We start from the raw sequence: 69,176 nt of genomic DNA, 5'->3' as shown, positions 1-69,176 counted from the left end.
TTTAAATAAATAAAGTTTTCAAGTTCCTTTCATGCACAGCCTTAGCCGTCTTAGCAATTCGTTCACTTTACACATTTATTATATAGCTTTACAATAAACAACAATGATTGAGTGGGTTGAAAGTTAATAATCAGTACCTGATAGCAAGTTCCACAAGCAGTTCCATTATTCCAAAGGCTCGACACACCGGCCACGTTAGCATCATTTACAGTTTTTCCATATGTACCAAACCCGCAAGCACCAGCTGATGAATCATCGACATGAACATTAGTTAATCTAAAAGATAAACAAATACTAAAACAAAACTTCTCTAAAGCATAATGAAATGAACGATTCGTTCGCGTCAACTTGTGCACGAGTTTAATGCACATAGCTTTAAAAAGGTGAGATTTTTACATACATGGTGTCCCCAAGCCGTCAGGGCTACCATAGAATGAAGCTCTAGAACTTGTGAATGTGAACTGAGAGTAACAATATGCAGGCAAAAGCAGCACTACGGAAAGAAGGTAGTATTGAGATAACCCCATTTGCAAAATATCAAAATCTTTGCTAGCAGTACGAAGGAGGATGCTTATGAGATGGGTTGCTAACAAATGTTAATATCCATATTTATAGTAGAAGCCTTGAGGGCTGCTGCTAAGGGGAAATTGCCACCTCTTTTCTTCCTCTTGGGACTAGAGAGTTAGATTAGATTGATGATGCGTAAATGTAGACCCCATTATGGACCCCTCAAGACCCTTATTTGAAATGAATTGGACTCATTATCATAATTATTAGCAGAAAGTTATAGTTTCCATATAAAGGTTTTTCACTTTACGCCTAACACTTGTCTCTCTTTCATATTTTGGATACTTCCTTTGCCACCCAGAGACTTTTGAAGTAGTGCTACACGAGTCAGTGACGGTAGCTGAGAGTGAGTCCCAACCGTTGTAAAGCAACCAGTAAAATCATAAAATCACCTCCCATGCCATTATTATCAACCAAGTAATTGTTTTGTAATTGTTAATTACTGGTTTGGTTTTGCTTCGTTTAGACGTTCTAATAGCATAACTTATTTATCTTTTTTTTTTTATTTTAAAAATTGAATGGAGATGAAAAACTTAAACCACTAAACACCAATCATTATTCTTTATTACTATTCCAATTTGGGTGAAAATATCTACAACCAGCTGAATTATGCCAAAATATCTTATAGCACACCTTGTGACTTGCGTGCAAGGGAAAATTCAAGATTTCGCGATTAGAGATGACAAAATCTTACACGGGTTTGGGTTCTCTTGGGGTTTAAATAATTTTTAGAGAATAGAGTAGAGAATGAGAGAAAAATAATCCTCAAACTCTTAATGGGATGTGATTTGGTTTTTATTCTCCACCCCACCCCCACCTCACTCCCCGTTCTATATTAATATTTTTTAATTTTTATTTACGAATTTTTGTTTAATCAAATACAATGTTGGTTAACAAATTTTCTTTTTTATTTTTACCTAATATAAATAAATTATAACTAAAAGAAAATCCTACAATATAATTCTTATTCAATACTAAAATATTATTATTTTTTCTTTTCTTTATTAAGTGGCGCTCTCTTTAAATATTTTTCAGTTTTGATATCAGTTGAAGATATTGTTTCAAAATTTTAGAGATTTTTTAAAATAATTTAAATACTTTATAATATGATAATAATTTTATTTAAGTCTCTAATTTTTAGTAATCACATATTCATACCTATTATGAAATAAATAAATGGAGAAAATGTAAGAATGAGATAATTATTCTCTATATAGGGATTTTCCGTCCCTGTCCCTCTAAATGTGTTGAAGAACGAGATGAGAAATAGAGGCGAAATTTTTAATAAAATAAAGAATAAGGTAGGCCTCTCCACATCCACCCCATCCCATTGTCATCCCTATTCTCGATCATCATGCTAAGTAAAACCTATGGAAACTAGCTGGATATTACTTATTGAGTCAAGATCTGAAGGCTAATAGGGAGACCACACCAAGCAATTGGATTTAGTACGTGACGTACCGGTATCCAAAATGGCGTTTTTTTTAATTGCTCAAGCCAGGCAAACGTATTTAGCTATGCTCGAAAATTAGGGGCGGAAGCACTCATTAATCATAATTAAGTTAACAGTTGTTGCACTGTAAAATACAAAATCAATTTTAAACTTTGTCGTTTTTGACACGTTTGGTGCGATGTAAGATAAAAAAGAAAAAGAAAAAAAGAAAAACCAAGTGTACTTATTGCATGAGAGAGGAGGCATTAATAAAGAGTAGTGCTAAAGAACTAGAGAGTTTTCCATTAATAAATGGAAGATTACTATTTATTGGAAGATGGGGTGGGTGAGCTATGCTCCTCGTCATCCATCTGTCGGCCCTAGCCATACCCTTTTAACTAATTAGCCTGCATAATGTTGTATTCGTGCATGCAAACCAGTGATACAATGAAAAAGAGTAACGAATGGGACAGCACATACGGCTTTTTGACACTTCCCCAAGGAAGTCGAAACTAGCCATTTGTGGTGGAATAACTTATTAGAGAAGCTTTTCTTAAACACTTTTTGTGTTCAAATAAATATTCGAAACTGCATCATCGCAAAAATGAGTTCTTTTTATTGTAAGTATCAGTCGAAATGCGGAGAAGACCCCCCTTAGTTTTGAGGAATTCTGATCTCTACAACAAAAATTATACTGGCAGAACCCCAAAGGACACCTAGACTGAAAATGGTCGCTTGTCCAAGGCCACTCGTTAACAGAACAACATCAAGCGCAGGAAGAGTTCTGATTTCTACTTATTTGACAATGCTAATTATTGTAACAATTCATCAATATTTGTGTCGATCCTCGTGTTAGAATATGACAAATTTTGAAACATAAATGTAATACAGAGAAAACAAAAGCCACTGTTGGGCATTGCATATACTGGAATACTCTAATTTATTCAATGGTGTCGACACCACTGGTGTCTGATGTAAAAGAATCATTGATATTACATGCTTGGACACGCATGTAAATAACGTGCATGGATGAGATAAAAGTACATTCCATAGATCCACACACTTCGGTAGCAACATTTTATCTTACCAAAACCTATCTTCATTCTGACCCATATTGCTTCCCCTCCTCTTGCCGAATGCATTGAGATTGGCATCGCCATTACCTCATTCAAAACCACTACTTTTCAGCTTTGTTTGGACATTGTCAATTCAATCTACCTATACTTCCACTGAATAACAAAATATTGAAGCCAATGAAAAAATAATTTCAATGAACTGTTTCACAATGAAAGAATTTCAAGTCCCTAAATATGCATCAACTAATTGGAAGAGAAGGGATGGAGGGAGGGAGATCAAATAGAGATGGTGACTGTCCTTATAATGGACTCAAATAATGACATCACCCTCCTTAATGGGACATCCACCACTAGTGTACATAATGGAATAATACTGTGGAGACTTGGGCCCAAAGTATGTGTATGGTTGAATGTTGATGTCTCTAAACTACTTATCTTCTCGCAGCATCCCCTTCCTACACTTTGCAAAAAATTTGGATGATGCGAGGGGCAAGGTGATGCGGCTGGGGTTGAAACTAGAAATACCAAAAGCCACAAGGCATACCACCAACAAAAAATGTCTCTTCCACCACTTTCAATCTCAACTCCAACAATCTCAACATAAAAATCTAAATGCAAGCTGTAAAGCAATTGAACCACATAGTCAAACCATCAACTACAGTTATTGGAGAGTATAATTTTCCAGGTGTCCTATGCTAGATATTTTGTGCAGAAAGAAAGATCAATAATGTAGAGGTGGTGGTGTGACTGAAAAGAACAAGCAATTACTTTCAGTTCCACAGCACACTAATTGAGAATGGAGTTATTAGGACATGTCTAAAAGTGTTGGTTTCTCCTCCATGCTAATATCTAGATATCATTCACTTACTAGTTGCATCTATAAATCAGTTCAGGTTATGGGTTTAATCACTTTGTTAAGCGGAGGCAAGTTGGTTGATTCACTAATTAACTCTTCTAATTGAATTGAAGTAGCATCCTGCTGGTAAGGTTTATGGTGACAAATCTGAAAAACCAGATGGGCCTCTTTCACATGGGATGCTAACCTTGCCCAACTCTCAGTCTTTCCACAAGAATTAGTACTAAGGCAATTAAGAGATCTTGTAGCCTAGTAGACTAACAACTGACTACAGTAATTACAAGTGTTGTAAATAAGTTGAGAAACAAGACTTAGCTTCTTTTGAACGCATGCTGGTACAAAAGGGAACATCAAGAACTATAACAATATGTTTTATCATGTAAAAGAGAAACCTCATCATCACATGATTCATGGTCTGACAATGACTTTTACGCTTTACCTGAATACTCCAAGAAACCACCAGTCCGAGTTTTCCTACAGTTAAATCAGTTGTGCCTTCTTCAGGTCAGAAACAACTCCATGGTCTTCCGGGCTTTTTTCAGTATACAGTACCTGCAGAATGTTAAAGGCAAATATATTCAGTAATGCATGACAATGAGGTTCAATGAAAAATCTTTCTTGACTGTAGGAACCTTATCTATGATGCCGTATTCAACAGCCTCACTGGGACTAAAATATTTTGGACGCCTTATGTCAGCCTCAATCTGCTCAGGAGTTTTTCCAAAATGCTTTGCATAGAGTTTAACCTTTGAAAACAGATTGAAATACATATGTTAGACATTTAGCTGTCATATTTGCTAATGCACATCCAAATGCAAAGTTGCTAATGTGGTCAATTTTTCACCTAGGAAACAGAAGAAATAAATAAAGTCCGTCAATCAAGTTCAGATAACTCAAAGCATAATTTCAAACGTTAACTTGGCAAATAAGCAGAATCCTTCTTGTTTAATCTATTTTCCCCGTGAATAGAAAGAAAAGAAAATCATTCCTGTTTCTTTTTTTTTTTTCTTTTTCCTCCCTTAGAAGGGTAAAATCAACTGATTTTAGAAATTGACTTTTAACACTTCTTAAATGAGAACTTTGGCCACTCATGAAAATTTTGATATGCATGTCAACATAAATATGCAAGGTCATGATAGAACAATTTGAGATTTAGTTTCTTTTGAAGAATAATTATAAATTCATAAAAGTATATGTGAATTTATGGCCAGGTTCAAAAGATATAACTGAATTAAGCATCATATAAGCTTCTAGATTTTCAACTAATAGTGGCAGCCCTTTGTTCTTCAAGAATACATAGTTCAACACTGTTCCTGATTGATAAGCTATGGCATCAACCACCACAACTACTCATGCAAGTTTAATGAACTTTTTCAAATATCCAGTTTACAGATAAAGATAAATGCACAAAAAAAATTATGTCATAAGTCTACTTCTGGTCATCCTCAAATCCCCCCCCCCCCCCCCCAATCCTCAAACTGCTAAGAAAAAAAATCCTAACTAAGAAAGATTTATCTCAGAATCTTGATTAATGGGGAGGAAATGTGTAATCATTCAAGTATAATCATCAATATTACCAACTCTGCCTTCACATTCTTCATTTCTTTTCTGGCAATTTCGACATCTGTTGCTTGACCTTCAATCCTCCCAATTGGCTGCAGATAGGTAGAGAAAGAATAAGAACATTTAATTTAACAGAGTTCAACCATGTCAAGGAGCTCTTAAGCAAACAAATTCCAGTATCTCCAGCCTTGCAAGACACCCGAGCAATATTTCAGAAGATACTTAAACAACTAGGACATTGGAGATCACTGGTCAAGAAAGAACCTGCTTTATCATGATTGTTGACGATGGCAGAGCTGCACGATTTCCTTTGGCACCGGCACCCAAGAGAAGCGCTGCCTCACCCCAAGCATTGCCGACACAAAGAGTAAATATAGGCGGCTTGACATAACTGCATTGGAAGAAGATAATAATTAAATTAAACATCAGTTAAGAAATCACTGAATTAAGAGGGATACAGATGGTTAGAGTTGGTTATGAAATTTTATTTATTTGTTTTTTTTAATAGGAAACAACGAAACTAGTATTAATAAGAACAATAATCACAAAATGTGAACAATAAGTCCACAAAGAAAGAAACCCCCAAAAGATCACTAGAAGATCTATACAGTTAAGAGCTAATCCGATGAAAAGATAAGCAAGGGATCTAAAAGACTACGAAAGCTTTACAACAAAATCATAACAAAAAACACAGAATTAAGCCAACAACCATTCCCAGTTTAGATGAATGCAGAAGAAAGAAGAATCTTGAAATTCTTAGTAACTGTGGCCCAAAGAGAAACTAATAATCACGCTCTTTCCCACAAAAAGATGATATCTTCCTCTGAATCTTAAAAAATCCTTCTATTTCTTTAAGCCAAATCACCCAAAAAGTGGCCATAACCGAACACTTCCACAGCACTCTAGCTTTTTCACCTTTCCCAAAAGCATGAATAAACTCTGAAAGCATAGATATACTAGAAGCTGGCATCACCCAAGAGATTTGAGCTGCCTGAAACAATCTATGCCATAGCTGGACAGCAGTGTGACAATGCAAAGACAAATGATCCACACTTCCACCATTTATCTTGGACTTGATACACCAAGAAGGAGACAAAGAAACATTAGGATTCTGTCTTTGAATAACATCAAAGGTATTAAGTTTACCAAGAGCCAAGGACCAAGCAAAAATTTGAACTTTACTTGGGACTTTTAGCTTTCCAAATCATATGGGCAGGCTGAAAGTTCAAAGGAACTTGATCATCAATCAACTTATCCAAAAAGGATTTGCAAGAAAAGATCCTTGAAGGACTAAGCTTCCGAATTCTTTTATACTCTATCATAACATTAGCCGAAACATTCTCCAGTAAAGTCAAAAGAGCAGAAGCTTCTTGTGTTTCTCCCTCGTTCAAGTTCCTCAAAAAATTGAATTCCAATTCCAATCTAACAAGGAATAAGCAATCTTACCCTTGATAGAGACATTGGAATACAGATATTCATCACCATTACTACAATGGGATAATCTTAGGAGGGTTTTTATAAAAAAAAAAAAAGTTTTACTAGATTGAGATTAGACTCACCAAAAACTTAAAGCAATTTGGTCAGTGAGATAACAATATGTGGACATTAGCATGCATCAGGCTGACACTAGGCACCCTATTTCGTAAACTTGAAGATTATCATACAAAAGCATAAAATATGTGAAATTTAGGCCAAAATATTTTTCCCACAATCAGCACCAAAGGGCCTCTTTGGATAATGCACATAACTAAGAAATCACAAGAAAGTATAGAAAGCATTAGTTAAATTCGTGATTTTTTTTTTTTTCATTTGTGCTTATTGGAAGGCTTCATCCTGCATTTATGGGCAGGTATTTTTTTTATGGAAAACCAACATTGTACTGCCTGAAGACACCTGCAAGTTGCTAAAAGCCTTAGCATGGTTCTCAATCACAAGGCATAAACTATATAAAAGCAGTTAAGCTTGATGGTCAAACATGAAGCCAATCTGTTAATTTTGCCAACAAAACTAGAAAAAAGTGATCAAATCCATTTTTGCATTCACTCAGAGCAAACAACAAACTACTAAACACATTTCAATAGGAATAGATTGCTTAAGAAGAAAGGCATAAAGACTACTCACCCCATAACATCATATATCGCAAAAGCCTCAGTTTCATAACCCAACTTCTCGCCACCCTGACAAAATATAAAACTCTGTTATTAGCATGAACCAATAGATAAAAGCCAAGGCAACATGGTTTTAGCAACGTATTATTTACTTTTCTCGCTTAATAAAGAAAAAGAAGCAGAGAAGACAGCATATTTATAACTGCTAAACTTGGCTTTTGGAGAAGAGGAGAAGACAAAAAGTCTAGTTTAAGAATGAACATAAATACTGGCCAAGACTGCAACCATAATTGAGACCAAGAATGCATGATTGCTGATCCGGGCCCAACTATTCATAAACCAGTGTCCATGCAAGAGAACCAGGAGAAAAACAGAAAACCTAGTACATAAGATGCTCGAGATTCAAAATATGTATTCAGAAGCATTAATACATGAAATCTGAAAGAAAACTGGGGCATGACAGAGAAAGCTTCCAACCTTGGTTGTTCCCGTAGAGTTTATGTATAAGTAAATGGGCTTCTCAGCATCTTCATACTGCAGGTAAAGGAACTCAGCAAGAATCAGCTCTGTGACAGAAGGAACAAAAGACATGCCCAAGTAAACAATTCGATTCTTGTACAAATAAGATGCCAAGTCTGGTGGAGGTTGCTCCCATGCAGTTCCACTAGTAAAAGGAATGACCTGCTCAGAGGAGCATGGCAAGCTAAATGAATAAGTGGACTACTTGTTTGCATGAATAACGCAAAGAAAATTAATGCTCAAAAATCAATCAGATATAACCTGCTAAGAAACAGGATGAAGATAATCTATTACAAGACATGAAGTCTTAAACTTGCATACTCTTATTTCGCATAATAATCAAGTTCAAACAATCAACACAAGAAGTATCTCACCACTCAGTTTTTGTCCCCATCTTACAATCCTACTTGCTGTTGATGGTATGGTCAACTAGCTCAGAGTTACTTTCCTCTTTCTTTAATTCCCTTAAGGGGAAGAGGGAGGATGTGTATCATTTGGTGTAGTGGTCCACAGCCTATAGATTGTTTCTTTCAGAAAGAAGGCAACCTTGTTTTCGACAATGTAACCTCAAGGAACGACGCATTAAACTTGGGAAAAAAAAAAGAGTAAAAATTTCCATGAAAGGAAGGAATACAATTGACACAGTGAATCATTCAAAAAGGCACTTGTTCAGTCATTGCTTCTTGTTGGTTCGACAAAGCAGAGTCCATTTTGGAAGGCACATCACTCAAGGATATAGTTTGTGCACTGGAACAGCATTATGCACGAGTTATTATTAGTTCACATCAGTAATTAAGCTTTCTTAGTCTGTGCCACTGAATAGTGTGACTTGAAAATATTCTCAGTTCTTCCAAATTATGTAAGGTTGTGATTCATTTATTAATTTTTTTAAACTTCAGACAAACAAGCAAAAAGAAAGGATTAACGAAGCATTATTTCATCCTACTATATAACAGACTTTACATTAAGCATTTTGCTCATAACTCAAAAGTATTATTTAAGCACATTATCAATATAAAACATAACATGAATGTGAAACGGTAGAAAAAAAACGTTGGGCAAGTACCATGGTGATGACGGGGCTCCTAGGCTTGGACTTGCAGAATGAATCCGGATTGAGGCAATCGGGTCGGAGCCTGAGCCCGGAGAAGTCGGAGGAAACGCTGCCGTTTGCGAATGGAGAGATGAAGCTGGTGGATAGGTTTCGGTTACAATTTACGGTTCGTGGAGAGGTGCGTGGTGGTGTTGCTAACATGCGCGTGCGGAGCCCGAAGATCGGCGCTGATGCGGTGGCGACTTCCATTTGGTAGCGGAGTTGTTAGAGAGCAAGAGTGAAAAGGCTGACGATTAGCAATTAGCAAACTGTGAAACGATAAAAGGATTTGGATCCGACTTATAAGGCTTGGGCTGGGCATGGGCCTCACTCGATCCAAATTAATCGGCCTGGGTTTACGAAAACAAGACCTCTCGTATACATGGATGGCAAAAATCTCCATGGGTACGGAACCCTTGGGGATTTTCTCCATTTAGAAAAGGTATGAAGACGATTTTATACTTAATTTCTTATTCGGAGAAGGAACGGTGACAATTTTTTACTCAATTTCTTATTTGGGGAAGGGACGAGGATAAGGTGGAATCCCTATTCCCTACCCATTTCCCCATTTCCTTGTATTAATTTTTAATTTTTATTTTATTTTTTAGAATTATTAATAAATGAATAATGAAATTTAAATTATAAATATTAAATATTAGTATAAATAATAAATATCAAAATATTTATACAAATCTGTTATAAAAATTTTGAGCCTACTTAACAAGTTGTAGTCCTAAATTATTATTCGACCAAACCTTATTTTAGATAATGAGTCATATTGCTTATATTATTTTTATTGTTTTAAATTTGAAACCTGATGCTATCTTTCAATTTGTTACATCCCTTGAAGAAGAACAGAAGGAGCATGAGTAAATATTTTTATTAAAAATATTAATTTCAATATCTATACCTTTTTTATTTATTTCATTATTGATATAAAAGTAATTTCTTTTTATTATAGGATTATGAAGATTGAAGAACATAATTATTTTGATGATTTATACTTTGTAGTGTGATTTTGGTAATGAGATTAATGTTAGTGTAAGATATATTGTCAAACTTTACTTTTGCTTAAATTTTTATTTTAATATGATTAAATTAAGTTCAAAATTTAAAAACGTATTAGTTATTCGGAGATCGGGGACCTCTCGGGATCCCCTCTTATTATTCGGGGAAAGGACGAGGATCCCCTCAAGCAATTCTGATGGGGACGGGGAGGGGATGTGGATATATGGAGAATATCGGGGATGGGTATGGGGATGTTGATCCCCTCCCCTCCCCTCCCCTCTCCATTGCCATCCCTACTCGTATAGCAGGCAAATAAGCTGAGCCGGCTATTGTTTGTGGCTCTGTGGTTTTTTTTTAACCCCAAATATCTTTATGTGATATTATGATTTCTATTATGAAATGAATTTAGGGTGTTCTCGGTGTATACTTCTACATCATTTAGATTCTTATACTGCACATTAAATAGAGAGTATAAAAGGTTTCTTATTAAACTTTGTAAGTTCAAAATTAAAATATGATTAACATGGTTATAGTAGAAAATTTACAATAGGTGATCGGTTGCTCAATCATAATATTCACCCAACCTCCGTTTACAGGGAGTAGTACCAAACTATGAGATAAATCGAAACTATCGAAGTACCTAATGAGCACGTTTGGTGACAGGATAAAATTGGAGAATTAGACTATTTTTTATAAACATCTGACCAAATCGCGGATTGCTTTTTTTTTGGAAAAAAACCATTTAACTTTAGGGCTAAGGCATATGAATTTTCTTTTACATAAATGGTGTCTTTGGGATTGTTTTTAGATACTCAAAAGTGATTTTAAAACGTTAAAAATTAATTTTTGGTGTTTGACATTTTTTTAAAATAACTTTTGGTAAAATCATATCATCCTACAATAGTAAGGAATGAGTATGTTTTTAAAATTTAATTTTTATAATCAGTTTCATATTTAATGCAATTCTATATACATCCTAATCTATCATTAAAATCCAAAACTATCCTTATTAATTAGAAAATAAAATCATTAACTTTCAATAGACTATTATTATTACCAATTTTATTGAGATAACAAAATAAAAAAATAAAATTAATAGTACAAAATGTTTATTTTAGTTATCCATTATTTAATATATACACAACAAAAAAATATTTTATGTATAAGTTTACAAATGTGTAAATAAATTTTATTGAACATTATGTCCAATTTAATCATTTATATTTTTACAACAACTAAATAATAAGATTTGCAAAACATTTATGATTGTTTTTAAAATTCATAACACCTTTTTAAAATAAATTTTATCAAACGTTTAGTTGGTTCTCTTCATAATTGATTAGAATTACAAAACTAGCCTTAAGGGTCTTGTTTGAGATTGTTTTTTAGACGTTTAAAAATAATTACAAAAAGCTAAAAGTTAATTTTGATTTTTGGTAATTTTTTTTAAATCAACTTTTGGCAAATTACTCCATTCTATATTTTAAAATTTAGAGGAGAAATATTTTTTAAATTTTAATTTTTGGAATCAATTTTATACTTAGTACAATGCCATACATATTCTCACGAGTATTGTAAAAATCCAAAAGTATCCTTATTCAATTAGGAAAATAAAATCATTAAATTTAAAAAGATTATTATTATTACCTATTATATTGAATAGCAAATTAAAAGTATAAAATTAAATAAATTTTTTCTAGTTATCAATTATTGTAAATACAAAATATGAAATGTTATAAATAAATTTTATTCCATATTTTGTTGATTTCAGTCATTTGTATTTTTACAGCAATTTAACAATAAGATTTACTAAACATATATATTTATTTTTAAAACTTACTGAACTTTTAAAAATAAATTTTGTTGTGCATGTGATATTCTCCAAAAGAATGAAAAATAAGATAGCCAAGGTGGACTTGGATATTGAAATTGCCCATCCAAAATACAACTAAAATTTATAGATTTAGATTATTTAGATTACATTTGGCTTGTGGCTTTTACAACCATTATGTGATGGTTGATAAAAACAAAAATAATAAGTAGATATACATAAATAAAAGATTCTCAAGTACGGATTTTTAAACGATGTGACTGTTGTAAACTGTTTCACCATATTATAGAAATCATTTATACTAATAAGTAGAAGACATGATATATATAAATTATAAGATCTTAAAAATGCAAGCAAATGTTAAATGATCAGTAGAGGACCCGTCTCGAAATCTTCTATCTATTTTTATATTTTACTTTAGAAAATATGTGGATGATGTAATCGGGTTGATAAAAAAAATATATGAAAGAATGATTTCTAGTATTCTTTTTATTTAACACCATTGTCAAGTTACATGATGTCCTTTGTAGGCAGTATGATCTCACTAGGATCTGCATGATCAAAGCGTCATTTAATTTGGCTTAAAGCATTATCAAAATGTTATTGAGTCGCTTGGATTAGAATGAGACATAATCATATTTTGATTAGAATATATCTTAAATACGATGGCTTTGTCTGCTGCCAAAACAATATCTATTATATATACCCCCTATCAATCCGCTTCATTACCTTGCTTCCTCACTGTATTTGCTGGAATATTTACATCAAGCATCCATTTCCTATAAAAATAAATAAATAAATAATGATAAGATGTAGATGGCTAGTTAGGGTTGTACACCTACTTAATTTTCTACAGATTCAAAGATTTCATCAGTGACTGTGAGGGCCGACCAATCATCATTTGAGCAAAGACATATATACAATTATATACCAACCTTCTCATTAATCATTACAGTATGTAGTTAGCTTACAAAGCAAACTTGGAAATGGGAGATGCTGAGGCCTGAGGCACTGTATTCAATGTTTGTAGAGGATCCTCATGTTCTAGAGCGTATGGATGGGGTAGCATTTGCTGATACTCCTTTGCACGTAGCTGCAGGCTGCCGCTGCTGGGAACAACCATTTTGCGATGGAAATGGCAAGCTTAAAGCCTTGGCTGGCTCGGAAGCTAAATCATCTCTGGCTCAGCCCCCATGCACGTGGCTTTGTAGGGGGTATAGCAATTGACGGTGAGTTCATCCGAGTCAAAGCAATGGGGATGCATCACGGTTACTCTTTTACAATATATATTATGTAGTCCAAATAGACAATATTCATCTTTTGGCTGATTTTTTGTCTGTTGCCCATCCTTTGTTGACTTTGAAGACACGACGGTTAAATGTTAAAACGCTGTACACATTGCTGTAAGCTGAATGCTTTTAAAGTCTTGTTTGGATGGCTTAGACTATCCAACAAAGAACAGATCCTCAAATGGAAGGATGACGATGGAAACACTGCCTTGCATATGAGAATTTCTAGAGTGCATTGGAAGTATCATATCAATTAAGTAATAAGTAAATAATGTTACGAGATGCTTGCATGTATTTTAAAAAAACAATCATGCAATTAATTTGACAATTCAATTTAGCCACGTTTTCCTGTTTGATACCATGAAAAAAGGGCGAAAAAAAAGATAAAGAACTCATCATTAATAGAACTATTGAGCAAACCAAAGTTTATTGGTGCGAGTGGTTTGGTATTATCACTCCTTAAGAGAGGTCATGGATTTAAGTCTCGTTCTTGTATGTAGTCACCAGTTTGGCTAGCACTTTATCCCTTATGGGCCGACCCGGTGCGAGCAGAGATTAGTCTGAATTGTGGTACGGGTTTAAAGGTGTCTCCCACAGTTAGGGCCCACTCAAGATCACCTCGTGGTTCAGACCAAAAAAAAAAAAAAAATAGAACCATTGAGCATACAATTTTAAAATTATATCGATTGATCTTATATTGATATATACACAGTGGCTGTATCCATGTACAACTTTTTAAGACGTTTTTCAAAAATTAATTTGGAGATCACTGTTTCATACATAAAGCCACTTTATTAGCATGAACACCTTTTCTTTTCTGCTCTGCGCGTGGGGCTTCTCAGCTATTCAGCTTCTTAGTACATTTGAGAAGGGGGAGTGCTCATTTTGATCCCCTTAATTAATTGAATATATGCAACTATTTCTTTTTATTTTTAATAAAATAGTCTCTGAATTAAATGATCCAAGTTGGTAATTCCAAATGTCACTGTAAGTGCCAAGAGTGTCAGAGGCTATGAACATGTTAAATCTTCAACGTGGTACGCTGGAGAGAAAGGTTGGGAAAATTAACCCTACGCAGTGCAGGAGCAGAGCAAAGGCTTGTGAAACTCGGTGCTTGCACCACTAAACTTGCAGGGCCTGTAAGTCGGGACTTATCATTCATTGAAAGAAGTCACTAATTCTTGGGAACAACATAATATTTGGCAATAAATCCAAAGCCAGTACCAGCAGGCCGATAAATCTGGTAATGGTCTCCGGAATATCATACTTGCGGCCGCTGTACTGCTTGCCGCAGCTATATACCATGGTTATTGGCAAGAAGATAGTCCAGCCGCTGCCGCCGCCAACAATAATATTACGAATCTGGTATGTGACAACAACACGACCGGCACCAACAACACTACTAAAGGCCGTAGGCAACAGCCAATGTGCTATTCCTTTAATAAAAATTACCTCAAAAACATTGGCTGTAAAATAAGCTCTCTTGTTATAAACAAATATATTGTCAACGAAATTCATTGACATTGTCTGATTATTATTATTATTATTATTATTTTACATTGACAAATATCTTGTGTACAAAAAAATTAAATTTTAAATTATTTTATATTCTTTTAAAAATTGATTATGTCGAATGCATCAAAAGCATAAAAAAAAATGTTTAGCAAAGTGCAATGTCTGCATTTACGGTTTCAATATATGTTTGTTTAATCTTAGCATATTGGTCGATTAAATTAGACGCCCGGAGTAGATGAAAATATTAATTAATAAAATTTAAACCCTATATATATATATATATATATGTTACGGTTTCAGCTGGCCAAAATTATACTATTTAATTATTCAAAAAAGAAAAAACAAAAAACATATTATGTATGTTAATTAAATGAGTAATGATACAGCTACAAACTCTTGTACAAACTTATTTTGTACAAACTGATGTGGCATGAGAAGATTGGTTGAATTAAATATCACTTGGCCCACATGATTTGTTTTTATTCATTTATATTTTCATTCAACCAATGAATTAATGCCACGTCAGTTTGTACAAAATAAGTTTGTACAAGAGTTTGTGGCTGTATCATTACTCTAATTAAATTTGTTCTCTTGTATGTAAGCTGCTGTAATAATGAATCACAAATTGTTTGCTAGTACGTTATCTGGTTTGAATGTTTTTAATAAAAATACACTCTCTGTTAAATTAATTTAGTTTTTAAATTATAACAATATATGTTTATTAAATATTTAGTGTTGTATTTTAAAAATTACGGCAGTCTAAACATATTATCGAATATGTCCTAAAATATTTTGATAAACATTTATTGTTGTGATTTGGAAGTAAAGATAATGAATGATTTATAATATTTTTATTATATTTTTATCAAAATTATATTTAACACATACTATCATATTTTATTTTGTAGTTACAAATTTTTTTTTTTTTTTGGGCGGCACAACATGTCTATAAGAGATAGAGTCTTTGATAAATATAGTGTCTCAATACTTAGGTCGCATTGTTTAGTACGCGAATTTTAAAAATATGTTTAATAAATCTTTAAACTATAATACAAATTTATTTTGCAGCAGCTGCCTAAATTTTGACGGTAAATTCTAAATTACGAATTTTGGAGTAACAGATTGCTTCTGATTAGTAAAAAAAAAAAAAAAAAAAAAAAAGGAGTAGAAGATTGAAAAGGGCTTCGTTCAACTTCGCAGTAAGGAAATTATTGTATCATAAAGTAAATTTTTATTACGTTAATTACAATTTTCTATTTTCTGGGCCTAAAATATAATAAATACTTTCAGTCAAGTACAAAATCCTGAACACTTGTGGCTTGGTGACTTGTGATTGTGAGGTTGTAGATAGCTCAAAAGGACAAAGCACAGCAATGTTCTGAACTCTTTGAAACTCCCTCGGTCTCACCACTGAAACTGAACCATGTCTACATCCATAGATCTGCTCTCTTTCTCTCCTCCTCCATCATCTATGCTCTCAAGAACTCAATTTTCCTTTACCCACAAGCCCACTTTTTTACTTAGCTCTAAAAAAGAATCATTTTTCACTTTAAGAGCTTCTGCAGCTGATAATGGAGCTGGAGTTTCAGCCCCAGCTGTCACCGTTGAAGAACCAAAGGTTCGGGAGGCCTCGGAGGGTCCGACAGAGTCCAATGGGGCGGTCGAAGCACCAGAAGTGAAAGCTGTGAACAAATTCGAGGACCCCAAGTGGGTTAATGGAACTTGGGATTTAAAGCAGTTTCAGAAAAATGGGCAGACTGATTGGGATGCTGTTATTGATGCTGGTGAGGTTTCTGGCATTTTTTTTTTTTTTGGGTAGATGGTTTGTTTGTTTATGTGGTTAAGTCCATGATCACTTCTGAAGAAAGGGGTAGTTTTTGTTTTAATTTGTTTTATTTTTACTGTAGTTTGTTTGGTTGTTGAGGATATGTGGGAGAGTGTTTAGAAAACAAATTGACTGATATGAATCAGAACCAGTTGGCAATCTAAGATCGTATAATCTTGGTGAGTGAAATGGGTTTTTTTTTTTCTTTTGGACAGTGTGGCTAGTTTCTAAATTTATTTCGTCCAAAAAATCCTTCGAGATATTGTTCTGTTTGCTTGTGAATGTAACAAAGTAGGTACAGTATGGTATTTAGACACCAAACTGATAAAAAGAAATTGGTAAAATGTTCTGACTCTAAATAGTGGGTAGACTCATTGAGTGTTGTGAAAGAGCTAGCATGAGTACATGAAATTGAGAACACAAACATGTGAAGGGGAATATTGACTGTTAGTTTAGATGCAAAAGATTGAGCTTGTCCAAAATGATGTATGAGCAGGCCCTCTTGACTAAGGAGTTAACCCTAAAGGTTTAGTAATATCTGAATTTGGATAGATGGTTATTTATTTTGGCCACTCTTTTACATTGAACACTTGTAGTTATCACAGCTCATATGATGCTACAGAATTGAGTATGCCAGGCAAACCAACTTTTTTTCACTTGGATTGGCTTACTGATCTAGTAAGAAATAGGGACATGATTTTGCCACCTAAGATGATTTAATGTGATGAATTGCACCTTTTGTCCTTTATAATTTTGATAATATGCCCTCTTTTATCTTGACCTGGGAGGCCCTTTCAAATCAATCTTGTTTGGATATCTTGTAGTATATGTACATAGAGCTAACGAGATGTTTGATTAAAGTTCATGGCATGAAATTTATATGCTGTAAATAATTTGTCTTAATCAGTCTTAAATTAGAAAACTCTGTTGTCCTCCTGTAACTTTTTTAAGACAGCTTGTGACAAGTACCGTTGATGAGGTAGACTTATTTTGATTTTTGGTCTATTTTCTGTTCATTTATTTAATATTTTTTTGAAAGGGTCCATTTCTTTTCCTTTAGCTGGACTTTTACAGGCATAGTTATACAAATGATTGCTTTTTCTTTTGTGCAAAGTGAGGTTCATTTGGGCTTCGAGGCGCAGAAGAATTATTGTACTTAAATTCTAACAGTTCAAAGGTTGCTCTGTTTCTTATTGTCCTCCTTGGATAATGCATTTCAGAGGCTAGAAGAAGAAAATGGCTGGAGAATAACCCAGAATCATCCAGTAATGATGACCCTGTGATTTTTGACACTTCAATTGTACCTTGGTGGGCATGGATAAAGAGATTCCATCTACCTGAAGCTGAATTGCTTAATGGTGTGACAGATCCCTCTTTTTCATTTTCAGTGTATTTATATGATGCATCTCTGCTGTGATGCTAGTCCGACTGATGTTATTTTATGAACTTGTCACAGGCCGTGCTGCAATGATTGGATTCTTCATGGCTTATCTGGTTGATAGCTTGACTGGAGTAGGTCTGGTGGACCAAATGAGCAACTTCTTCTGCAAGACTCTATTATTTGTTGCAGTTGTTGGAGTACTTCTAATTAGAAAGAACGAGGATATTGAAACCCTGAAAAAGCTTCTGGAGGAGACAACATTTTACGACAAGCAATGGCAAGCAACCTGGCAGGACGAGACCACAAGTGGTACCAAAAAGGAGTAGTCTGATTGCAGTTTACAATGGTTTTTCATTTTTTGGTTTTTCATGATCAGCTGTCATTTATCTAAGGTAGCGGGGTTATTGATATGGATTTCTATTTCTTATGTTATTCGCGTTGTTAACCTGTATTGAATTGTGTGGACACATTTTCCTTTAGTGAATTAATATGCCCTGAGATGAAAGATATACTCCGCTATAGAAGAGATTCCTGATGAGATCTAGCATCAAATACTTTTAGAATTACAGATAGCCAACTGCAATTTGTTCCAGTGGGCACTTAAGTCCTCTATGTCTTCGTTTATACCATCCTGTTATTTTACCAGATATGATGGCTATCGACATCCGGCACCAACCAGGTCAGCACTAACCAAAAAAAAAAAAACTTCTGGAAGTGTTCAGGTGGTGCAATTTATACTATTGCACAGATGTAGCACTCAGTCAAGCATGGCTGCAAACAGCTCTAAGAAGAAAGGAAAGTTCTTTGTGAGTACAAGCATTGTCATCAAGGATACATAAAAACCCCTAAACTATTGAAGAAGACAAAGAAAGGGAATAAAATAGGAAAGTTAGAGGTTTCAATGTCATGCTTGACCATCAGCATCCCTAATCCCACAGGAGGGCTTAAAACAGCCTGGAAGTTCTCAATTTCCATAAATACAGCCGTTAATCTCAGGTCATTCCTCGCTTTCTTTGGATCATTTTCATTGAAATATAATTTGAAGTAGTCAATCCAGTCTGCCGTTTCTTCTGGGGACAAATTTCCGGGTCCAACAGAGCTTGATATGGCTACTGTTTCTTGCCCAGATTGTGTGAGAAATTGATTTTCAGCTTCTTGTGAAAGTGATAGTAACGCCATTTGCGAAGTATCTGCCCCAGTATTCTTAAGGAGCCTTTCAATATTGTCGTAGCTTGAGTAACAAGGAACAAGAACATAAAGATCCGACGCAGTTAGGCTACACTTGTTCACAGCATTAACTTGCAAGGCAACGGCATTTGGAGTGTTGTAATTTAGCAGTAAGCCTGTCCGCACATCATGAAACCAATGTTAATCATAGAAACAAATATGAAGTCTCTTCTTCTTGTGGCTGACAAAAATCTTATCCGAGGATTTCTTCGAGCAGCAGCTTGGTGGAGGATGGTTTTTCCTTCATCTTCAGCAATTCTGGCAATTGCACATGCATGGCATTATATATGGAAAGCAAATTGGAAAAAAAAAAAGGAAATGGCCATATTAAATTAAGCATGCGCTTGAATTGTTTAAGCAATTGGTGGACAATGCATTAGGGGATAAAGAATTGAAATTGGCATGTGCAGGCAATTAAAGGAAACAAATTAATTGCTTTAAATTGTAAAGAGAATCCAAATTTGATTCGCCCAACCTTGGGTATTATAAAAGCCAACCTTTGGCTTCTGAAGATAGGGACAACCGGTAGAGATGGCAAAACCCCGGGCCGGGTCCGGGTATTGCCATGACCGGACCCTGTCCGGATGCAACCGGTCCGGGTCCGGGTCCGGGCCGGGTTTTAATCCGGGTACCCGGATTTTATATTTTTTAATATTTTATGTGTATATATTTTTTATTTTTTGATAATTTTATAAGTTTTAAATTTATTTCAATAAAATTTGACATGAAAATATAAACTTTAAGTGTTTAAAACTTTATATATGTATAATAAATAAGTCAAATAAATATAAAATATTTAAAATAATATATATTTTATAATTTTTTTTAATAAAATCCGGGTTCCGGGTTTATCAAGTGATGCCCAAGATCGACCCGGCTTCATACCCGGGCCGGGTATTACCCGGCCCGCAACACCCGGGTACAGTCCGGGTCCGGACCGGGCGGGTATTTTTGCCACCTCTAACAACCGGCAGTCAAGAGGGATTCAAGAGAGAAAGTCAGCCCTTTGAGTTAATCTCTATAACTGGTTTTATTAACTCGACTGATTTTATTAACTCTCTTATTCTCAGTTCAATTATATTAAGTTAACTCTCTTATTCTCAGTTCAATTATATTAAGTTAAATTTTTTATTTGGTTGAGGATAAATTCAGAATCCCAAACATATCATATAATTAATGTTCAATTTCTATCATTCAATTTATTTAATTGAGATTGTTTATGTTCTTTTATAATTAATATCTATGATTTTATTCTTATTGTATTTGAATGACCAATTAGATAGGACTTGAATAAATTCTATTGCTAGGTTAAAATTCTTAATACGTAATTATCTTAAAATTTTATTTATTAGTAACAGGTTGCAATCAGTGATTTCAAATGGAGAACATAACTTAGGTTAAATAATTCGAGCTTGGATATTTATTGCCTAGATCAACCTAATATCTTTCTCTACTTAATACTTTTATTATCTTAAAATTAAAGAGGTTGTTTTAAATTATTTAATGGTTAGAGATTATGTGAAAAACTTATTTTATCAATCGAAACACTAAGGAAAGTTTGAAACTAACAAAACTTATTGTTGTCTATGGTTGATAGTTTCAATAGAAATTAATAATATAATTGATATATTACGTCCATGTTTGGTGGTGGTGAATGATCGTTTAACCAAAATTTTCATCATTATTATTTCTTTCTCTTTTAAATAAATTTTTTATTAAATTATTGTTTTCGTAATTTTAATTTATTTATTTTTTACTATTTAATTAAAAATTCATAAAATTCCCTTTTTATTTATAGTTATTATTATTATTATTATTATTATTATTATTATTATTAAAGTCCTACTTTAGAGTTGATAATAAATGTAAATAGAATAGTTTATATGAGATTGATCCTTACTCGCTCTGTACTAATTTATATTATTAATAAGGTTTTAAATTTAGTATACCCAATCCACACTACCATAGAACCTTCATGTATGCAAAAATAAATGCTTAATCAAATCTAACAATAAAACCTGCAAATGAGCCCTGTTGGTTTATCCATTGACAGAACCCCACTCAGCAGGCGAAACTTTTCCGCAACCACGCAAATTATATACGATAATGCAAATCTTATATTTATGTAGTCAAATGGAAGGTGCAAAACAGGCATGTACAATATTTTGCAGAACATTACACACAGAAATATAAATAAAATACAATTATTAGTTTTTTCTACAGGATTTAGATTAGCCATCTCTGTTTCGATTCTTTAAAATGCTTCTTTGAGCTTCAAACAGTTGTATTATAAGCCTCACTTTACCGAAGAAATTGAAGGGTAATACTAAAACTAGTCACAATCAAGTTCCTTATTCTGCTCCAGCAATTTCCCGGCAACCACAAAATGCATTTGAACGGTGGAAATGAAAAAGTTGCCTCTTTATTCCCAACCTCTCAACAGAGTAGCTTGTGCAACCCGGTTCACCCCAAGAGTGAAGGCACCCATGCGCAAGTTGCAGTTGTGAGTTTGGCACATTGCCTTAATGTCCTTGAAAGCACTCATCATGTACCTCTTAAGCTCATGATTAACCTTCTCTTCTTCCCACATGAATCCTTGAATGTTCTGTGGCACATGCATTAACGCATAGAGTGATATGTTATTGTACACATTGGACTAGAACATAAAATTATGTAAAATGGTAGAACACTAAAAGGATTTGTACAATCCAGTGTTGAAAATGATACAAGCACACTATTTAGCTGATAGATGGAAGGAAGTTGGAGGGTCATATATATTGATGGTTTAGTACCTGAACCCATTCAAAATAACTCACTGTCACACCACCTGAATTTGCATATATGTCAGGGAGTATAACAACCCCCTTCTTGGACAAAATCTGCACAAAAGAAAGATTTCATTGTCTAGGATTTTGAATTCGGAAAAAGTACATAAACTAGAAAAAGCTTTTCTACTACAATATTACCTCGTCTGCTTCAGGGTCAGTTGGGTGATTGGCTGCTTCAATTATGAACTTTGCCTTCACATCTGCAGCATTTTCCCTTTCAAGAACCAAAATATTAAGACAATATATGAATATATCAGTTGTAGTCATATCTGAGGTCAGAATATTTTTACACAATACAGAGGATTAACATAAAACCCAGCTGAAAAAAGAATTAGCCATGAGGTAAGAAGTTATGAAGGTTTTGGCTTTAATAGCCAAACAAGACTACGTACTTGTTGAGGACTCCACCTAATGCACATGGCACAAGAACATCGCATTCATGGACAAGTAAGTCATTTAAATCCATTGCATTTCCACCTTGAAAATCATTCAGGCTTTTATTGCTCTTCTTGTATTTTAGCAGAGCTGGAATATCAATACCATTAGGATTCTTAATTGCACCTGTGATGTCACTGACTGCAACAACCTTTCCCCCATGCTCATGGAAAAATTTTGCTGCCCAGGAGCCCACATTTCCAAAACCCTAAGCGACGGCAGTTTGTATCATTGAAAATACAACGTCATGTATGCAAACAGCTGAAATTGATTTTCTTTTATAGAAATGGAAAGGTTCAAATAAAATTGGTTTGTTCAAATAAAATTGGTTTACCTGGATAGCAAATTTCATATTGGAAATTGATTTTCCATGTTCAGCCAGTAAAGCCTCGGTTGCAAAGAACACTCCAAGTCCAGTAGCAGCTTCCCTTCCGAGTGATCCCCCGAGATCCTAAAATTCCATATCAATGTAGGAAATATAGAGTTCATTAAATTTCTTCTACTTACCATACATCGATCACTCACATTTTTGTTTCTCTGTTTCTCTCTTGATACTTACAATTGGCTTTCCGGTAACAACTGCTGGTGAGTACCCATGGAATTTTGAGTATTCATCCAGGATCCATGCCATTGTCTGTCCAGTTAAAGATCAATTAAATGTATCAAACTTTAACGGGACGTAATCAGAGGTCAGCCTAAATGGCTTAAGCAAATTCAATTAAGAATAACTGGATACCTGTGAATTAGTTCCCATGTCAGGGGCAGGAACATCCCTGTGAATACCAATAAGATCATGGATCTTTTGAGTGAAAACGCGAGTTAGACGTTCTAACTCGCTCATACTCAACTCCCTCGGATTGCAGCCAATCCCTCCCTTTGCTCCTCCATATGGAATAGCAGCTACAGCTGTTTTCCATGTCATCAGTTGAGCCAAAGCATTCACCTCATCCGGGTCAACCTTGAACAAGATAAACTATAACAGTTAATGATTGATACTGAAAAAATATATACGAGCAAGGAATTTATTTCATGACAATCTGTTACATAAGTCACAGGTTAATTAACAGTTTCATCTGATACTATCTGAAAGAGTTATACCACAATTAATCTGATTTTAAGCAGATAAGCACTAGTATCATACATTAAATGAGATTCTTAAAGCATGCAGAACAAAATATGGGAACTAGGATTTGATACTGGATAAATTTTAATTTAGTTCAGCTTGTTGTGTGGAAGATATATATATATATATGCTGTCGACATTTATCTACAAAAAAGTCGAACAAATTCTCAGGCTTGTGGACTACTTGAAGAGGACTTACAAAAGGAAAAATGCAATACTTCTCCACAATAATACATGGTACAATTTTCATCATTAATTTCACAACAAATACGATGCTGGCTTTACTATATGGGCAAGTGATTGCAACAGTAAAGTTAATGTAAGGAAAGGACCACCAGCAAAATCGAAACAGAAGAAGACAAATTTTGATCACTAAACCCATAGCACCGCAAGATGACAAAATGTGGCAAAATCTCAAGCATGCACAAACTATTCCAAAGGAGCAGCGTGTTATAACAACCGTCCACACATTAATGCCTTCAACAAGTAAAACAGTTCTCTTCTTTGTACTGAAATTGTTAGCAGATCAAACAAATATAGTTTAATCTCAAGAACAAGCATTTAATGGAAGTCAAAGTGGGCAATCCTAAACTAGGATACTGTTTCAATAGGACAAACCAGTATTTTTCACAAAGAAATCAACAAGGTCAATAATGAGAACTCCGCAGAAAAGATTTTTAGTAAAATGACCAGAAGGCTGACAAAATAGCCCCCTTTCTTGATTCATTCGTCATTACTTGTCCAATCACTGATAACTGAAAACATATATGGGTAAAATTTAGGAAATTCTCTTCATTCTATTGATGGAATTAAGCTTCATTTCGGCATACCTTTAGAAAAGCACATCCTTTTAATGTCATCAATTGGCACTTTTCTTACTAACGCACAAGCTCAAATATAAAGAGCCCCATTTCGAAATTAAGATGCAAAAACATTATACAAACAATAGAAGCAAGAAAGAACTAATGCTGAGAAACCCAAATCAATCTGGCTAGCTCCAGCATGCAAGGAATCACCTTGATTGCATTAATCAACTTCAACATGCAAAGCGAGAAATAAAAGTAAAAACATGAATAAATAAAATCAAGAGTTAACATATGATCACCTCCGGGTGGTAGCGGATTCCACCTTTCATAGGGCCACGGGCGTTGTCATGCTGGATTCTAAATCCAACAAAGGTTGCAAGCGACCCATCATCTTTCGGAATTGAGCATTCAACCTGCATATGCAGCAGCAAGATCATCAAATAACCCCTAATGAATCATAGAAATAAATGGTGATATTATTATATATTATCAATTACTTTAATTTCTCTGAAGGGTATTAAAAGGCTTCTCTCAAGCTTAGAATCCAACCCAAGAATTCGAGCTGCATAGCGAAAATTGCGGTTGGTGGCTGCAAGAGCATTCATGGCTGCCTACCGAAACACTGAAAAGTGAAAACAAGAAACTGAATTCTCAAAAGGAAAGTGAAATTAAAACTCGTCAGCTACAAATAATAAAGCAAAAAGTTGTATAAACAAATGGGGTGTAGGCATATGGAAGGCTCAATGTATGCAGCAGTGACACCACTGGGTTGTGTTAATGAATCCTGACTAAGAAAAATAGGAGTGTTTTTATTTTGAACACTAATTTATTTATTGTTTTTCGAAGCCGCTATATATAGAGGGAAAGTTGACAAGTGGATTTGAATATCTAATAGTGTTCGTACACCTTTCACTTAGCAACTCTCATGCAATAATTTTTTTTTTAAGGGAGATTGTTATCTTACATTATCATATAAGATACATGATTCTTTCACAGTCGTTTGATGAAAAATCTAACGATTATCAAAATATAAAATTATATATCATCTTATTTCTATAACCGTTAGATTTTTATTCAACGGTTATAAAAGAATTAGTTATGTTACATGATCATGTAACATAACTAAATTTTTTTTTAAGTTCTCTAAATATTCTACTCTTAAAATTGTGGTTTTATTGTTATGACGCAATATATATATATATATATATATATATATAGTAAAACACATATGATGCACATCAAAGTCAAGCATTTGGGTGAAAAATAAAATCTAGACTTTTAACTAAAATCCAAATTAAAGAGATGGTAAAGTCTTAGACGGTGTCGACACTGTAAATTAAATAATAATTTGATAACGTGATCGTATTAACAACGACAACTAATATGTCTTATAAGACTTTTCTTAAAAGAAAAATGTCATTTAAGATCTAATTATGTGATCAATGTATTTTATTGGTTTGTTAAAATGATGTGCCAATGAAGTTCACATTTTCAAACGAAAGAAAATTGTTTGTTGATTCATGAAAAGTGAAAGATACTGAATTCTATATTGTTAATGGTCATAAAATTTAAATTTTAATATAACTTAAGTTCGGCTTCTTATACTAAGTAGTTGTATGCCGGCATAAAATTACAAAAGAAACCCATCCGTTTCTTTGATTGCTCAATGTATTTTACTGATCTCGTTACAGCTATCATTATGATTATTATTAGTTGAGCGTTTAATTCTGATTTATTGACTTTAAAATGCAGCCACAAAATTTATGCTGTATTAGCAAAAGACCTCAAATTACTTGTGTATTAATCAGAAGTTTTAGATTGGAGGATTAGGTACAAATCTCTACAGGGAGGCTATAATACGCTGCCACGTGGAAGGAAAAGACCCATGATCTGTACTGATTTTGAAAGAAACTTGTTCGCCACACTCACTATACATTGTTGTTCGATTATTATAAATATTATACATAATATACGGCATGCAAATATGCATTTTTTTTTTTTTATTTCTACCTTTGTTGGACTTTAAGATTTAGTAATGTATTCGGTTTATTGATTGTTCAAACCAAAGGCTTCTTCTAGCCTCTTCTCTGTGGCCTGGCATCTCCGTATTATACATATATATGCTTCAATTAATTCCTGGGCATGCAAATATATGAACACATAAATTTATAGCAGAATAGCATATGAACCCCTGTATTTTTACATTTTATCTAACAAGGACATAGTTCTTAATTTGTATCAATTAGGTCTCTAAGCAAAGCATTTATGATTTAACTTAAGCAAGCCCGTATGAAATATTTGGAAAAAAAAAAGAGGATACCCACCTGGAGACTTATTTGATACAAGTAGTCAGACTATGTCAGGATTTGATAAAACTTAAAATTTCAGGGATCCACTTGTTATTCCCTTATAAATATATGCAAAATCCGAACTTGTACATCAAATATGTAATATATTATAGCAATGCTGATATACACAAGACAAGCAGAAGAGGGTAATAATATCATCTTCATCTCTAGGTAGCTCAAGATTCAACATGCCAACCAAAATGGTAAATAAGCTCTCTACGTTCTCTCATCACTTCATGTGTTTTATTTTGTATATTTTACCAGCTATGTGGATAAAGCGAGAGACTGGAATTGATCAACTACTGTGATATATACGTGTATGCATACATATGGATGGTGATGTGAATTTTCAGGCAAAGTTTTGCAGAGAAAAGGGAGTATTGATCAGCGTGTATGAAGAGAAGCCGAGGAGGAGAAGGATTGCAGCAAGTCGTCAACAACAACATCATCATCATCATCATCACCACCATCATCGTCATCAGCACCGTTATCATTGTCTTTATAATGATCTTGATTCTGCAGGATCAGGAAAAGGGTATAATAGGAGAGCTGAGCTTCTTCAGTACTCTCGAACTCTAAGGGAATCTCCTCAACCATCACCAGCTGCATCCACTCCCTTGTTGCTAAAGCCAAAGCCAACACCAACATCTTCAAAGTTTCAGCCGCCCTCACCCAAGGTATGTCACTAATCTTTTCTTGCATACACAGTTAGGCCATAAAATTAAATTGTATAAAGAAGAGTCAGGGCTAGAGATTTTTTACGACTCCTTCAGTATACATGCATTCTTATCTAATTTCGGGGCGGCCATCTAGTCGGTTTAACTAATAAAATCTTTTGTGCCGGTATATGAAAGAGATCTGTGATTTGAACCATGCGCTCTCACATGGATGAATTAGATGGGATTAGTTTCCGTTGATGCAATGTATGTTTAGAAAAACAGAGAACCGGGTCCAGCTTGCAAGAAGATATAAAATTTAATCCCAAGCAGCAGCAGCTCTCTGAAATGCCTTTTGTCCTCTTGGGAAAACTTTGGTGTCACAATTGAATTAATCACATACCTTAGTAATGATCTTCTTGTTACTATACTTTATACACAAGAAAACATTTCTTAAACTGTTGCCTTAATCTAATTTTAGAAACTTTCATTATTGTTTCAAGGGGATGATTGGTATCATAGTAGTAAGATTCTGATTGTTGGGAACTTAAAGTATTGTTTTTGTAATTGAGAGAGTGGTTTTTGGAATCTTTCGTGTTGACAGACTGTTGCTGTCCAAAGAAAGCCAAGTTCTGCAAAGACTCCTACTTGTCTTGGCGATTGGAAAATATTGATTCCAAGTTTCATCAGATCTTTGATAAGCCTCAAGGGGAAGAAAGACGGGAAGAAAAAGAAGCCAAGTGGTTCTGGAACCAATAAAATGAAAGCTCTTATGAAAAGCATAAAGGTGAGAGAAGCAAGCTTAGCGCCAATGCAAAATTATACACCATTTCGTTCCTGACTGTGAGCTACTTATGTGTTTTAACAAAATATTCTTCTTCATCAGGTACCAAAAAAGAGGGGATTTATTCCAAAACTGTGCTCAACATTACATAAGCATAGGTAAATTAAGCTTCAACCAAGTTGTCGTGCCGGCTTATGTACCTTCAGAAAATTTGATATATAGAAGAAAAACCCATTTGAGACCACTTATACGATTAGAGAGACCTTCGGAAATTGATTAAATGATTCCTACACACTTTTTTTTTTTTTTTGGTTTCACGTTGTTTATCTTTCAATTTCAATTGGATCAGATAAGCTTAATAGTTAATGGGATGTTATTTCTCTCTTTGCTAAGCTTTTTGGCAGTATTAATAACGTTCTGCGAGCAATGAAAAAACAAATTATCTTCAAAAAGCTTATGTCTCACTAAAGGTATGTAATTCAAATGCACCTCCATTCCGTATGTATAATCTACTGAAGGGGACACCTCACAGTTTTAAGTTTCAAATCCAAACTCCGAAAAAATTCTTACAGCGAGGTGCTCACATAGACAGCTATAGGAATTCTGATAATATGGTTATTATTCCCCTGCAACACCATTGCCCCAAAAGAGTAAGCTCTTGTTGAGTTGGTGGCTTTTAGTACAATCTTTAGCTCCCTTGAAGCCAGTCCCCTTATCTTAAATACTTGCGGGGAAACAGATACTTTCACACCCGATGGTTCCTTCACGGTCACCGTGTAAGTTTCATTAGCACTGCTGACATTTCTCACTCTTCGAATCACCTTCCTTGACCCAACAAGATTTGAAACGGTAATACTTGGTGTGTTTAAATCCGAGCACCATCCCTGGTTTTCAGTTGGGCATCCATATCCTGTTACTCGTCTTACATAGTCATCATCAACACCTGGAACAGCACAAAGAAATTGTACATACTCCTGAAAATGGGCATTAAATATGAGTCCTGGGTCAATGGCTCGAGCTGGGTTAATGAATCCAGCACCAAAATCAAATGGGGTAGCATGGACTAGAACGTGTTCTAAAATGGGAGAGTCGGAATAATCTTGTGCTAAAATGGGAGAACCAGAATGATCAGTTACTTCGGCGCTTGTCATCATTGCCGATGTGATAGCAGCAGGACTCCACTTGGGGTGTCTCTGCTTGATTAAAGCTGCAACACCAGCTATATGAGGTGTAGCCATGCTAGTACCAGATAACAGTGCAAAGTTCCGCCCTGGACAGAATAACAAATATGCAAAAATTCAGCCTCCTTGACAGAAGTTTGAAAAATTGTATATTTGTTACCAATATTTCTCATCTAACTCTCTTATGTTACCAGACAACATAAAAATTGTTTTTTTAGTACCTTTCAAATTTGGATCTCCTTCGCTACTGGGGCTCCACGCAGCCCAAATTGAGGACCCTGGAGCCATGATGTTTGGTTTAAGGACATCAGCAGTTTGCAAAAGTGCATTGTTCACATCAGGACCCCTAGAAGAGTAGGATGCCACAACTGGTGCTTGACCATGATAAATTGCCCGCCTTCCATCTAATATTCTTGCTCTTGCACGAAAAACCACTGCCTGTCCAGCCCTGCTCTTTATAGTGTGGGAGTTGTAATATTCCAATAAATCCTGCATAGTTGGACAATGACAATTCATATATCAATAATTTTAGGTAGTTGGGGGTATTAGTTCACTGGCTTTGGAATGTAAACAATTTCAATCTATACCATGGAAGATTGCATGTTGTTGAGGATAATTCCCGGGACATCTAGGGCCATATCTTTAAACTTGTTAGGCGAAAAATCTTGATCAGGGTCCATCCTGAGTATAAATCCTGCAGCCCCTATCTTCTTAATGTTGTCTGCAACAGTTGCAATGGTTGCATCGTCGTTCTCAAAGTCAAAAGAATATGTGCAGATAATTAGCTTTCCTCGAACTAGAGCTGGGATGAAGAGCTCTGGATATTGACAGCTCTCAAGTGAGAAGATACCAGTTGAAACATTCCTATGGCAGACATCAGCAGCTGCCGCTAACGGATAATACACTCTTCCTAATGTTGGAGCTACATAATGATGGTAATTAAGCATAAATATCCAACTTCACTAGAAGTTAATCAGAAAAGCAATATTTTTTTCAGGATGGAAGAAAATGTGATCTTGTTTACGAATTAGAACATTTAGGAACTGAAATTTACGTGCAAGCCCTATGCCAGAGAAGCTATGTCCATTGGCTAACTTGATTGTATTGTTGTACTTGCGGTCCGTGATAGAAGCAGCAATGCTCGTGATCCAAGGGCTAAAAGAAAGGATTGAACTGGAAGAAGGGCCACTATTGCCAGCAGCTTGAACGACAAGAACTCCAGCTTTTGTAGCAAACAAGAGCTCCATTTCTAGAGCATTGAGGAAAGCAGCAGGACCAGAAGGGACTGCTGAAGGCCCTACTGAGAGGCTTATAATATCAACTCCATCTTCCACTGCCTGGAGCAAGCAAAATTATAGAATAAATTCATAGTCACTTAAATAAAGAAACTTATGAAGACTATATAACTTTTTCTGCCTTTTTTCACCTTTCTGTAACAAAGGTTAGATTATCTGGATATTTCATCTAATTGATTTGAATATGTAAAGATTTTTCATTGGCTACCATACTCACAGACCTGATCAACAGCAGCCACAACATCTGCCATATAACCTCCAAAAGTATAAAGAGCTTTGTACACAGCAATCCTGTTGAAATAACCCGATCCTAATTTGACTCATAATTGAAAAAATAAACATATACTATGCCTCAAAAAGGAGCAAATATTTAGTTCTAGCTGTAAAAAGGATATAATTGCCGTTGCATCTTCCTCCTCATTTATTCTCGACTATTATTATTATTATTAAATACCTTGCTCCTGGAGCCATACCACTGGCATATCCATAATTGAAACCACTGACAATTACTGGTACTCGGTGGTTTCCTGCAGCTGTTGATGCTGTGTGGCTGAAATGAGCATAGATGCAAGCAATGCAAATAAATTAGAAGTTCATGCATGATATTATTATTTGCCATACTAGCATTAATTACAATCTGTTGCAACAATAATAATAGAAAATGGAAATTTGTTAGTGTGACATAACTTGCCTTCCATGGCCATCGGCATCAAAGGGAGATGCATAGTCACGAGTAGAGTTGAAATCACCATAAGCAATTGCTGCGCGTGCAAAATATTGCGCTCCTACTATCTTGCTATTGCATGCTGTTGATGGGAACCTATTCCCTGTGGTACATTTCCCTTTAAATTTACTAATGCTTTGATTCCCTCTGAAGGAATGGCTGGCAAAACTGGGATGTTCAGGATTGATGCCAGTATCAATAAAACCGATGACCACCCCTTCACCAGAAAATTCTGCTCCCCCCAGAGTTGGCCAAACGCCTGCAGGAATTCCAAGGAATTCTGGTGTATGCATTGTGAGCTTCTCCATTTTGATATCTTCATGTATGATTCTAACTCCCTTTGCATTTTGGAGAGTGCTGACTGCCTGAAGAAAAGTTTCTGTCATTCTTAAAATATGTATTTGAATTATTTTTTTTTCACTTTTTAATCCACCACTTATTCAGGTATTAGAAGTTCAGTCATAAATCTGTCATTTAAGGTTGTCCGATTAAATTTATTAGCTTGATAGTGACTGAGTTTTTGATCCTGCAAAGCTGAATTTGCAATGAATTAGTGTACCTCTTCAGACTCGATGTGGATTGCAAACCCGCTGAGTAAATGAGTGTAGCTGTAGAGTTTGGTGTAGGAATGTCCATGGAGGAGAGACTCTAAGAATCTGTCATGCCCGCCGCTGATCCTCTCTTTGTACACTATAGCATCTGTCTCATTCCTACGGTAGTATTGAAATAGTTATTGACCAAAGCCAAAAAAGATATCACATCAGATTTTACAAAAGAAAGGTCATCACAGAAAAGGGAAAAAGCAAAAAAGAAAAAACTAGCATAATTTGGGCCATTTCAACAAACCTGTCATAGGATCTTTCAAGTTTCCGAGAAGTAACGGGTTCTTCGTCCATTAAAACTATGAAAACCTTGGCATTTAAAGGTAGAAAATCCCAGATTGTGATGAAAGAAAAGAGCAGAATAAAGGTGCAGAAAGCCATTGCTAAGAGTCAGATTATAGGTGTCTTATTCAAGCAGCTTTTTCTAAAATTTCCTGCAGGAAAATTAATTGGTTCAGTAGTGATCTCTCCATTGGAAAGAACTCATTTTCGCCCTATTAATATCCCTGGGCGCTGAAATGGAAAGATGCAGCTAAGTCATGCACTGGTGCATCCATGTCTTTCACATTTTCAAACCGCTCTGGTAAATGTAGGTGAACTGTGAACACCTTTTTCTCTCTCCTCTCTACAAGAAGAATCCTATTTAAACCCTAGTTAAATTTCACCAGCAATATACCAAAACCAACCTTAAATAATTTCTCCTAAAGTCCCATGCAATACTGCTGGTTTTTTTAACGGCAAACACAGTCTTTTCATTTGTTTGACCGAGGTGTAAAATATTGAACCGGTAATTTTGATGAAAGAAATAAATAAAATGTCATAATAAATAAAATTTCAAGCATTCATCCAACAACTCTGTGATGTCTACATAATGAGAAGGGAACCTAGTTTCTGCAGATCCCCAATTAAACATACACTCATAAATGAATAACGACAATATAATGGGTAAAACTTGGCCTGTGATTCCTTAACACTGATGTAAGGGGTAACGTCTGTACCCCATGTGTACATATGGAAGAATTTCCATCAAGAATTAAAGAAACTACTAAAATCTCTGCTGTCGGGTATATTCCCAGAGGGCAATGGCACCACTGACATGAACATTCAGCGACCTAACAACTCCCAATTGTGGAATCTCAATGCAAGCATCCAACATGTGGATTATGTCCACAGGTATACCCTCTTTTTCACGCCCAAGGACCAAGACCTGCCAAAGAAGATGACATAAGTTTACTTCTGATGATTTATGTCCACAAGTATGGATTGTTTAATTATTTAGTTACTTAATTTATTCAAGAGAAGGCTTTCAATAACGATTATTGGAACTAAAAAATGCAAAGAGGCCCTCGAAATGGGAAGAGGCAAGAGATTTAGATGATGTACCGTCATTTTGGGAAACATATACTGATCAAGAGGTATACTATTTGCAGTCTGCTCTAACCCCAAGACAGAGAAGCCTTCATGTTTCTTTCTCTCTAAGAAATGCTTAATGCTATTAACAGGAACTTCAACAATAGGAACCCACTTCTCCGCTGTCACACTGGAAAATGAAATGCTTGTAAATGGTTTGATCAGGAAACACAGTTCAAAACCTGAAAAATGAATTTACTTTACATATGCTAATTACATAACAAGTATAGAAGCATTTATGAAAAACCACTTGAATAAATCTTTTAAAGAGTAGATGCTCTCATAACAACTGAGTCTAGATCCCATGTGCTTTTTATTTATAAACTCTTTCATTGCGACTCACATAGGCAAGAAAAAAGCTATCACCTTAGATACTGAAAAGATGCACAAAAATGAATCTGCTCACAAAATAGCAGCAAATTAAATCGAGGAACAGCAGCAAATAAGATTCAGCCGATAGAACAAGCAGAGTTACAGAACAAAGTGTACCGACTTTAAAATCAATACCTGATGAGTTGGAACTGTTTGTCATGTAATATGTTTGCATCTGCAATGGCTAATCCAGAAGCCTTAAATACCTGCGACGAACAATAATGGGCATGAATTAAACATAAGATAAATAAAAATAACAAAAAACTTTAACACAGAGAGCACCACCCATGGCAGATGGACAGGAGGATATGGAAATATTAGAAAATCTCCTCTAACAAATATGTTATTTTAGTCTGTAGAGGCCCACAACTAGATACAAGAATATTCCACTTTTATATCCTCTAAAATGATAAGATATTTGATTTCTTGAGTTTGCACGGCAATCCCATATCATGTTTAGTCTATTTTTCTAGAAATAATAGAAATTGAAATACTGTGGCAAAAATTTATGAATAATTTCTATTTTTTTTTTCTCGGTATCATTGCATTGCTAAATCTCCTCAGGTTAACGTCTGACACTGCCCTACTACCGCCTTATTCAGCAAATCAATTAAAATTACGATAAGCATCCAACATCATACCTCACATGTCCGTGCCAATCCAGCAAGGTTAGGAATGCGATCAATTAATGATGCAACAAGGACAAACTGTTGTCTACTAGCCCTTATTGTTTCCATAGCCAGACTCCTAGCCTGCAATACCTGATCGAAAAGTTCATCTTCCTTTTCTATTTCTGATTTCCACATAGCAGCCAAATTAGATCCATTAAGATCATGTAGGAAATATGAAAAATGCTGAATTAATACAGCATCAAAGTTTATACATACCTAGAAGCTGTTTGTAGGCTTCTCTATTTCCGAAGAAAGAACTGGAACTGTTATCTTGATTCTCATGTTTGGGGAGGGTAATTTTTTTCTGAAAATCTAACAATGAATCTTTAGGCAGCTGGGAAAATGATTCGTCTTTGTCAAGATCAGAAAGTGTTTCTGCACAGTCAGGATCTTCACCAATTTTTAAGCTCTCATTCTTGATGGTCACAACATCTTTTGCCATTGAATATCTCAGGTCTTCCCTGACATCCTGAAAATCTGAAAAAATGAGATTCCAATCCCAGAATAAAGAGAAGAGAAATAAAGCAGTGGGAAAAATCATGCTCACATTTAGAAAGTTGAGTACTTGCTCCATGAGGGATGTTGGAACACATTCAAACTCGAGTTCCTTCATTCAAGCCAAAAAGAGAACAAGAAAATTCAGGAAACCAAAACATCATTTAAGTTAAATGAAGGGAAAAATGCTAACTCATCTGCAGTGAAAATCATATGGCTTATTTATTGACATGTCTCCGTTGGCTTTGGCTGACATTCTCCCAAAACTAGAAAATTTCATATTAAAGACTTCATAACACAAGCATGACACTGTAATATAAGTAGAGAAGTACTTGCTCAAACATCACCTGCTTTAGGTCAGTTTTCGGAAGCTGAGCTTTACTATTGTGATCAGCCACAACTATTCACACAGTCCCAGCAATTATGCTTCTCTTGTAATATTTTTGGAAATTTTACAGTAGTAATGCATGAAAATATGTATTCGTGTATATATTTGTGTATATAACATTCTCTGCCTAATTCACTCTATTTGGTAGAATAATCTAGAGGCTTAGCTATTGATTTTTTTTTTTTTTTCCACACTTCAAATCATCATTGACCTATGCTTTTGTTTCTTAAAAGATGAAATCGAGATTCTAAGCAACTTCAATCAACAAGACTCTAACCTTATCACGATTGACAAAAATTACAGCTGGAGTAATGGACAGATTGGGATCATAGGCATCAAGATATCCTGACATTGATGCTCGCAAGCTGAAACAAGAAATAATATATTATGGTATTACAAACGGTAAATATAGATACAACTAAAACCATGAATGACAAGGTTGGGGTGAGAAAAAAAAAACATGAACAGAAGGTTTTCTAAATTAGTCACATCCACAAACCGTATACATACATCTTGACTCAGGCAAATACAGAAGCTATATTACAAACAAGAATTTAATAGATGATAGTTTTGAACAGTTTCTTATTAATTAAACGTGACAATATTGTAGAGGTATTCATACCGTGTACAATCAGAGTTCTTTGCCAGGTAGGATTTCAAATCCTCAAAGCAACTTTTCTCTAAAGGCATTTTCTGAGAGGTACCAAAGTCCAGAGTAGGAAACAATTTGCAAAGAACTTGGTATACCAACAACTGCACAATAATATTGGAAGTATACCATATGACTACATAATCTGAGAACCAAAATCAGTAAAACGAGAAAGAAAGAGGGGATAAAAAAAAAGAGTTTCACTCATCAGCTTTACAATAAACTGACCTGGGTAAAACCGCGTAAGCTATGGTGGTGTGAGGTCAATAATGGAACTATAGGAGGAAGTAAGTCTTCCAAATGCCTAAATTGAACCGCTTTGGAGGCATGGAGGATTACATTAGCAGCTATAAACACATAGGAAGAAAGTGCCTGCGTTTATTGCCCGAAGTTCAATCAGATCTTGAAATAAATTTTTAAAGTTTGTCATCCTTCCTTACAGACCAAGGAAATGCAAGTCTACGATATTAGATTTACATACAATTGAAATAGAGATCTAGTACAGTGGAATACCAACAGAATGTATTTAAAAAGAAAATAGAAACACAGAAAATGTTAATTATAAGCCTCGATTAGGATCAAACATTAGATCAAGATAATTAAGCCATGAGACAGTCAGATACTTAGATCAACAATCCAAACCACAAATCAAAGCTTATTTGGCAATTACAATATGCTCATATGAGGATTTTGACACAAAAAGTTCTTAAGTAATAACATTACACTATTAGTCAATCCATGCATCCACTTTGCAGTATCTTTCCCAATTCACGATAATTGCATAAACATATAAATCACAATTTACAATTTTGCATCATGTCTAGCATCTATCCGACTGCAGGAATCAGAATGTCAGCAGAAAATGGGTGCACTAACACCAAGAGAAGATTTACCTGTGGCCTCATGTCATAATCACGTAAAATAGGAACTAATTGCTCCGCAACCTGTGATATGAGGAAGTAATACAGGAGTTAACAAAATCATCCATTCAGCCCTCTTGAAACCAATTAAATATTGATACCTAGAAGGTACAACATAACTAGTCCATAATTGGATAACAGGACAAATATTATGTAGTACAGCAAGCATGAAGTATCCAAACCTCAGAAAAGAAGTTTAAGTTCTACAAAAGTATTTGACACCTAACAGAAAAAACATGAGGAAAAGGAGGGGAAAAAAACTTCCTGAACCTACTACGGAAGAACATGCCTTTCAGAATTAAAAAATAATTGTGAGTGAAAAGACAATAAATTTTCCTGAGTTGCATCTGAGCTCCAGGTTTAAAATAAATACTTCTGTAATTCTTTAATAGAAAATTGATGTTACTAATATGTCCATATCCAATGTATAAATAACTAGTATTATTTAAATCATTAGATTGCCCATTTTCTGCATATCCTGTGTACGAGGTCTGTACCCCTTCATTGTACTTTTTGTTAATAGGGAACTTAAAGCTGCATTCATAATGACAGAAAAAGGTACAAGGTGGAATATAATAATACTGAAGGTATCCCTTATTTGTATCTCGCTTAAGAATGGGAAAATTTAGCTGGATCTGCCAGAAAATTTATAAAAATTTCTTACCAGTGATGGAAACTTCAAGTAAATAGTAATTGCAAATGTTTCTAAGTATTGACGAACAGAGGGTAAGTTGTTTCTCTGCAAAAAGGCAAAAAAAATATTTATTATTATTATTATTTTCAATGTTAAAATGAGAAAATGATGTTACATGGGAATGTAGAATGTAAAACAATAAATTTAGCTCCACACTTTCTGAAACAACACCACATCAATGCACAATGAACTCATAGATATTACTTGGTCCATGTAGGAAGCTATACATCAAATGCTATTTATTGGTCAAAATAGATATAATGTGAAAATATGTTGCAGGAGAAATGTCAGATGTCATAAAGTAACATTTACTTACATAGAGAGATATATGCAAAAAATGTGTCACTTGCCCAACAATATCGTTATCAACAAAACGTGACAAAATACATATCATTTGCCAAGCACGAACTTTTCGCCTATGGATCTGTTGAAAATACAAGTAGATATAAACATAGTATCAACTACAAGAATAATGCCAAATAATCACCATCAATGTTAGAACAAAAATACTGACCTTTTAGAGCATCTGATCAAGTATAACTTTAACTATTATTTAAATTTAACCAACTTTCAATAGGATCATTTAACACACTGATGCATTTCCATAAACACAATCCAAAAATTTTACAACATTAAAAATGCGCTTGCTTTGTCATATTCTCAAAATGATCTTATACCTTTTGAACTCCAACTCCCAACTTTTCACAATTTATTTATTTACTTTTACTTTTACATTTTTCTTTCCCTATTTGAAAATAGTATACATTTTTTAGTTATTAAAAATTGGGTACAAAACAGTATGATAAACCACTGTCATGGTCCACTAGAGTTCTAATATTTTAGTAAAGTACACCAATACATAACTCTTGTCCAACAAGAAACCTATCTACTCTTCTGAAGTATTCCTTACTGCACTATAACTTTTATAGGGAATTCAAACTGAATAAACATACATCCCTTACCGCACTATACTTTTTATATAATTCTCTTGCGAGATCCTTGTCATTTACCTGTATTAACAAAATCAATATGGTGAGTGATCAAGTAAACAGAATCAATATGCAGTTATCTGTTAAAAAACATACATATCCCATCTACAACATTTGCAGAGGAGCTATGTGGGATTTCTTTTTCTAATTTATATAAATAGCAGAATACTGTTGGCACATGTCATGCATGGAATTTGTAAATGCTCAACCCTCTTTAACATCAATTTCTTCATTCTGGTCCCACAATCCTATTGATGCAGAATCATTGGTGAATTAATAAATATCAGTAACATATTCCCTATGTTACGGTGTTTCGCACTACGTCTTGGCTTAACATTAAATATAGTGCCTAACAATCATATCAATACAATATACAGAATATTTGTATTGACGAGGGTACTTCTAGGTCAGCAGTAGAGTCTAGGTAATAGATCTTATTTCATTAACTAAAAGTAACAAAAGAAGGGTTAAGACTCCTGAGAAGCCACCTTACCTTCACAAGTATTCTGGTGGGAAAGAACTCCATCAAAATAATGGTATTAGTCTTTTGTGATGGGGTTTTACCAGCCTGACTATTCAACATTTTCCTAAAAGGTGAAACTTTACTAAATAGAAGAAATAAATAGGTGTAAATTCAACGGCTGTACTATCCTTTTTCATTCCATCTTACCATGTTCCCCATGTGGAAAAAGTGATATTTTCTCCATCTAGAAACTTGAATCCTTAAATTTTCTCCTAGCAGCAAATCTTTACTTTTCTCTATGTTGGCTAATTATATATTTCCTATTTTTTTGGAAGCTAGTTAAAAGTCTGAGTATCAATCTAATGCACAACACCAAAACTAGTGAAAATACCACAAAATCAAGAAGCCCCAGCAGAAACAATTTGCCAGAGTCGAGAGCATCTTGACACTCTTTTGCTGATCCCACAATCTCGGTCTGGTCAGCAAGCTTGCTAAAAAGGACAGCAACAGATACGCGTGCATACAACTCTGTATTGATAAATGCCTGAAAAGAAAAACCGCCAATTAAGCCTTAATCTGAAAATTTCAGAAAATAGGGATCCCGACATTTTGATCCCAATTTGTATACCAACTACATGTGTTACTCATCTATTGGATGGTGAATTTCATAACTAGTAAAATTACTATTATACCATCCAATAAATGAATGCCGTGTCAGTTGGTATACAAATTGGAATCCAAAGCATTATTCACTCAATCACTTTGCATTTTCCACACAATAGAATGACCATGAGCATATTGTTACTAACTGACTATTATTTTATCAAGCAATCTGCAGTCACCCAATTGACCAAGGTAATTTTGATTAATAGGAAAAATTGTGGAATATTTTGACAATAACTAACTGTTACAAGCCAAATAATCAAGAGAATCTCTGAATGATTGGCATCCATAAACATGCTGTGGAACAAGAAGCACTATAACATTCTACATTCAGACTCCATCGTCTTTTCGCGTGTTTTGAGTTTACGAGGATTGTGCTAGTGTTCCTCCTTTACTACAAAAGACATCAACAGATATCTCTAAAATTTAAGGTACGGCATTCAAGTGATCCATAAGCATGTGATTGATTGAAATTACATTTTTCAACTCTATGCCCTTTAATTTGATATAAGAGAAGAAATTCCTACTACGTGAAACCCCAATTTCCCAGACCCCAGCAGAGCAACAAAGTCATATCAGCTAACTGTATAGTCAATTGCAAAGAATTAACTCAAAGTAATGTTAAAAACTGGAATGTATTAAATTAAATCTGCATAAACATAAGTTAATAAGTTTGACAGCTTACTTCAGTCAGCTCAGGAACTGGGCTTTTGGCCAACAAGGATACTTCAGTCTTTGCATCATAATTTTCTGCTAATTCAGCTTCAAAATCCTCATCAAATGCAACTAGAGGGAAAATTTCAAGTAAAGAGTGATTTGACAGTATAAAAAACAAAAAGTTAACTAACTTTTAGATACAAAACAATACAAATATAAGCCTGTGACGCACCAGAACCATACAGTGTTAGCAACTTGAGTTCTTTAATGTAGTACTTTATGATCCAGGGATTGGTGAGCCAGAGCCCAGTTAAATGTAATGCTGCAAGACGAATTGTACGGGGACTTTTGGTGCCTTCCTCAAGAACTTTTTCAACAAACTACAAGAATGATGTGCAGAGGTACCAATCACTTTTGAGTATGTTTTTGTCATAACAAATTTTGTAAGTCGTCAACAAAAAATATAGACACACAGAGGAATTACGCACCCACTTCAGAGGCCCAGGTGTATTCTCCATCATATGCATTTCCTCTTCGCTAAACACGGAATAATGCAAGACAGAAGATAAAAGAGCAGCAATAGGTGCAACTCTTCGCTTGTTGCAGCTGATATGTAATATCCAAGAGGAACGAACCAAATGCCACATCATCTACAGTAAGAGAACTGAGTGTCGTTAGATCGTCTCTTTCATTTGAAAAAATCATAGTCAAAGAACAAAAAGAAAAGGCTCTTGAAAGACTCTGTAGAAAAACTGGTAAGGGAAAAATATAAATAACACTTATGACTAAATATTGGGTCAATGAAAAAAAAATGCCATCTTTTGTTTCTGTCAAAGTAGATCAAGAAGTATATATTCAGGAAGTCTAACAAAAGAAGTTCAAAAATCCACTAACGCTGGAATGAAATATGAGCATCGCTTTCTCATCAAAGAAACAAAAAATGTTGAAAAATGACTATGAAGAAAAGAAAAATAGATTTCACAATTGCCAAAATCCACCAATAAAAGTTTTCATCAGCACCCCAAGAAAATCATGGAATTCCTCACAGTATATATGATTTAGGTTCTTTGCTTCAACAGGGGAAAAATATAACCAACCAATGTTCATAAATGTTAAGAAATAAAATAAGCTTTTCAAGAGAGTAGAAAAAAAGGAGAAAAACTGGGACATGGGAATGCTCTCTACAAATAAATTTCACTACCGCAAACAATACCCTTACGTTTCTCAACAAGCTAAACCCTATCCATAAGAGGGGAGAGAGAGAGAGAGAGAGACGAGAAAAATTCTAAACTGGTGCAACCAGAAAGTCAAGATGTCTGTGAAAACCTCCTTGCCACCCAAACCGACAACCCCGCTCCCCTTTTTTTAATAGGAAAATTGCATTAAGAAAAACAAAATGCACTAAAAGTGAACAATGAGACCACAAAGAAAGAACCTGCTAAAGATCACAAAAAGACATATACAGTTGAATGCTGATCAGATAACCAAATAAGTCTAGTATCTATATGACTATATGATCTCAGAACAAAAGACAAACCTAAAAACGCAGAATTAAGCCAACACCGCTTCACAATTTAGATGAATGAAGATTCAAATTCCTTAAGTAACTGGGCCCAAAGAGAAGGTATTAATCACACACTTTCCCACAAAAACATTATGTGTTTCTCAGAATCTTCAATAATCCTACTATTTGTTTCAAGCCAAATTAAACAAAAACTGGCCAGAACTGAACATCTCCAAAACTCTCTACCTTTTGAAGTGAACCCACCCAAAACCCATTAAATAGTCACATGCCAAGAATAAAAGATAAGCACATGCTCCATGCGGGAATGATGTAGCGAACCTGGGTATCCACACCTCTGCACGAGGAAACAAGTGAACCCGATGAACCAGAAGCAAAAAGGTCCAAGGTCAACCTAACTGATCTCAGCATGGGCAAAAGGGAACCTTCCCCTGCATTCTCAAGGCTGCAAATATAATTAAAAAAAAAATTGAGAAAAAGCCAACTTTGGACTTTAGAAGAGAGGAAGGTCAGTGAATTTCCCACTACTTTCTACAAACTTTTCAAATAATCCCAGCCACATTTCATTTTAGAGTAAAATAATATACTGCCAATGACATTGCCTCAAAATTCGGAAGGGAATGCAAATTCCAATTGTATTAAGGTGTACCATCTAAAAATTAAGGTATACCATAATGTGTTTACATGTAATTGCAGTCATCCAAATGAAAATTTCTGATACTAGGTTTAGAAAACAAAAGTGTAAACTACTGCAAAAGGTCTTAAAAAACTATCCATCAACCTCAAAACATGATGTTAAATCAACAATATAAGTACATGCTTCTTACCTTTCCACAAGATCATTAAATATGTATCTGACAACATCATCTGAGAAGAAATAGCTACAATTCGCTCCATTCTCAAGACCACAATAAGGAAGTGACAACAGAGATTCTAGACAAAGCCACTGAATCACGCAAAAGTAACGGTTACGATCTTTTACTTAATTACTTGATCATTAATATCTCAAAAATGGAAGACAATGAAAATAAATGAAGATTACAAGTAGAATTGTGGATGTATAATAGTATAAATGATAAAAGTGACATTAAGAAGGAAGTAAGCCATACTCACAACAACTAACACAAACAATTGATATAATTGATGCCAATTTGCAGATGCAATAATGAACAGCAAGGTTCAAACAGAAAAGAAATTAAAAACAAACAATTAAAACAGGAGCTTCTTAACCTTCCAGTTCAGCAAAATAGCTCGTCGAGCACGTGCTAAAACACCAGCTGCAAGAAGAGCATTAATGTTCTGAAGAAAAGCTTGAACCCATGAATCCAACAAAGGTTTGCCTTCCACTGCTGATAGCATTAACTTATCATTTTTCTTGAAGAAACACAAAGCCTGAGGACCGACTAGTGCTTTCAGAGCCGAAGCTAATGCTTCATATGCTGCAAGACAAACTTCCGCTCCAGTCTGAATTCAGAGAATTCACATTATTAATAGATTAACTTAAAAAAAATATTACAACTTTTAAGAGTAAGAAGACCCCTCCTGCGACTTTGGACAAAAATTATACAAAATAAAGTCCATTCAAATCGAAACATACCTCAGAATCAGAAGTTGGAGATTGAATAGTCTTCCAGAATAAGTTCCACATGAAGTCATAAGCAAATTCTATTGAAGCATTTCTTTTCAACCTTGCACACCACGATGAGATTGATGCAACAGCTTTCACAGACATTATCTTCTCAGGCATGAAAAAATATTTAGCTTTAGAAAAGTATCCAACAGTTGCACTTCAATTGAAGCATCATGTATTGAAAAAAGACTGTCTCGGTGGTTCTTTTGTTTTTCTTTTGGTCCGAACCCGACTTCCAGTTTTAAGCCAAGAATAACGATATATATAAAAATAAATAATAATAATAATAATAATAATAATAATAATAATAATAAAAATAAACAAATACATAAATAAATAAAAATTATAGTGAACAAGCTTAACTCAGTACAAGCACTTTCAAAATCTTTTAAGGTCAATAAAGTCAGATTTCCATGAAAGATAATTGATTCAAACAACAGAGGAGAAAAAAAGATATTTATCATAATATACGATATCTGGCAGCCACCCACATATAATAAGCAAGAACACATGAAATAGAGAACTGGCATACATGAGAATACGAAATTCTTTGAGAATAGTATGAGAAGACCTGTGGGATAACAGTTTCGAATTAAAATATGAAAAATGAAAATAGACCATGCTTAAGCTTCACCTAAAATAAATCATACAGCAACAGCATAGATGCACTCAACTCCAAGAGAATTACTGAGAAGAAGACTAAAAGCATGGCACGAAAAGCCAAAACCACTCAAATTAGGCGAGAAACTTCTTAAACTGAAGATATCTGAAGATTACGTAATCTTACAGCTTGCAAGACAACAGTGGTAGTGGAAAATGACAACCTTCTTTGACTAGGACCTCCGAGTTTTCCTATCACAGAACTGGGCAGATTCGTTTCCTCCATTGCAATATTGGACCAAAATATTGAACAAGACAAGTTGGAAAAACAAACCAGCTCCTCCTGCATGCCAAAATAAAACTTTGTATACGAATACCACTAATAAGAAGTCCTATGTAAACCACATTATTTAGAAAATAAATTTTAAAATGGTTAATTCTCTTAATACCAAAACATTAGGGAAAAGGTTCGCTAACTTCTCATGAAATATGGAAGCTTCTGCATAAGAAAATTGATCCACTGTCTTAAGCGAGTCAATTTCTGATTTAGTTCTGATTCTTATTCCACATTCAGAATATCTCTCCTGCATTATCTGGATCTCCTGAAGGAAGTTCAGGGTAAGGATGAGAAACTTCATGGAGATACAACGTACATGATTGCTCTGTTTGCAGATATTGATACCACCATTTTGAATAAACTGTAAAAGCCAGCATTAAACAAGTGTCAGAGTGTACTAAAAGCATATTAAAATGCAGCAGAAATATAAATGCATTATACATTACTCATCAATTGAACATTTAACAACATTCCTACGCATACATGTCAAGAAATAAGAAAGAAAGAAGTAAGAGAATTAGTAGAGCCGCTAAAAGTGAGGGAACCTTTAGTACAGAGGCTAAATCCTGTTCATCCTTGATTACAAGAAAAAACACTCTTGCCCATCTCTTTGCCTTTGATTCCCAAGAATCTAAGTCTTCATCATCACAAGTAACAAAAGCATTGCTCAAACTTGGATGACTTGTAAAACTAATTGGGAAGTCATTAAGACTCTTTAAAACCAGCATCCGGCTTTTGCAGTTATTGGCAGACTGCTGCTTACTACACCCTGAAAGCCATTCTCGTACTCTTGCTCTTAAGGAACCTGGAAGTAGCAGAGAGAGAAAGATCATAGATGTGACATCCTTATTAAAGAATGTGTATTAAAAGTTTAAAACCCATAAAACAGAAGTAATTCAATTTAAACCGAAGTCTATGGTGAAAGAAACAAATAAATAGAAAAAGACAACTTAAGCTACTCATTTCAAGAAAATGGTAAAACAATACTTCGAACTAACATTTCAATTTGAAACTAAATAGAGGAGGAATGAAATAACACAAGAGCGATAAGTTAGCATATGAAACAGATTTTCACAGAAGCAAGCTGGAAACAAATGGTAAATAGGTTGCATAAGCGCTTACATACCACCATAATCAGTAAATTCTCGAGGCAGTGCTGAAATGAAGTGCAAGAGTATCTCTAGGGGCACCTCAAATGTACACATCAAAGACGCAGCTGCCTCCAGGACTTTCTCACAAACTGGAAACCACAACTATAGGTATCACAAAAGGCATGCTCCAAACTGTAATCAACAGTGGTCTAAACTTTAAACTGCCAAAAAGAATATCCTAATCTAACCAGATTACAAAATTAGAGACCTCGAAGACGATAATTAGGATTAAAATGTTGTTTGCTGCTTTCAATAACAAATCTCAGAATATCCAACAAGTCTGATTTATCATTGCAAGGGAAATTTTCCGGAGAACATTCCTCGGGGACCTTTTCAGGAAACGCATCTCCACAACATTCTGCTTTATTTTCAATATGTGCAGCAACTCCACAAGCAGCGGAAGCAATGCATTCTGCAAGGGCCATCAACCCAACTCTACCAAACGATTGCTGTTTAGCAACAGATGCTAAATTGCTCAAAAATGCAATCTGCTTCCTGTAATGACAAGATACATGCACATACATCAACCACTTCCTCAACCTAAACAATCAGAGAAAATCGCATACAAGTTACTTCAAAGTTGAGGAAGTAACAACCAATTAATGCACTCTTTTAAACAAAAACTCATTAACATGCCAGGCATAATCCCAAACAAATGCTTTAAAATGAACACATTGTTTCAATATCATTTAGAGAAAGATATCAATCTGATAACAAGACAACTACCTTAGTTCTTCAACTTGTAAGCTACAAAATGAAAATTCATCGACGACATGCTAGCTTACCTTGTATCTAGGAAACTTGCGTATTGATGTAAAAAACTGGCTGCACGTTCAATGGTCCTTGAAGAGTAAACTCCTTTTGTGCCTGATTAAAAATATACATAAATATTACAAAGGAAATTTGCTGAAACATGATCTTTTTAAATTATTCTTCGGCTAGTCAAGGTGGACAGTGAAAACGAGAGATTAAATTATTTTATCTGAAAGGAATATTCAACAGCTTCACATTAGAAACCAAAAGAAATACCAACAGCTCTTCCAATAACCATAGTATTGAGCCATTGGTTAACCCACAAAGGAAGTTTTAACTTTTTTCTCGCTACTTTAGTGATGGTGGAAAATCAAAGGGAACAAAAACCTCAGCAGATGTGAAGCTAAGCACTCTTCAAGCAAGAGAAATATCCACTCACCCTGCCTCTCATCATCCCAAATACCCCACAACCCAACACCACCAAGAAAGAATAACAAATAAAAATATAAGTAAATGTGCTGGAGACTCTAGAAATTTATAAGAACAAGTTTTAATAGTGCCCAAGAGATAAGACCAGACATAATATGCCAAAGGAGTATACCGTAGTATTCGTTCAAGAAAATGACTTTTCAGTAATGTGTCATAAATACTTGAGCATAGCCACTGTGTTGCACATGGCAGATACATGTCATGCTTCTAGAAGTATGTCAGCTAGAATACATAAAAAGAATAATGAAACAACTACTTTCAATCTTCTCTATTCTAATATTCCTATCAAGTTATCTCCTCTGACATAGTAAAATAAGATAATATATGCTTGATGAGTAACTTCTATATCCAGGACCAGTCAAATTAAGAACAAACCAAAATCTTTGTGGTGGACAGGGTCATTCAATCCTTCCATGAATGGACCGAGAACAAAACTTTCAGGTACTGATTTTGCACAGTTCTCATAACTCTTCCACTCAATGCCCAAAAATGACTGCATGATCATATATCTAACTGCACAAATCAAAGGGGACAGAAAGAAGCAATTATAAGGGAACCTGAGATGAATTATATTAAAATTAATAAAATATGGTTTACGGTAAAGTGACTCCTCAGATGAACAAACCCGATAAGTCTAATTAAATGACTGAGCTAATAAGTCTTTGATACCTTGAGGATTCCCATGACAAAAACCCCGTTCCCACAAAACTGATAACCAATCAAAGATTTCGCCTGAAGGTTTGATCCAATTTTGATGTGCTCTGCCAGTAGAGCCTGGAAGGTTCCCATGTGGAAGAGAAAACTGAAGTAACAAGGTTATCTGTGACAGACAATAAATAATTAGTAGACACATTGTGTAGAATTGAGATTCGGACTTCCATAGGAATGATTCCCCATAAGCCATAATGCTGATTTACCTTATACATCAAGTCTTATGTCATATGACTGCATTCTATATAGATCATCAAAATTATATTTTTATCTTAATAAAAAGTTCTTGAGAAATCAAATGACTAAATGAGAAATGAAGAAAATAGGTGTCATCACCTGGTGATTCCAAGCAGCTTCCACGAGGTGAGTACTATACTCTTCAAGCATTTCATACAGCAGTATGAATGCCTCCCACTGCTGCTGACCCTGTTTCAAGGCCAAATCAGTTGAATAGCAGAGTTTCCCTACCCCCAGTGACTTGGCTTCCTTGACAGCCCAAAGGTCCCTCTTTGTCATACCTCGAGCAGTTGAATTCTTTCCTTGTGATCTCATATCTGAAACACCAGAGTGGCCTTGGTTTTCTCCACGTATCTGCAGGACAGCCTTCAATATATGTAACGATTGCTTCCTCACTAAGCCTTCCTCATCAACCTAACAAGAATAGAAGAATTTTTTTTTAAATAATCTTCGCAAAATAAATCAAAACAAAGGCGAAGCAAAGAATCTGAAGTGCCATGGTTATCACCAACTCAGGGTGGATAACAAAAAGTGGCAAGGAGATTGGGGGCACGTACCAAACCTCTTTTTATTTCTTCCCAAAACTCTCTCACAGCTCTTATGTCAAATTCTTCACCTCTATCACTCCTATCAGAATTTTCAGATCCCTCTGTATAAGAAGAATAAGACAGGTATAGAGAGAGCACTGTAAAGGCATCTCTCCTCTCCAAAGTTCCAAGAGAAAATAGGGTTCTGCAGCACTTCCAAATTTTCTTAAAGAAGCACTTCCTGGAAGCAAACAAGATATTATAATAATAGAAAAGTTACAAACAAAGAAAAATGCATATTCCTTGGAAAAATAGAAGGTAACTCATGCAAATCAGAGCATTATATGCATGCTGTATGTCTCTAACTAGAAAGTATATATATATATATTCCCCTACCTAGAAAGTGTATATATATGCCCATGGAATGAGATTTCCGAAGAGTGGAGAGAAACAAATGCTTTGAGAATTATGGGAAGGAGAAAGGCAATTGCACAAGACCGGTGTTCCACACTTTGCAGAAGTAATCGCTCTGTCGTGTTACATAAATACCAAAGCAAATTAGCAGCAAACTTTTCTGCATAACAACCATTTTCCAACAGTGAATCTGTGCTTGGAGCAGCTTGAAGATTTCTTAGAGCAGAATCCATTACTAAGGTTAAAATATGGCATGATGTTGGCAATGTAATTGACCTAGATAGAGAGAGCATGCACTCTTTATCCATATCTGAAGCATTTGTCTCGCCTTTTGAACCTTGGAAAGGTGAGCAACAACCCCATTCAATGGCATCTGATTCTTCATTTTGAAGCACACCCAAGGAAAAACCAACTGAACTAAAACTACAAGGCACCAAGGTTTTCTCCAAATTTATCCAGGTATTAGTCTTGGTTACAACATCGAAGAACGATTCTGAAATCTAAGATCAAGAGCATGCAAAGCAAACAGAAAATATTTCAGTACGGACAAAAAGACAGATGCAGGTAATAGCTAAAATACCATTCCAAGCCTTAAGACAGCTAACCATTCTACCTGGTTGAGCATTTCAGGTTCGAATGCATGTCTCATTTTCATAAGAGGAATAAAACTTTTCCACATAAATGACTGAAAAGCATCATGATTTGCCCCTGCGATGAAAATATACCCCGCCCCTTAGCAAACTCAAATTCAGATAATCATACTACCAACAACCTGATGAACAATAACGAAAACAAATAAGTAGTTCTAGGAAACAGAGTGTGGCACGTACAAGTGTAAAGAAACAACTTAGTTTTGACAACCCTTGAATTGGACTCTCAAGGCCAGTAACTCACCGAGTGTCTTGAGAAGATGACACAGTGCTCCCACCATTGATGCAATGTAGTTACACTGATCAGAATCCAATTTCTGACCCTCCTTAATAGCATCCTGTGTGAACAAACATGAAAGCATGTTCAACTACTTCATGAAAATGACAAGGTGACTTTTATTTCTAAAATTAAATACCTTGGAGAGATCAAGAAGAGAAAAAAAGATAGCTGATGCAGAAGAACCAGTTGATGCCAAAATGCAATCCAACATTGGTGGAATAGCCGCTGGAGGTACTAGTTTAAAGCTACTTACGAGTGAAGAGACCAAAGAGCCCACTGAACTGGTCTCTGTTGAAGTCATCTTCGCAAGTTAATATTAGAATTACAACTTCTATATTTTTATCCTCAATGGCCTGATGGCGCTATGCCGATTGGATATATAAACCCTAATTAAAACGGCGGCGCTCTATCACTTAGCGTAATTCAGGTGAAATGTGAAGGTTTTTGAATTTATAACGGCTCTATGTTTCCGCCTAACGGCGGGATGGCCGTCGCCCGTAAGGCCGTTGGATGATATAACAGTAAACCCCAACGCGTCTCAGTCGGTGTAGTTCAATTGAAATGTGAAGGTTTTGAATTGTAACGGCTCTATAATTCCCCCGCAAAACTGTGGCGGTTGATTGATAAACCCTAATTGGGTTCTGACTGCTATGGATTTCGAAATTCACGTGAGCGTCCCTATGTGCTGTCGTATAATAATGGGCTCTAAGGTAAAAACATAGACAAGCATTAAATATGATATCAATCAAAAAATTAACTTAAATAATAAAATTTTATATGTTTAAATTGTGAACTTATTAATAATTCAAGGGAGAAAACATATTTAAAAGAAGAATATATGGTTATTTAATATATATATATATATATATATATATATATATTAAATTAAATTGATAAAATGAACAAACAAAATTTGATTTACCCATAAAATACATTATTAATCTTGCTTTACATTTTTTTTTTTTGTGCACTAGCTTAACAAAAAGGGCAAAAAAAAAAAAAAAAAATAGTTTGGTGTAATTCTACTTTGACCGTCAAATTCTTTAAATTTAGTGCTATTGCCACCAACATTTAAAAGGATTCCACTACTCCCATCCGACGTGTACACCTTCGTCGTTTTCTAACGCATAACAACAAACACACACAGTAACTGCACGCGCAGCAAGAGACTGAACTGAACAAAACTCGCCCCCGTCCCCGAGTTCGTTCCATCTCAGTATCTCATATCAGTACAGTCACTACCTCAAAATATGCAGAGCCCCCAAGTTCTTCTTGTCCTTTCTGTCACTCTAAGTACACTTGCACTTCCCATTCTTTCTTCCATTTCTTTACTCTATGGCATAGTATTTTTAATATCAGATTGGATTCTTTGAGGTAAAGGTAGCATTTTGGCGGCTCTATTTTCATGTGGTGGCTGATTTTCTTTTTTCCTTTTACTCGTTTGCAGGTTTGGTTACAATTGGGGCGACTGATGGAGGGTTCTGTTCTGCTCCGTCAATCTTGGACAGAGAGACAAGCTCAAAGCCTATGTATTGGAAAGTCACAAACCCAACACTATCTCCTTCTCATCTACAAGGTATATATCATTGCAGTCTTCGTGTCTACCGTTTTTTGTTAAATATGTTTCCTCTCTTGTTCTTGAATGAATATGTTCTACTCTGGTACGGCAAAAAGGGCAAAACATTTCATTTTTATTGATTATGTTATTGTTACCTAATCCAAGATTAATTTGGTTATGCTTGTTAGACTTGCCGGGTTTCACGCGCAGTGTTTACAAAAGAGACCATGCTTTAATAACACCCGAGAGTCATGTACTCAGTCCCTTACCCGAGTGGTACTTTTGACTCGCTTTTGAATCTAGTGGCAGAAAGCTCTGTTCTTGTTTTCTGGTGTAGTCATTCACATTTGATTGACAGGACAAATACATTGGGAGCATATTTAATCACACCCGCAATGGGTTCACATTTTGTCATGTACCTGGCAAATATGCAAGGTTTGTTCATCTTCAGCTGTCATTTTCTTTTTTTCCTTTTGTTCTCAGATTTGAACTTTGATGTGATCTTCACATCTGATGTTTATGTGTTGCTCTTTAGCTGTGCCTCTGTCACAGTGGTAAAAGTGAGCCGTTTCTTATTTTCTGCATTTTCAGTCTTGGGCACATGGAAAATTCCAGCATGACCTTTATAGTATGTATTGTCATTTGTCTGGCATCCATGTTTTGTGCCAAGATATCATTAGAATGACATTGCAATTGGTGGCGTACCCAGAATGCATTTACTTGCTTGCTAATATAAGCCTATATACTGTGCAGAAAATGCCAGATCAGCCCTTCCCCCTCATGATGTAGAGAGGTGTGCATATATTTATTAACTTCTGTCTGTATGGACTGATTTAAACATAACTATTTCAAGTTCTATTCATCTTTGGTTGTGACATTTACCATCTTCTCGCTTCTCAGGTTCATATTTGTTGTTCAGGGTTCTGCGATGCTCACTAATGCATCAGGTGTTAGCAGCAAACTGATGGTTAGAAATATCTGATTTTACTTTTGTCAATTAACTTGAGGTACTAGTTTAATTCAAATTTAATAGGCAGTGAGCAGTATCATTAATTTTGTTTGAAATGAGCAATGCACAAGCTTGTAGCAGAAGTGCATATCCTATCTTTTTCAGACATTGAACATGCAGCCAGAGCTTTCAAATTTACCAGAAAGCGAGGCAGTCATTTCCAAAACTACCAGTGCTTAAAGATCTTTCAGTTCCTTATACATGCATGCATGTCCATGTCCTCCCCCCCCCCCGAGGGACATTTTATGCATGTCTATATCTGCTCCTCTGAACCTTGTTCGGATATTATATTATATGCTTTATTGTGTAGGTGGATTCGTATACTTATCTACCTCCTAATTTTGCACATTCTCTGAGGGCTGAAGGATCAGCTACTCTTGTTGTATTTGAGCGCAGGTTTGTAACCCACTATGACATAATTGACTTGATAATTGCCATCTTATCCTCCCTGTTTTTCAGTTTTATACCATTCTGAGCAGCATTGTAAAGCCGCTATACTATCATAACTGATTGAATAGCTTGCCTGTGTGATACCAGTCCGTTACATTTTCACCCTTTTTTGGGCTTAACTCTTAGGTATGCCTCTCTTGAAAATCATATAACTGAGCAGATTGTTGGTTCAACAGACAAGCAGCCACTGCTTGAAACTCCCGGAGAGGTGAGTTGTGGTTATATTTTGCTTGTCTTCTGATGTTGTTTGTAATCCCTTTCACAGAGGTATTTTTTTACCCTGTTTATATTAGGTTCCAGGTTTAAAAAGTATAGAATAATTATTGAACCTTGTAACTTAAGCAGGTCTTTTCATATTTTTGAACAATTTATTTTTGTTGATCATATGAATTATGTTTTGTTTCTTATCAAAAGAATACTAATTGTATTGTCTTATATTATTTTTGAAACTCACCAAATGATAATTATGCCAAGAAACTTTGCATGTTTCCATGCTTATTTGTTTTCATCTATTTACTCAATCATGTATAGACTTGTGCTGATAAGCTACTTATAACTCGTTACTTAACAGGTTTTTCAGCTTAGAAAGCTTCTTCCTCAAGCAGTTCCTTTTGACTTCAATATCCACGTGAGCCATAACTTGCCTCCTGAATCACAATCTTTGTCGTAACAATTTTTTTTTAATTGTGATTGCCTGGTTTAGGACTTTTGATTGAAGTCCTTTTTTATTGTCTTTGTCAGCAACTAGACATGGATAATTCTTCTGGAAAGAGAGTTAGAGTATGCAAGCCCCATCTAAAAGTGGTTTCTTTTGTCCATTGCTTAGGAATTTTTACTAAGGACAGCCTACATGCTGTTATTTCTTCTTGCTTTCCTTGATATTTTAGATTGTCTTTTATGCTTCTGGAGTTCTGGTTCCTTGAGCTGCATCCCCTGGGCTCTTAATGGATGTGTATTTTAATTCTCAAACTGCAATTAGCAACCACAGTGCACTACTTCAATCTTTTTACTTCAGACCATTACACATATGAGCTGAAGGTTCGGGTTTGTTTTGTTTACTAAATGTACCGTATATCTGCCGTAGCATTGGTGACATAGACTAACAGTTTATTTCTTATGACTGTCTGCTATGATTTGATCTTTTGTGTCCATGCATGCAGATCATGGATTTTCAACCTGGAGAGTTCCTTAATGTGAAGGTTTGCACCCTCTCTCTTTCTTTTTAACTTCTTGATGATTAAAACTATGACTGGTTCTGATAGAAGAAAAATGCTTGTAATAAGTGATAGAATTCTTTGCAAACAGGCTAAGGTAACAACTCCTGATGAAATTATAAGTCCTGCATCTATCTATATCTAACTCACGTGCCATAAATCACGAGATTCCATGTCAAATCTTAGGTGTTAAACATTGATTTTGTTACTTGAAAGCCACCTTAGAACTGAAATTACTTTCGGTAATGAGTAATGACAATCTTTTGAAGATTAAAATGTTTCATTTGTTGAAACTCTGGTTAATTTTTTGCTGAAACTCTGTTCAGTCTTTTTTACATTTGAAGCTTTGTTGTATGATTCATAGCTTTCTAGTGTTTCTTTAATTACTCTGGTTTTCTTCTATTTATGCTTCCACTTGTGGGTGAATATTATACCATTTAATTTGGCTTGTTTGCATTTGCAGGAGGTCCACTATAATCAGCATGGTTTATTGCTTTTAGAGGGACAGGGTATCTATCGTTTGGGTGATAGCTGGTAAGATTTTCATTCAAGACTTGAGACTGTATGAAGCAGGCATATTGCTAGTTATGTCTAAAGCCAATCTTATGAAACAGATGGATGAGTGGATACAGTGATCATATCCTGTTATGTGCCTCTTTTGAGGGGAGAAAATGATTTTTACTGCTTGTCTTAAGTCCACCAAATTATAGAAATTCATAAAGAAAGGCAATTGGAGCTCTCATGCTACGGCTCCTGGGATTAGTTGCAGTTCTTGGAAGTTTTTTCACGCTGATGTTGGAAATCTAGGTGTTAGCTGATACCTTCAAGTTTTGTAATGATGTTTTTGCATTTTAAATATCTACAAAACATCTGTCTTGGATTACAATGGAAATGAGTCTGTCAAATTGCTTCTGTCATTTCTTCGAGTAGATTTATATATGCATATGCAGAGAAGAACAAAAATAAATTCATATTCTTTTTCTTGTTATTGCCCTTCCTTTGAGAACTTGTGTTTTGCTGTTTCAATGGAACGTGCACATTAATGCATTCATGACACGCACTAATAACAGACCAGTGGAAAGTTTTCTTCCAGTCTTTTATCCTGGCATTTTGTTTTGGTTTACTCAGCTTTACGTATGCCACTACCTTTACAAAGCATGCTCATGCAGTATTGCTCATTTGTCTTCTGTTTATAGGTACCCAGTTCAAGCTGGTGATGTGCTTTGGATGGCACCATTTGTGCCACAATGGTAAGTGAGGAATCTGTCACCCCTCTTATAAGAAATTGGCGCATTGTATTTTTTCTTTTGTTCTTCCTCCAGTTAATTCCAAACTAGTAGGCCGCATTCTGCTCCATTTCAGGTATGCTGCACTTGGTAAAACCCGGACTCGTTATTTGCTGTACAAAGATGTAAACAGGAATCCATTGTAATCACATGCAGCTGGAAATGCGCCACCCAGGAATCCAGTGACATATGGTCCTGATGCAATCCATTTATGTGAAACACAGAATGAGCACACATTGATATGGTGCAAATGGCAAGATCCATCTATGTGAAGCGATATGTCCGTCTGTACGGCCTGAAAACATGATATCAAATATGTATATGGTATCATTCTGAAACTGTGTATGCCATCAAGAAATCAATATTTAATGCCTCATCAAGGGGTCTAAATTCATTGAAAAGCAGAATTGTAAGTGCTAATGCTATGCTTAATGGTTATACTTTTACACTCTTTTAGGGGCCTGACAGGCTTCCAACCTTCTGGTCAATTTTGTCCCTCTTCGCTTTTGATACTTAAAAATTCATGATTCTGATTGGTCATCCTGGGAATATATTGTCTGCATAATATAATCAAATTTGATGTTCAATTCTTTAGAGATAATGTTTTCGTTCCACAAGTGCTGATTCAGTTCTGCTGGTCATGATGCCAAAACAAGAACAATGATTTTTAAAAAATTTGAGAAATTTAACTTGATTTGAATGTGGGTTTTATATTATATTATAAACAGGCCAATGAAATGCATCAATTTTAACAAAATCACTGTTACTTGTTTTAAAAAGCATAGAAACGAATTTGGAATCACTTTTTACAAAATTCTGAGTGAATAAAATTAATCAACATTATCATGAAATGAATTAATTATGTTTATGCTAAACCTTTCAAAGGCCAAAACCCTTGCAGCCCAACAACATCATTGCAGCATAGATTATGAAAACTGAAACGTCTGGTTCATAGAATTTGTACGTGGCTCGCTTGATAAAAATGAACATTGTTTTTGTTTTCGGTGTCCCCACAGAGCAAAATGAGACAAAGAATGAGCACCAATATTGCCAACACATCCTCTTCACCACCACCGACCCAATTTCTTCACCACTCTTTTTTTTTTTTCAAAGTAAAAAGAATCTCTTAAAACCCTTTGGTGGGATGCTCCAAAGCAGCCTTTCCCAAATGAGAATATTTGATAAAAACCCTTCCTCTTTCTTTTGTGCAAGAAAGCTTATTATCTTTTTAATTAGTTTTCCTAAAGAATTACTTTCTCTAAAGTTATCATTGATGGCATTTAAGATGTCATAAGTTCCTTTTAATGGCTTTTTCTAGGTCATGGAATTTCTTTCCAATTAAATAATCACTTCTGTTTATTAATCCCCAAACTATCATTATATAGTTAACTGTTCAAGAAATGTAAATTTTTTATAGTATTATTATCATAAATCAACCCAGACCCTCTGTACATAGCTTTATTAAGGTAACAATTGAAAAGAAAATAATAATTAAGTAAATTTTAATGGAAATAAATATACAATAAAAGTATTTTAATTCTTAAAATTATATAGGCTATGTTTGGATGTTGGAAAAAGTCTATTTTGAAGGATTGAAAAAAAAAAATTAGCTCTATCCAGGGTTATGTTCGGTTATCAAAACTAATAAAAATAATTCATATTTTAATCTAACATTCATAAGATTATTAGTCCCTATTTTCACATGGGTTTAGGTAAGACTATACATCTTATAATATAAATTTATTAATATCAAAATTTTATTCAATCATTTATTTTAACTAGTAGTTAATGCATTAAACATAAAAAAATTATTCAATTATTTATTTACAATAATATTGAAATTTAAATATTAAATTTAAAAAATAGTAATATGATTTAAAAAATAATATATTATTTAAATAGTTATTAAATTTAACATAGTCATGTCTGGTATTATACTAAACAAAAGGCATACTATATAATCCAATTTAATCTAATCCTAAGAGTTAGGGACTGTATGTTTTTTTAACTTAATGACTTTATTAACTTAATTTCAATCAGTTAAGTCATTAAGCCAGTTTATTTTTTTAACTTAATGAAATTTTTTAGTCATTATGTAATTCAGTTATTAAATCAATTTTTAAAGCTTTTTATCTTTACCTAAAGCAAATTTAACAATTAAATTATCACCCATCTTTATAACTTGTCATATTATAATGGTAGAGTATTATTATTTTTATCTTTTTATTTTCTTCAAATTGGCATTATTTATCTTCATATTTTTTTATGAATATTTTTCATATAAAAACATCATGAATTACAATAAAATTTATTAGCATATTATGTTATGATGATATACTATCTTATTTAAGATTTTTGATATATTTATTATTTGTTTAACATTTATAACTTGTAAGGACGCAAACGTAAAAATATTAGTTTTCAAAATTTTTAAGTTAAAAAAAACTTAATATTTGATTTCAGCAGTTTAGGCAATATATATATATATATATATATATATATATATATATATTACTCAAATTTAGACATTCAGTTATATTCAAAGAATAAACAAACTAATTCATATTTTATTAGGGGACAATAAGGGTCAGCCTATGATTTATATCAAACTTAATTTATAATCATTTAGATCTATTCAGTTTTCAGACAAAAAAGAACAAACGCCACCTTAGTCTAGTTTAATCCAATCTTCTAAATGTAGCGTAAGAGCTAACTAGATAATTAGTTCAAATACTAGAGGGTATTTACCATTTTATCTTATCAAAAAAAAAAAAGAAAAGGAAAACGAAACCTTTTTATGCCGTAGATCAATTCAGGCCGACTAATAAGCTGCAATACAATCAGCATTCGAACTTTCTTATACACACACACAATAATAGAGTCCTGTGATAAAATTTTGCTATGATTGCAAGATTGTAGCAAGCTCACAACCATAAAAATTTGTTGCTTCAAAAGGGTATTTACACCCCCACCCCATCAATGGAGTGAAGAGGCACGATCCGTACACCCACCTTTTTTTGAGTCTGTTTGAAAGGCAAAGATCGATCTGCATGCACACACACACACGAGAGAGTGTGTCTGTGTGAAAACAACTTTAATTATTTCCGAAATCTTCTTGGTCATATATATAAATTATGTGGAGTACTTGAGCTGAGCTGAGCTGCCTTTTCTAAAGCCTAAAGAAATGGGGTTCCTGAATCTGTTCGTCGTATGATTACTTTACTTCCATTTATTTATTCTATTCTTCACTGGTTTAATTTTATTTATAAGCACTGTGCTGTACACAAGTCTTATGTAACAACACTTGGAACAGGAGAAAAAACAACTGACTTGCAGTTACACCTCAAAAGAACCTTTAGTTATAATTAATTTTTAACGGATTAATGGCATAAATGCTAGGGGGGCAAGGGGTTAGGGCCATTCAATTCTTTCAAGTAACCACCATTTATTTATTTATTTATTTATTTTTTTTTTTTTTGGGATAGAGTTTACGTAACCACTTTGATTTATAGTAAGTGAGGTTAGCTATAATGTGAGTTCTGAGTATGAAGAGATGGTCCCTGCTTCTTTTAGTTTGAGATCAGATAAATTGATATAAGTTGGGGAATGTTAATGTGTCCATTAATTGCTTTTCAGTATGAATTATGATACTGCTGTCAATTCATGACAGCTGCGTTCATCACTTATTAGATTTCCAGGAATATGGATCCGGTCAAGTTTTAAATCATCAAAAGCAGTTAGATGCATTATACACTTTGAAAATCCGCTCTTTGCTTTTTTCCATTGACATAGAATCCAAACCTAAATGACAATGCAACCCCACCATGTTGATACCTTAATCCCTTCAAAACAGTGTTCGGACGACTTTGGTGGTGGGCACATAGTAGATTCACTAAACCCTAAGCTATATTGTCCTTTTAGGGAGAAAGTTGAACATGTCGAGGCACCGGATCATCTCTGTGCATTAATCTAACAAAGTCCGGTGGCTGTGTACATATTTAATTTGAAAACTATCAATAGCTAGTTACATTAAATGAATATTTAAACATGACATAATATCACTAGATGATCTTAGTATCTCTGATCCTAAACTTTCTTATCGTTGTCATTTATGTCATAGGTAACAGCATTTATGCATGTAGCATGCAAACAAAAAATAGAAAGTTAACATATATACTCTGGTGCTGTTGATAGCAACTTCTCCTCATACTTTCACAAAATCTAGTGATGTCAGCTCAAGCAAAGGAGGAATACTTGAGCTTATGGTGTTTATAAATAGTAGAAATGCGAGAACGTTTTTAATTCAAGTGTTGTGGGTTGGTTGAAAGAGAGTTTATTAAAGTGTCAATTAATTATATATATTGATGGGTGCAGAAAGCTTGGACTTTACTTGCTGTATAAACGCCGAAAGATGTCTGATGTTCTTGCCGATGCTGACTAATAATGATGTTGAAGCCTAATGGCTTCCAGCCTCAATGTTCATGTCTTATACGAACTTTTTTGAAAAAGTTTTTCTGGTCCTTGTAGTTTTCTCACATCTTATTAGCACATTGTTAATTAAGAAAGAGATCATGATCCTCTCCTAATATGATATTTTCATAAATAAATTTTATTAATGTGGTTGGTGGTTAATAAATGAAAAAGTAAAGATAATTAAATCGTAATCATACACTAGCACTAAAATACAAGTGTCACAAAATCTATAAAAAATCAGAAAAACTCATATCAGAAAAGGATCCTAGTCCTAAAGGGAGAAGATTGATAGATCATCCAGACAGTGAAACATTCATAATATATACATTGATCCTTTGCCTAATTTCAAACATAGCTTTTCATGCAAATAAATCATTTTTCATTGGCTATGCTGCGCATGTCATAAGGAAATTATTAGATTTGCTTTCGTTTTGTGTTTATAAAATGATAGGTTTCTTTTCAATGATGGCAGACCATCTCTTTTAATTGGATGAATTAAATTTAATTCATGATCATTTTAACACTTGCAGTGTTACAAAAGCATTTCAACAAACGACAGATGATTAAACCCTAATCTATTGGTAACTCATTTTTATTTTTGTCTTTCACTGATATTTGGTAATTTTTTTAAGGTGCTAATGGCTTTTACTATATGTGCTACAATGAATTTATGCTGTTAATTATAATTATTTCTTGTGGTGGATGTACTTTGGGTTGGCATTATTTGAATGCGAAGAAACGTAATGCTATAGAGCCAACGACATGTTAATAACTTGATATAAAGGGGAAATAAAACAAAATAGAATATTTTTAAAACTAAAAGCAACAATTTATAGGTATGTGACACCACGTCTAGGGGCATTAAAAAGCTTCCATTATGTAAAAAGAAGAGTTGAAAACTAAATTCTGCTCAATGTTGGATCTAAAAAGTAATAACAAAAAACCCAAATAGGAAATTCTGTAGAATCTGTATGATGCTCTAGCTTAATTGCATTGGCAATAGATAAATAGGAAACGAAAAGAAAAAAAATTGTTGTTAGCCGCTTCAAGGTTTCGTATTATAATGAGTTAGGGTTATAGGGGACTCAGGAAAAGATTAAAGCTGTGCAAATACAGCATGAACTATGCAATTGATCATCTCAAAAGACTAGTTAATATATATAAAAAAAAATCATACTGCACGATCTCATGCTCATATTGGAATTATTTTATCGAATCATGATAAAGAATGAAGAGAAACGTTTCTGCGAAATGTTTGTGGTTTCAACTTTTGAAAGGCTTCCCACCCCGAGAATGTTGGCTTTTGTAGCTTATTATATATTAAAAGGAAAAAAAGGTAATGAAGTTAGAATCATTTCTTAAAAAATGCTTTAAGTTTCTCGTATTTAATAAAAGATCATGAGCCATGTGGGAAGCGTCGTTCCAACATCACTAATACCTCTGGAAGGCATAATGGGGTTGGGGATTGATTAATATTGCATAGGTGATCTTGCATTGATGCTGAGATCAGCTCTCAGATAGTGCAGGAAAGGAAGATCTTTAATCTCTTTGAAGGGGTGATCTTAAGGTTATTGGGGATTGATTAATGTTGCATAGGTGATCTTAACTTTCAAATATTTGTCATTTTTTTTTATTAATATTGCATAGGAGCGCTAAGCATTTGTTATTACCAGCAGTCAAGTAGCGAACCTTTATTCTTTGGCAAATCGGTAGGAGGATTCGAGTTCCTACATCCTATACAGATATTTGAAAGTTGTTTCAGTTTGTTTCATATAGAAAAATCCATATTCACATAGAAAGGCTTATGTATTAAGGATTGCCCCAATAAGAAGGTAGCACGTATCCTTGTTAAGTGGTAAGATAACTCCAGGCCTCGACTTTAATTTGCCACACGGTAGTTGGTGCATAAATTTGACTCTTACATCATATAAAAGTCCATGAATCTAATTTATACTCAAAAGATAGCTCATGAGTTAAGGATTACCTTAAGCTTATAGAAAGATGCCGTTAGTTTTCTTCCAATATTTAGAGGTACATTGACCGTTAACATGAGCCCTCACAAAACTGTCTCTATCCCTTTATCCTCCATTTCCACCTTCAGCCAAACATTTGTAAATAATTGATTCATGGCTTATTTTCTTCCAATATTTAGAAGTTAAATGGACTTGTTAATGAGTCCTCACAAAACTGTCTGACTCTATCCCTTTTATCGTCCAATTCAACCTTCAGCCAACCATTGTACATAATTGATTCATGCCTCAATTATATACCAATTTAGCTAAATCTCTAGCTGGCGTTATTCAATGTTAATATTGTATAATTAACGACAACATAGCGAACCGAGTGCCATTCTCAATAAGCTAGATGAGTAATGATGGTCCTGCGATTGGACCATAACCATGAGTGATGAGTTGAGTAATTAAAAGTTTTACGTTAAAGTTAATTTTGGTGCAATTTTAGCAAAAAGCAACTATGCCAGAAAGCCACTTGCTGAAGAAAAGAAGTATCACACCTTGCAATTAAGGATTATCCAACATGATTCCTCCCGAAAAAAAGGTCTTCTGTTAATTTGGAGACGTGACACTCTCACTATCATTCTTTTTTCAACTTTTTATTAATAAATTATTGTCTCTTCTGATATATAAAACAAAACACTTTTTATCAAATGATCTGGCCTTAATTATTTGATGGTTCCTTTCTTTTGCCACATATAAGAAACACTTATTGTAAAATAAATACTGTGGCAACACTAAGAGATTGAGGTGAGGAATGAGGTCAATGCAAATTAAGATGACCCACTTAAATAGAAAATTAATCAAAAGCTAAAGCTTCAACTGCTTCCTACTATCCTCCTGAGTGCAACTTAAGATCCAATAAAATTTGAAAGCAAAGGGGAAAAAAATTTTGCACTCCTAAATCCTAAATGCTTTTATTATTATTGTAGTTATGTGAATATGCTTACACTGTTTGATATTCTCTTAGTAAGTATCCAATCTTAGTGGCTCCAATTCTATACCTATCTTAACCCTCTCAGTTTTCGTATCCTTTTTATATAATTTATTTGACTCTTAAGTGCTTTACTTTAAATCTTTGTGACTAACTGTTTGAGTTGGACCTTTAAGTAGATTGAGGCTAGAACTAAGGCCAGAGCCAGACTAATGATCCTGACGTCATTTGCGAGAAGCAAAGTGATTATTCTAGGCTACACAATTAATTCTTTATCAAGTTGCAGTACAATTGTATATGAAGGAAGTCAGCCATGTACTCATAGGGCTTTCAATTGGCAAAAGAATGGTAGAAAACACTAAGTCTCCCTTTTGCTTCATTTGTAGTTAATTTTAATCTTATCTTCAAAATGGGGCTGGTTTCGAGTCCACGACATTGCAATGACTATATTGCAGCACTTTCTAATTAATTAAATCATCATGAGCTTCAAATGCTGTAATCTTGCTCTCATCTTGTCTGGCTGCTGACAATGCAACAAAGTGTTGAAGCAATTAATTTCAATAAGAATTAGATTTGTGTGATCGTTTTCAGAATATAAGAACAAATACAAGTAATTTTTCTTTACTAGCGACCACACACCATAAGACAGTAAAAGGCCTGTATATATGTGTGTGTGTGTGTGTGTGTGTGTGTGTGTGTGTGTGTGTGAAATGATATAATTGTATTAGATAAAGAACAAACCTCAAACTTTGTCACAGTGTACTAGTTTGAGTAGATAGTGATCCCATTAGCCTTGATTTTGATCTTTAACAAATAATATCCACTTACAGCGTCCCCTTAATTATTTCACTTTGAAATCATGATTATTATTCAGATAATTAATAACCATTAATTCAACTCCTGAAAACACTCTAGACAATTCTCAAGTGGGTGTTGACAGAAAACAGTCCCCAGTTGAAGCAAAATTAACTCCCATAGCAACATGTGGGCATCTAAAGACCATGGACCACTTATTGAACCCAATCTGAAATTCTTGAATGACGATTCCATTTCAAACAAAAAAGAATGAAAAAAAAAAAAAAGGATCTCTAGTGGATGATGATGAGATGACGACTAGATTTAAGCATGCATAATATTGGCTATAGGGTATCAAGAAGAAGCTAAGCTAGAATCTAATGGATTTGAGCTCATGCCAGAGAGAGAGAGCTTTTGACTTGATCATATATTGATGCTAAAAAGAGAAATATAAACTAAGAAGTGATAGGGCACTATAGCAAGATATGGTGGTAATCAATGGAGCAGCACCACCTCTCCACTTGTTGTTTCTCTATATATTTTCAACTTTAAACATATCTAACTGTTAACCGCTACTGATTCTCATCCTTTTTTTCATTGAAAGTTACATAAAGCTATTGGGATGCTTGTAAAAATAAATAATATCTTGAACAAAGATTTTCATTGGGTTTGTATGGCAATTTGAATCCCAACTATTTCAAGATAAGAAGAGCTGCTTTATTGAAAAGACATATATATCAATCTCAAAATGTAGACCAATCGAAGATTGATCAATGCAAAATCTTTTCTTTCTTTTTTTTTCTCAGATCTTTAAGTAGAAACTACTAAAGTATATACCCGAAAGAATTATGAGTTACTCGACCAAAAATTGGTACATTCAAGTAACGCAGGCACGGTCAAATTAATCTTGATAACTTAATTAAGAGATGTCGGCGAACGATAAATATTCGAGATGCTTAGTGAATTATTTAATTAGAATACTCTAATTACCAATTGTATCATCCAATTGATTTGATTCCGGAGGGAAATGTCAAAACCATCCACTTTACCGCATAAGTTAGATTAATTAACCCCACGGAGAATCTTGAAATTTTATTATCAGATAAGAAACTTGAAAATCAGTAAAACTAAACGAGTATAAAAAGCAAAAGAAAAAGCTAATGCATCAGAATTCAGAAGCGAGTTTGGCTCACTTCCAAATGCACTTTCACACAAGCCTAACATAAAGAAAGCAAGAAGTTTTGCGTAAATTATTGCAGTTGTAGCAACAAAAATCAGCGGCTTAATATACTCTTAGTAGGTTGCAAAAGCAGACATTGAAGCAGCCACTTTTATGTTACCTCAACACAATAGTATTAAGGAACTTGACAAGCTCCCATTTCTTAAATTCAACTAGGAAAAACAAATTGTAGCCACCAACTTGAGCATCGTTCTTGAGTTAACCGTGTATGAGGTAAATGGTCTTCTATACATACAACCTGTCGTGGGATACAAACTTCTGATAATTTGTGGAAGCAGGCAATGCAATTGTTGGAACTGCAACTGAGATTAATATTCTTGTTGAGGAATCAATAAGTCCAATTATTTCTTGAGTTAAATGAAAGAAATCTTTAGTTATTGCTTTATGAAAGTATGGATGCTTGTCACATCTTTTCAAAGGTGAAGAAGAAAAATTCCAAAAGATGATCAGGTCAAACAGCTTCCTCCTCACACAGTGATTCCTCTTACAAAATGGTTGGGCCTTTTCTTCTACCTTTTTCTGCATGCTATTCTCTCTAAACAGAATTTAGGGTCTTGGGGTACTCAAAAGTTGTGCAAATGTGTGTGATACAAAAGGGTCATATTGTCACTTCACTGGAGATAAGGACATTATTTTTTGGTTCCCCATCAACCTTTAGGAAAAAAGAATCTAATGATGATATATCCTCTCTCACACTCTCTCCCCAAATGCATATTTAAACCCTTACCTCAACCTTCTCATGGAAAGCAAAGCAAACCAAACCAAAACTAACATGGCAACCAATGTTGATCAATCTCCAATAGCCACCAACATTTTCTTTACAAAATATCTGCAATCTCTCACTCAAACTCCTCACAGGCTTAGAAAGAGAATGCTTGCAACATGGACACCAGACCAAGAGCTTAACCGAGTGAGGTTAAGGTCTGGAGCAGACATGAAAAGGAAACTCATGTGGTATGATTTGGTAGCTCTTGGTGTTGGTGGCATGCTTGGTGTTGGTGTCTTTGTCACCACTGGGCCTGTTGCCCTTCAAATCTCTGGCCCTTCAGTCTTCATATCATACATCATTGCCGGCATATCAGCTCTTCTTTCCTCTTTATGCTACACTGAATTTTCAGTACAGATTCCCGTCGCCGGAGGCGCCTTCAGTTACCTAAGAGTCACTTTTGGTATGCAGAGAAAAAATATATTGTACATTTTGTTCTTTAACTCAAAAATTTCAATTCTCGGAGTGCTCATGGAATTTGAGACCATAATATTGCAGGAGAGTTTGTGGGGTATTTTGCTGGGGCTAACATACTGATGGAGTATGTATTATCAAACGCTGCCGTTGCAAGAAGTTTCACTGACTACTTGTGCCATGCTGTTGGTGAAAATGATCCAAACTCATGGAGAGTAGAAGTAGATGGCCTTTTTAAGGGTTACAATATGTTGGATTTTCCGGCCGTCGCGCTTGTTCTGCTTCTCACTCTTTGTCTATGTCACGGGTTTGATCTCTTCTAAACCTCTTGCTTCGTCCCATGAGATATTTTTAATATTATAGAGCTAATATTGGTTATGTAACTTTTGTTTAATGTTATTGAACTATCATCAAGTGATGGGTTATTTAATTAGTTTGGTGACTGTAGATTTTGGAAGTGATTGAAGTTTCTTTTTGGGATTGCAGCACAAAGGAAAGCTCAATACTGAACCTAATAATGACAATCTTTCATGTGGTTTTCTTTGGGTTCATCATAATTGCTGGTTTCTGCAATGGGAGTGTACAAAACTTGGTAAAGCCAGGAGGGCTAGCTCCTTTTGGTGTTAAAGGCATTGTTGATGGAGCAGCTACTGTGTATTTCAGCTATATCGGCTATGACTCAGTTTCAACCTTGGCAGAAGAGATCCAAAATCCTTCCAAGAGCTTGCCTTTGGGCATCGTTGGTTCTGTTCTCATTGTCTCCTTGCTATATTCCCTCATGGCCTTGTCTTTGTGTCTCATGGTACCATACAATAAGGTTAGTAAAGCTAAATTAATTAGATGAAGCAGAAATTATGTATAATCTCGAAATCTTAATATGTAATAAGGCGTTCTTGGAATGATTATAGATACTGAAAGACGCATCATTTTCAATGGCTTTCCGAAACATCGGTTGGGCGTGGGCGAGCAACGTTGTTGGAGCTGGAGCAAGCTTGGGAATTGTTGCTTCACTCTTGGTTGCCATGTTAGGCCAAGCTAGGTATCTTTGTGTCATTGGAAGGGCCAGGCTTGTACCAACCTGGCTAGCCAAGGTGCATCCTTCAACCGGAACTCCATTGAACGCAACTCTCTTCTTGGGTAAGTGATGCAGCTTCCTTATGATCACTATCTAAGAACATAGAAGGTGCTTAAGTGGCTCTCGATGAAGTGCTTAAAAAATTGCTTAAAAAATTTTTGTTTCTGATACTATTAGGGCTATGCACAGCATCAATTGCACTCTTCACTGAACTCAACATAGTGCTTGAAATGATCTCCATCAGCACACTCTTGGTGTTCTATTTAGTTGCCAATGCTCTCATCTACCGTCGATACGTGATGATCAGCAACAACCCTCCTTCACACACTCTCTTGTTCCTCTTCCTTCTCTCATTTTGTGCTATTTGCTTCTCTCTATCATTGAAAATTCAGCAACAACTTTGGGGCTTGCCGCTATTCGGTGGGTTAATGCTCATTGTCACGGCCTTCTTCCATTACTCTATGTCTCGTGTAAGCCACCCAACTGGATGGTCAGTGCCATTCATGCCATGGCCGGCAGCTATATCAATTTTCCTAAACGTCTTTCTTATGACAACACTAAAGCTACTCTCCTACCAAAGATTTGCTATGTGGACATGTTTGATAACTTTGTTTTATGTGCTCTATGGTGTTCACTCAACTTATGAAGCTGAAGAAATGAAGGGGGGTGTTGAAGAAGTGCCAAATCCATCAGTCCAACAAAGTAAGCTAGATATCCAAATGCTTTAATAATAAGAAATGAAGATGTATGTTTTATATGCAGTCTTTCTTTTTATATTAATTTGTAAGCAACCATGTAGGTTTTTGGGGTTGTTACAATGTAAGTTTCACGGAATCCTCGTAAGTAAAAATATGATTTCCCATCAAATAGAAATGCAAATAATTAGATGAAAGTAAGGCCAAAATAATAGAAAGATGAAACATTAACGAAAAAACTAAAGAGAGTGGCAGAGTTCTATATTTAGTTATATTTAACATTGCAGTTCGATATTTGTAACTTAAAAGTTAAGAGTATTGAATTGTTTGATAAACACTTGGTATTGCGGTTTGACAATTAAGTTAATTATATGTGAAAATTCTATAATATTTTTATCATTTTTGGCAAAATGATGATGTAAAAATTATATTTACGACACACTATAAACTTTTGTTTTATTGTTATAATCTTTTTTTTTTATAACAACTATATCTTTTAAGTTACAATACCTAAATATCAAATAAAACCTTATATATTTATATAAGGTTCATCAAATAAAACTTCCAAATCAAAACTGTATTATTTGATAAATACTTTTAACTTGCTTCGAAAACAAAACTAATTTTATCTTACAATTATTCAATAATATATATATATATATATATAATACTCTTACTAACGAACTTTTAATAAAATGATTGCAAACATTTCGCAGCAGCTGTGACACTATAATCCCAAACCGAGCCTTAGTCCCTTTTACTTTCTGTGGCACCTTTTCATTTCCGTCCATGTGTCATGGTTAAATTATAATGTTTGAAAATTGAGCAAGATGTGAAGAATATCCTCTATAATTAGGCGTGGTGCCTGGATGACTGAGATCGTTTCGGGCCATAGCGTGTAATGATGATTACAGTGTTGAATCTCTTGGCAAAATGCAAGTTCAGTTCTCATTTTTTGTCACTTACTAGCTCATCCAAAATGGGCAAGTTGTCACCATCCTCTAGAGAGAGCGGAAAAAGATTTCACTCTGTACAATGAAGGCATGATTGCTCCATTGATTTGAGCAATAAACATTGGGAAGATGACCTCAGAGTGTCTGTCCAGTACTTGAGCGCTGAAGGTAAATATTCACATTCACAAGTGAAAGAAGGTATATATACACCTTGTATTGTAGGCCTGTTTAAACAAGATCCACAAATTAAATTCAGTCTGTTGAAGAAATTTGTTTGTTGCTAGATCTTTTTAATAATTAATAAAAGATAGGCATGGGATCAATCTACTGAATTGACCTAGAAAGATCTGATGGTGATGGGGGCATTACATGTTTTTTATGGTACTTTGCTACAACAGCCATTGTCAAAAAGAAAGTCTCCCCGGTGGCCCCGTAATTTCATTCCGTTGCATTCTGTGTGACTCTCCTCCTCACACCCCCATTTTACTTTTTATATATTGCTTTCTTCCCCTTTTATTGAAAACTTGGGACGGTAGGCGTCTTTGTTTCTCTTCCAAA

At 34.7% G+C, this 69,176-nt stretch overlaps 9 protein-coding genes across 17 annotated transcripts in view; 4 read left to right on the top strand and 5 right to left on the bottom strand.

Moving 5' to 3' along the window:
* LOC18050308 (expansin-like B1) overlaps positions 1–593 on the bottom strand; it is a 1,653-nt gene extending 1,060 nt beyond the window's left edge. The window contains exons 1-2 of the mRNA XM_006440113.2: positions 401–593; positions 138–244 (exon numbers count right to left, since the gene is read on the bottom strand). Of these exons, the coding sequence (XP_006440176.2) occupies positions 138–244; positions 401–527 (234 nt within the window). The 5' untranslated portion in view covers positions 528–593. The remainder of the gene's footprint in view (positions 1–137; positions 245–400) is intronic.
* Positions 594–2,885: 2,292 nt separating this feature from the next.
* LOC18050307 (ATP-dependent Clp protease proteolytic subunit-related protein 4, chloroplastic) lies at positions 2,886–9,487 on the bottom strand. The gene is made up of 8 exons (XM_006440112.2): positions 9,188–9,487; positions 8,080–8,283; positions 7,616–7,671; positions 5,759–5,885; positions 5,509–5,586; positions 4,564–4,677; positions 4,371–4,483; positions 2,886–3,228 (listed from the first exon to the last, which is right to left on the bottom strand). Exons 1-7 carry the CDS (start codon positions 9,422–9,424, stop codon positions 4,412–4,414), a joined length of 888 nt encoding a protein of 295 aa, XP_006440175.1. The 5' UTR covers positions 9,425–9,487; the 3' UTR covers positions 2,886–3,228; positions 4,371–4,411.
* Positions 9,488–16,160: 6,673 nt separating this feature from the next.
* LOC18050305 (light-harvesting complex-like protein 3 isotype 1, chloroplastic) lies at positions 16,161–18,598 on the top strand. The gene is made up of 3 exons (XM_006440107.2): positions 16,161–16,641; positions 17,903–18,040; positions 18,139–18,598. Exons 1-3 carry the CDS (start codon positions 16,281–16,283, stop codon positions 18,387–18,389), a joined length of 750 nt encoding a protein of 249 aa, XP_006440170.1. The 5' UTR covers positions 16,161–16,280; the 3' UTR covers positions 18,390–18,598.
* Positions 18,599–21,431: 2,833 nt separating this feature from the next.
* Positions 21,432–25,292, bottom strand: LOC18050304 (glutamate dehydrogenase 2). Its single transcript, XM_006440106.2, has 9 exons — positions 24,980–25,292; positions 24,782–24,895; positions 23,290–23,511; positions 23,113–23,187; positions 22,888–23,004; positions 22,511–22,761; positions 22,257–22,332; positions 22,083–22,169; positions 21,432–21,895 (listed from the first exon to the last, which is right to left on the bottom strand). Exons 1-9 carry the CDS (start codon positions 25,085–25,087, stop codon positions 21,713–21,715), a joined length of 1,233 nt encoding a protein of 410 aa, XP_006440169.1. The 5' UTR covers positions 25,088–25,292; the 3' UTR covers positions 21,432–21,712.
* Positions 25,293–27,159: 1,867 nt separating this feature from the next.
* On the top strand, positions 27,160–28,552 carry LOC18050303 (zinc finger protein 281). Its single transcript, XM_024189325.1, has 3 exons — positions 27,160–27,507; positions 28,091–28,273; positions 28,373–28,552. Exons 1-3 carry the CDS (start codon positions 27,160–27,162, stop codon positions 28,430–28,432), a joined length of 591 nt encoding a protein of 196 aa, XP_024045093.1. The 3' UTR covers positions 28,433–28,552.
* Positions 28,553–28,714: 162 nt separating this feature from the next.
* On the bottom strand, positions 28,715–32,697 carry LOC18050302 (subtilisin-like protease SBT2.5). The gene is made up of 9 exons (XM_024186872.1): positions 32,317–32,697; positions 32,030–32,180; positions 31,438–31,835; positions 31,201–31,296; positions 30,968–31,037; positions 30,506–30,788; positions 30,039–30,373; positions 29,673–29,940; positions 28,715–29,540 (listed from the first exon to the last, which is right to left on the bottom strand). Exons 1-9 carry the CDS (start codon positions 32,451–32,453, stop codon positions 28,837–28,839), a joined length of 2,442 nt encoding a protein of 813 aa, XP_024042640.1. The 5' UTR covers positions 32,454–32,697; the 3' UTR covers positions 28,715–28,836.
* A 207-nt stretch (positions 32,698–32,904) lies between these two features.
* On the bottom strand, positions 32,905–50,429 carry LOC18049399. Of its 3 annotated transcripts, XM_024188167.1 has the most exons (35): positions 49,881–50,429; positions 49,709–49,802; positions 49,428–49,522; positions 48,797–49,314; positions 48,431–48,641; positions 47,973–48,287; positions 47,595–47,745; positions 47,301–47,438; positions 46,469–46,550; positions 45,892–46,178; positions 45,659–45,772; positions 45,078–45,337; positions 44,645–44,893; positions 44,383–44,538; positions 43,563–43,700; positions 43,196–43,429; positions 42,793–42,911; positions 42,287–42,410; positions 40,932–41,093; positions 40,676–40,823; positions 40,472–40,572; positions 39,515–39,667; positions 38,634–38,681; positions 37,988–38,095; positions 37,642–37,716; positions 36,951–37,001; positions 36,286–36,429; positions 36,031–36,161; positions 35,686–35,773; positions 35,073–35,132; positions 34,742–34,994; positions 34,496–34,647; positions 33,990–34,060; positions 33,456–33,612; positions 32,905–33,279 (listed from the first exon to the last, which is right to left on the bottom strand). In XM_024188167.1, exons 1-35 carry the CDS (start codon positions 50,043–50,045, stop codon positions 33,118–33,120), a joined length of 5,514 nt encoding a protein of 1,837 aa, XP_024043935.1. In that variant the 5' UTR covers positions 50,046–50,429; the 3' UTR covers positions 32,905–33,117. The 3 variants fall into 3 exon arrangements, with proteins under 3 accessions (XP_024043935.1, XP_024043936.1, XP_024043937.1); XM_024188168.1 differs by lacking the exons at positions 42,287–42,410; positions 42,793–42,911; XM_024188169.1 differs by lacking the exons at positions 32,905–33,279; positions 33,456–33,612; positions 33,990–34,060; positions 34,496–34,647; positions 35,686–35,773 and having other exon boundaries at positions 34,903–34,994.
* Positions 50,430–50,868: 439 nt separating this feature from the next.
* Positions 50,869–55,705, top strand: LOC18049398 ((S)-ureidoglycine aminohydrolase). Of its 7 annotated transcripts, none has more exons than XM_024186874.1 (14): positions 50,869–51,037; positions 51,192–51,320; positions 51,491–51,578; positions 51,661–51,737; positions 52,056–52,095; positions 52,203–52,269; positions 52,622–52,707; positions 52,888–52,969; positions 53,333–53,389; positions 53,503–53,541; positions 53,922–53,960; positions 54,439–54,509; positions 55,172–55,225; positions 55,338–55,705. In XM_024186874.1, exons 1-14 carry the CDS (start codon positions 50,995–50,997, stop codon positions 55,405–55,407), a joined length of 942 nt encoding a protein of 313 aa, XP_024042642.1. In that variant the 5' UTR covers positions 50,869–50,994; the 3' UTR covers positions 55,408–55,705. The 7 variants fall into 7 exon arrangements, 5 of the variants coding, with proteins under 5 accessions (XP_024042642.1, XP_024042641.1, XP_006440165.1 ...); XM_024186873.1 differs by having other exon boundaries at positions 52,849–52,969; XM_006440102.2 differs by lacking the exon at positions 53,503–53,541.
* A 9,712-nt stretch (positions 55,706–65,417) lies between these two features.
* On the top strand, positions 65,418–67,832 carry LOC18049397 (cationic amino acid transporter 6, chloroplastic). Its single transcript, XM_006440100.2, has 5 exons — positions 65,418–65,884; positions 65,980–66,202; positions 66,382–66,712; positions 66,804–67,032; positions 67,148–67,832. The coding sequence occupies exons 1-5, from the start codon at positions 65,455–65,457 to the stop codon at positions 67,696–67,698; spliced, it is 1,764 nt and encodes a 587-aa protein (XP_006440163.2). The 5' UTR covers positions 65,418–65,454; the 3' UTR covers positions 67,699–67,832.
* The last annotated feature ends 1,344 nt before the right edge of the window (positions 67,833–69,176 follow it).

The sequence above is a fragment of the Citrus clementina genome, unplaced genomic scaffold (genome assembly GCF_000493195.1).
Source record: "Citrus clementina cultivar Clemenules unplaced genomic scaffold, Citrus_clementina_v1.0 scaffold_3, whole genome shotgun sequence".
Taxonomy (NCBI): domain Eukaryota; kingdom Viridiplantae; phylum Streptophyta; class Magnoliopsida; order Sapindales; family Rutaceae; genus Citrus; species Citrus x clementina.
This window is presented reverse-complemented; position numbering and strand designations above follow the sequence as displayed.

Excerpts from the sequence above, each read along its gene's own strand:
- LOC18050307 (XM_006440112.2), bottom strand. The coding sequence starts at position 9,424 with ATGGAAGTCGCCACCGCATCAGCGCCGATCTTCGGGCTCCGCACGCGC. Across the intron at positions 8,284-9,187 it reads GGAGCCCCGTCATCACCATG|GTCATTCCTTTTACTAGTGG; the intron begins GTACTTGCCCAA and ends TCCTCTGAGCAG. Across the intron at positions 7,672-8,079 it reads ACTCTACGGGAACAACCAAG|GGTGGCGAGAAGTTGGGTTA; the intron begins GTTGGAAGCTTT and ends ATATTTTGTCAG.
- LOC18050305 (XM_006440107.2), top strand. The coding sequence starts at position 16,281 with ATGTCTACATCCATAGATCTGCTCTCTTTCTCTCCTCCTCCATCATCT. Across the intron at positions 16,642-17,902 it reads GGATGCTGTTATTGATGCTG|AGGCTAGAAGAAGAAAATGG; the intron begins GTGAGGTTTCTG and ends AATGCATTTCAG. Across the intron at positions 18,041-18,138 it reads TGAAGCTGAATTGCTTAATG|GCCGTGCTGCAATGATTGGA; the intron begins GTGTGACAGATC and ends AACTTGTCACAG.
- LOC18050304 (XM_006440106.2), bottom strand. The coding sequence starts at position 25,087 with ATGAATGCTCTTGCAGCCACCAACCGCAATTTTCGCTATGCAGCTCGA. Across the intron at positions 23,512-24,781 it reads GAATCCGCTACCACCCGGAG|GTTGACCCGGATGAGGTGAA; the intron begins GTGATCATATGT and ends ATCTTGTTCAAG. Across the intron at positions 23,188-23,289 it reads ACATGGGAACTAATTCACAG|ACAATGGCATGGATCCTGGA; the intron begins GTATCCAGTTAT and ends TTAACTGGACAG.
- LOC18050303 (XM_024189325.1), top strand. The coding sequence starts at position 27,160 with ATGGATGGTGATGTGAATTTTCAGGCAAAGTTTTGCAGAGAAAAGGGA. Across the intron at positions 27,508-28,090 it reads TTCAGCCGCCCTCACCCAAG|ACTGTTGCTGTCCAAAGAAA; the intron begins GTATGTCACTAA and ends TCGTGTTGACAG. Across the intron at positions 28,274-28,372 it reads CTCTTATGAAAAGCATAAAG|GTACCAAAAAAGAGGGGATT; the intron begins GTGAGAGAAGCA and ends CTTCTTCATCAG.
- LOC18050302 (XM_024186872.1), bottom strand. The coding sequence starts at position 32,453 with ATGGCTTTCTGCACCTTTATTCTGCTCTTTTCTTTCATCACAATCTGG. Across the intron at positions 30,374-30,505 it reads CTCTGGCATAGGGCTTGCAC|CTCCAACATTAGGAAGAGTG; the intron begins GTAAATTTCAGT and ends ATCATTATGTAG. Across the intron at positions 29,541-29,672 it reads AGGAGATCCAAATTTGAAAG|GGCGGAACTTTGCACTGTTA; the intron begins GTACTAAAAAAA and ends TATTCTGTCCAG.
- LOC18049399 (XM_024188167.1), bottom strand. The coding sequence starts at position 50,045 with ATGACTTCAACAGAGACCAGTTCAGTGGGCTCTTTGGTCTCTTCACTC. Across the intron at positions 49,803-49,880 it reads CTCTTCTTGATCTCTCCAAG|GATGCTATTAAGGAGGGTCA; the intron begins GTATTTAATTTT and ends TTGTTCACACAG. Across the intron at positions 40,573-40,675 it reads GCTAACACTGTATGGTTCTG|TTGCATTTGATGAGGATTTT; the intron begins GTGCGTCACAGG and ends TTTTCCCTCTAG.
- LOC18049398 (XM_024186873.1), top strand. The coding sequence starts at position 50,995 with ATGCAGAGCCCCCAAGTTCTTCTTGTCCTTTCTGTCACTCTAA. Across the intron at positions 52,708-52,848 it reads CTTGTTGTATTTGAGCGCAG|TCCGTTACATTTTCACCCTT; the intron begins GTTTGTAACCCA and ends GTGTGATACCAG. Across the intron at positions 53,542-53,921 it reads CTTCTGGAAAGAGAGTTAGA|ATCATGGATTTTCAACCTGG; the intron begins GTATGCAAGCCC and ends CCATGCATGCAG.
- LOC18049397 (XM_006440100.2), top strand. The coding sequence starts at position 65,455 with ATGGAAAGCAAAGCAAACCAAACCAAAACTAACATGGCAACCAATGTT. Across the intron at positions 66,203-66,381 it reads ACTCTTTGTCTATGTCACGG|CACAAAGGAAAGCTCAATAC; the intron begins GTTTGATCTCTT and ends TTGGGATTGCAG. Across the intron at positions 67,033-67,147 it reads GAACGCAACTCTCTTCTTGG|GGCTATGCACAGCATCAATT; the intron begins GTAAGTGATGCA and ends TGATACTATTAG.